Raw genomic sequence first — 72,089 nt, 5'->3', positions numbered from 1 at the left:
ATAATATACATCCTTAGTGAAAGTGTGTTCATGATGTAAGACCACCTTTAAAGAAAGTAAAGGGATCATGACTTTGTTGTAATTGTGGTGTAGTTGAAAGTCTATTTTCACTCACACACACTTAGACCAGATGATTCCATGATTATGATGATACTATTGTCTTGTTTGAAAGTTCTTTCTCATAAACACAATGAGTATAATGTGAAAGTTTTCCTCACATATTGAAGATTCTAGGTGGAAAGTTAGTCCTCACCTAATTGAATCTATCATGAAGATCTTAGGTTGAAAGTCCATTCTTACCTAATATTTCTATGAGCTATCCTAATGAGTTGTGTTGGATGGAGGGTAACATACTCCTTCATCCTTGTAAATTCAATTCAAGAGTAATCATGTATTCGTGGGAAGTTATTCCTAGCACCGAGTGGATATTGAATATGAGATGGAAATACCCCCACTATAAAGGATGGATTTCTATAATGTATCTCATCATATGGAAGCTCCCCTACTAGAAAAGGGTGAGTTTGTTGTAGCAATCTCCTTATCCCATAACTACGTTACATCGTAGGTCATTTATCCATTTTGATTCATTTCCAAGATAATACATTTTAGTTCTACCTTAGGCAAGTAGGACGCCCTTTTTTCGGTGTGGGGAATGACACCGGATTCCATGAAAGCTCACATGGTCTATGTCGGTTAAGGCTAATTCCCACTAGGTCAAGTCTAGGATGTACTATGGTTAATTAAGAGGTTCTGTGAAATGTGTGTGGTAGTATGGGATGTCATCCATGCATTGCACAAGCAAGCGTTGAGAGTAGTTATGGTAGGTTCCTATGTGTCATGATGACTCATGTAATGAATGTACTTCTGTTTAAATGGTAAATGCATTTGATGTCAAGGTTACTTGTAATATTGCATATTAACTTGGATTGTTGCCATGACTTGCTATTATTGATGTGGTTGACTAAAAGTTAATGTTACCTTTTCTATGAGGGATAGGCTAAGGATTTGTTTAAAAGAGGGTAAACATGCATGAGGATCTAAAGTTACTTGCCTAGTGTAGGTGGGATTATGGGGTATTACCTATACCTTGAACAAGCTTGCCTTGAGGTGGCTCATGAAGTGTTTCTGACATGACATGTAAACACTAGATGTCATTGACTATGTATATGTTCCGAATGATATTCCTTATTTTCACTAGTTGTTATTGATGTCTACCATGCTATAGCCTATGTTAGTTCATGATGTCTTTTATGCTTATTATTGCGTTTTCACACTATTTTCCAAATGATGGGTTTAAACTAGAAAATGCATGTATTTAACAAAAATGTCCCTTTTAGCATGACTTCAAAGGTTTTTAATGCATGGCTATCATACTTAGTACTTAATTGTGCTAACCCATATTTCCTCTAAACTTTTACAAAGTGTAGGGTTTGGAGACTTGAGCACTATTTGTGGAACATGGGTTTCTAAGGAGCATGCAGTTAAAGACTTGGTGAATCCTCACAGCTTCGAGGACAAACCCCTTTATTACCCTTATGTTATTTGTGTTACTTTTAGAGATTTTATATGAGTCGTGTCCCAATGTGTCGTTCAAATGATGTAGATGGTATGAGACATAGTGTTGGAGACTTCCACCTATTTTTATAAAAGACTTTGATTGTAATGAAATGTTTTAAATTTCTGTAGAATTTCCTATGTTCTTATGTTATCATTTGCTAAGTGGCTTATACTAGGCTCTTCGGTGTTTAGTACGCCATGTTACTTCTAGGGGGTACCCTCGGGTCGTAATAGATGATCACGGGTGTGATGTAAGTGGAATAGATAGAATTGGCCGCTTATCAGCTTAAAGGTGTTGCTTAAGTTTAGTGCAGGTCCTCTTGACCGGGAAAAGTTCAAAGTTGAATTCCTTGTTTCATTATTTCCCCTTAAGATGAAGGAGGCCAAAGTTCTTGAGTTCATTAACCTTCGTCAAGGAAAGATGAGTGTGAAAGAGTATGATTTGAAACTTACACAATTGTCTAAGTATGTTTCTTCTATGGTTTCCAACTCTATGGCAATGATGAGTAAATTTATTTCGGGTGTGTCCGAAATGGTGGTTAAGGAATGTCATATTTCCATGCTTATTCAGTAAATGGATGTTTCTTGTTTAATGATACATGATCAAAAAATAAAAGAGGATAAGCTTAAGGAAAGCTCTACAGGGGCAAAAAGGGCAAATACCAGTGATAGTGACTTTTGAAATTCAAGGTCTGATGGACATGGTCGTTTTAGGTTCCAACAAAGGTTCTCCGATCAAGGTTCCGCTAATGCTCCAATATCAAGGTTCATCAAAGATAAGGTGTCTAACCATAAACCTCAAGAAGGGAATAGTGGTGGATCTTCTTTTATCTACTTGTAATAGGTATGGAAGAAAGCATGATGTTAAATGTCTTGTCACTTCTTATTCATGTTTTGATTGTGGAAACACGTATCAGAATATAATAGATTTTCCCTTGGTTGTTAAGAATGAAGGAGACAATCATCGACGGGCTCAACCTTACCCCTTCATAAGCTTCTAATGGGTGTCAGAAAAATAATAGACGTTTTGCTCTCCAAACTCATCATGATCAAGAGAGTTCTATCGATGTGGTTATCGTATGTTGAAAGTATTTCATCTTTATGTTTATGCTTTGCTTGATGTCGGTGCTACCTTACCTTTTTTACGCCCTATGTTTATATGAGGTTTGATGTTTCTCTAGATATTTTATTAGACTTTTTTTTGTCTTTAATACAATTGGTGAATCTACTGTTGCTAAGAGAGTATATAGAAATTGTCTCATATCCTTACCATAGAATTACTCATGTTGATCTATTAGAGCTTGATATGTTAGACTTTGATGCTATTCTGGATATGGATTGGCTTGTTTCTTGTTATGATTCTGCCGATTCTAGAACCCAATTTTTTAAGTTTCAGTTTACGAATGAACCCATCCTATAGTTGAAAGGAGGAAATTTTATGTCTAAGGTTTAGTTTGTTTCTTGTCTTAAATATAGAAAAATGACTTCTAAGATTGCGTATATCATCTTGTTTAGATTGGGGATACGTATTCTGAAACCCCTATTCTTGAGTTGGTCCCCATTGTAATTGAGTTTCTGGAAGTGTTCCTAGATAATCTACCTAGTATTCCTCCCGGAAGAGAAATAGACTTTGGTATTGAATTTGTCCCAAGTATGTAGCCTACTTCTATTTTTTATACCATATGGATCTGACAGAACATAAGGAATTGATGGAACAATTGAAAGATTTGTTGGATAAGGGTTTTATCAAACAGAGGATCCCTTCATGGGGTGCACTAGTTTTGTTTGTGCATAGGAAAGATGGTTCACTTTGCATATGTATTGACTACACTATCAATTGAATAAAGTCACCATTAAGAATAATTACCATCTTCCATGAATTGATGATTTGTTTAACCAACTACAAGAAGCAAGTTTCTTCTCTACGATTGACCTTGGAAAAGGTTATCATATATTGCGGGTGAAGGAAGATGACATTTTGAAGATGCTTTTCGAACTTTTTGTGGTCATAATGAATATTTGGTAATGTCACTTGGTTAGACTAATGCTTCGTCCACATTCATCGATTTGATGAATAAAGTGTTTAGACAATATCTTGGTATGTTTATGATTTTGTTTATTTATAAAAAAATTATTTATTCATTGTGTGACGATGGGCATGCCGATCATTTGAGGATTGTGTTCGAAGTCCTAAAGGACAAACAACTATTTGAAAAGTTTAGTCAATGCGATTTTTAGATCTGTAGATTTTCTTGGTCACGTTGTTTCAAATAAGGGTATTGTGGTAGATCCTAAGAAGATGAAAGTGGTTAAGATTTGGCCTAGACCACTATTCCTTTCGGATATCAAAAGTTTTTTGGGTTAGATTGGTTACGATAGAAGGTTTGTGGATGGGTTTACTTCGATTGTCTCACAATTTGCTGCATTGAACCAAAAGAAAGTTAAGATCTATTGGTCTTAAGCGTGTGAGAAGAGTTTTCAAGTAGTGCTTGATAGACTTACCTTCGCTCCGGTGTTGACTTCACTGGAAGGCTGCGATGGGTTTGCTGTTTATTGTGATTTGTCAATGATTGGATTAGGATGTGTTCTTACATAAAATGGGAATGTTATTGTTTATTCTTCAAGGAAACTTTAGATACATGAAAAGAACTATCCTACCCATGATTTGGAACTAGAAGTTGTTGTTTTAGCCTTAAAGATTTGGAGGAATTACTTGTATGGTGTACATGTCGATGTCTTTATTGACCCAAGAGTTTGCAATATTTGTTCAATCAAAGGGATCTAAATCTTTGTCAACATAGATAGCTAGAACTCATGAAGTACTATGATATGAGCGTCTTTTATAACCCAACCAAAGCTAATGTAGTAGTGGATGAATATTTTTTTCATTTTTCAGGATGGTAAGAAACAATTGGCTCATGATGTTCATAGACTAGCTCCATTAGGTGTTCGTTTAGTTAATTCAAATGAGGCTTGTGTTGTTGCGTATATTGGTTCCGAATCAACTTATGTGTTTGATGTAAAATCCAACCAAGGTCTTCATCCAGTTTTGGTTTATTTAAATGAAGTGGTTCTTAAGAAGCCGATTCAGGCTTTATCCAAAAGAGGAGCTGGTGTGTTTCAATATCAAGGTCATTTATTTGTTCCCAATGTTGATGACTTGAGAGAGAAAATCTTATTAGAAGCCTATAATTCTTGATATTTCATTCACCTAGGAGCCACCAAGATGTATTGTAACTTGCAAGAGGTCGATTAGTGGAATGAGGTGAAGAAGTATATTGCGGAATTCGTAGCTAAGTGTCCCAATTGTCAACAAGTAAATGTTGAACATCAAAACTTGGGAGGTTTTTCCCAAATTATTAGCATTCCTACATAGGAATGGGGAGATGCTAATGGGGACTTTATCATAGGTTTACCCCGCATACAGCGACAACATGACTATATTAGGGTTATAGTAGACCGTATGACAAAGTCAGCTCATGTTATTCCCATCAAGGTTTCTTATTCGGCAAAGGATTATACTAAGTTATATCTAAGGGACATGGTTAGGATGCATCGAGTGCCCCTATCATTTTTCTCTGAGTGTGGTACCAAATGTACTTCTCATTTTTGGAATTCTATTAAATAAGGAATTGGTATTCATGTCAAGATTAGTATATCCTTTCATCCTCAAATACATTGGAATGAGGAGCACACTATTCAGACTTTGGAAGATATGTTGAGATCTTATGTGATTGATTTTAAGGGTAATTGGGATGATCATTTGTCTCTAAATGGGTTTGCATATGATAATAGCTATCATTCAAGTATTGGTATGGCTCCTTTTGAGCCTCGTTATAATAGGAAGTGCAGATCTCCTATACGCTGGTTTGAGGTTTGTGAGGTTGTTTTTATAGGTCATAAATTGGTACACAAGGCTATGCAGAAAATTTGACTAATAAGAGAAAGGTTTAAAATGTCTCAAAGTCAACAAAAGTCCTATGCCGACTTTAGAAAAAGACATCCTTAGTTTGATGTTGATGATTGGTTTTACTTAAAAATTTCATCTATGAACGGTGTAATGAAGTTTTGAAAGGAGGGGAAGCTTAGTCCCCAATATGTAGGCACATATCATATTTTGAGGCGTATTGACAAAGCTTCTTATGATTTTTATTTTCCTAATGAAATAAAATCTGTACATTTGGGTTTCTATGTGTCCTTAATTAAGAAATGTGTTGGAGATTCGACCTCTATTGTATTATTAGACATTCTTGGTACAAACGAAAGTCTTTCTTATGAAGAGGTTCCGATTAATATTTTAGACCGGAAACTTTGGAAGTTGGGGAATAAGGAGGTTGCATTCGTAAAAGTAATGTGGATGAATCAAATGGTTGAGGGTGCTACATGGGAGACCGAGGCCGATATGATGTCCCGATACCCTTATCCCATTCCCTCTATTCTTACTGTAGCTTAAGGTATTTAGCACCTCATGGTTCATCCTTTTGTTTCATGCTTCTTGGTCGATCTAAAGTTTCCTCATGCATTCATGCTCATGAAAAATCTAATTTTTGTAGATATAGTTTCACCTTTATTAATTGCTTCATGCTTATGTGCAATTTTGTATGATTTGCATGTATGTCTTATGAAATGATGATTTTAGTATGTTTTTTTTAAGTCGGTGTTATTCTGTTGTTATGGGCATTTGGATTAAGTGCATTCATACTAGGTTGTTAGTTTCTCTCCTACTATTTTCAAGTTTGCTTGATTTCCGTACATGGACGAATGTTCCCAAGGGTTAGATATTTTAATACCTAAAACTTTTAAAAAGGTTAAAGTGAGCTAACGGGCATTTCAACAAGCCTCAAACAGGCTAGGGACCCTTCACAAAACGCTAGACCAAGGCGTAAGATTAGTCACATGGGCTAGTTTTATGGACTATAGATCAGAAATCCAGGGATGATAGTTTGGTGGATGGATGTATGGTATGGCTGAGTTGTTGTGGATCGGTGTTCATCTAGTCAAGGAGGAGGAGACTACTAAATTGGTGGAGTGGTACCCTCTAACGGACATCACAATGTATAAGTGTCGTATGGGCCTAACATTTTAAAAGCCTATTGATGATGAAGATGCCACTGTTTATGAGGAGGATGAGAGGGAGGGTGATGGTAATTGTAATAATAATGACACTTATCCTTGTGATGCTGATACGACCTTTATGGTTGTGGATTTTGCCACAAATGTGGCGACTACTGATTGCAATAGCGAGGCATAGAGGCCTAAAGGGAGTTTTTTTTTTCTCTATACTCATTGTTTTTTTCTTGCACTGGAGACATTGCTTTTCTAACTGTGGCGCATGAGATAACTTCCTTGTGCATATTTTACTTCTTTATTGAGTCTTTTTGTGTCTTAGGTTGGGTTCCTCGACTTTTGTTTTCGATCCTTCTACTGAGAATAGTCTCATTTAACTGATTAGGACTAGATTTCTTGCAATTTCTTTTGTTTTTTTAGGGTGACTTGATTTAGTCATAAAAATGATTGTTTCCATCGATAGATGGATGATTACTATCTTAAGGCAAAATTAGTCATACATTGATAGATTGTGAAACTGGAATTCTGGTATTTTGAAGCATTGCTAAAAATAGTTAGCTAGACTTCATGGGTAGTTCACATTTGAATATGCAACTATAATGGAATTAGTAACCATAAGAAACACACAGGCTCGTTGTTTGGACTTTAAATTGAAAATGTTTTGCCTAATTGTGTGGAAAACATTGAATGTGAGTTATATGAGCATGCTAAATTGTTTATGTCCTTTTCTGTAAGAAATGATACCATATGTGGTGAGTGTTTCATTAGTTCTTACATAGAATGTCATCTTCGACTAGCTTCGTGCCTTATTAACATGTAACTTTAATGAATTATGAAATAGGATTGAGGCATTTCTTTAAATAACCAATTTAACTCTCTTATGTTCCTCCAAAATAATTTTCCTTAGTGAAGCCCCATTAAACTTTTTATCTTATATTTCTTTGATAACCACATAATACTCCAAATACCTTTTTGTTGATACCATTACTTTGATTCATCCAAAATTGGTCTGTACCACACTATGTCAATGAGCAAGGGTAACAAAATCGTAAAAGTGAAGTATAGTGAAATGTATTATGTGATTAAATTAGAAAAAAAAGGTGATATACCACCTCAAAATCAAGAAACATAGAATAGAGAGTTAAGTGGGAGATCACCAGCCCTCCACTGAGCCATGGTATCCTTCATGGATCCCTTCACGGACCGTGAAGGTCACCATGGCTCGTAGTATTGCTCGTTAACCCTTCTAGTGGTTATCAAAGATAGGCTCTCCTCCCATGAGCCATTAGACACCTCTTGAAGGGCACCACGGTTCGTGGTAGTGCCCGTAAGGGTTTAGGCAGTGTGCTCCCTAAGGCAGGCTCCTCTCACAATAAACCGGACGACTCGTTAAGAGCCAAACAGGTCGTGATGGTGGTTGTGTGTTGGGCTAATGCATATTAGAGCCTTCCAAAGCCAGTGGTCAAGGACCAGGGCTGCCACTACAGCCCGTGATGTCCTTGACGGCTCGTGTGGGCCTACACCTAGAGGTTCGCATCAGCTGTAAGTTAAAGGAAGTTCGGTCTTTTCCCAATTATTTTATCTTGATAATATCTCATTATGCCGTTACCTAGAACCCCTATATAAATTATTTTAACCCCAAAACTTACCTATTCAAGTCATTCTCTTAAGTATACAAAAGAAGAACAAGTCTTCTCTCCCAAAATATTTTGTCTCTCTAGAAACCTAAGGAAGAAGGGTTCAACATAGGGTTTCCAGGAAAGTCTCCAATTCCACCATTGAAGGCAAGCTTTTGGCATTAAGGTATGAAGGTTTACATCCATGGATCCCTTCCATTCATGGAGTTCTCAAATTCTCCTATTTTCAAAGATAGAAATTCCCAAGTGAGTTAGGGTTTTCTTCTATGTTGTGGGTTCTCTTTTTAATTGATTTAATTGATGCATTGATGATCGTTTATGCACGACTTGAGTTAATCTCATGTTTTTGTGATGATTCCCCATAATCCCCATTTTTTCCAAGTTAAGATCATATAATGTGGGTTTTGGATTATGAAAGAATATTATATGAAATCAAGGATGAATTGATAGAATTACATGAATTTATGATTAATTTCTATGAACCCATGCCTAACCCATGTTTTCTAGTTGTTGATTATTGAAAGTGGGTTTTTAATCTTGAAAGGTGAATTATGGGATTATGCATGTTCTTATGAAATTGATGTAAATGTTTTAAGGATCTTTTAAGAGTGAAGTGTCAATAATGTTGTTGTTGTTGTGGTGTTGAAAGGATTTCTCATATACACATGAATGTATGATTGTGAAAGGATTTCTCACATAATAATTGTTCTTAGGTTTGAAAGGTCTTGTCACCTAAAATGAACCAATAAGTAAGAAACTATGCTAATGTTGAGGAAAGTGGCAATTATCCAAGCTCTCTAAGTAAAAGACAAGAGCCGATTATCCATATCATATAGAAACACAAGAGGCGATTACCCATGCCACGTGAAGTAAGGACAAGAGGTGCTTACCCGTGTTCCTTTAAGAGATAAAATGAATATGAATGAGAACCATTCCGTGGAAGTTACGCTTAGAACCGAGAAGCGAGTGATGATTACCCAAGTTCTATAAACTATGTGCCAACATTGGAGAGTCTATAAAGATAGTCACTAGTGGATCCATAACTGCTAGAAGTTTATGGTCTTTACCGTGGAAAGTAGGACAACTCATTTTCAGTGTGGGGCAGACACTGGATTTCATGATATAAGATAGCTCTCATGGTCTTATATGTCGTTTAAGACTGCTTCCAACAATCAAGTAAAGTTATGATGAACCAAGGTTACTTCAAGAAGTCTCGTAAGTATGTTTTAAAATGATGTTCACTTGCATTGATCATGTTTTATGACTCATGTTTTCTAACTCTTCTCCCATGTTTTAGCTTGATCATTGCATGCTCATCAAAATGTCCTATTTTGGCATGATTTAAATGTTTATATACATGACTAGCTGATTCTTATCATCACCAACGACAGTAATCTATGGTACGAATGTCTACGATCGTCGATAATATAGTAACCCAACTAAAGGTTGGGGTTGTGTCCCAAGGGAGTGGTTTTGAGAATTAATAAAAAAATAAAATTTAGTTCTAATTAGTCGTAGCTAAAGACATTAACGAACAAAAACATTGTAAATTCAACGGGGTGACACAAAAGTTTCAAATATCAATAGGAGTTTTTGTCACAAGTAGCAAAAACAACAAAAGTAAACAAAAAACTCAAGTATGGGAGAAAGTTCTTGGGGTGTGACCGCAATACAAGTTGAGATAAATCGTTGGGTACATGCTTTCAATAGGAAATTTACAACATAATAGGGACTAGGCTAAGCTTTCGATGAAAATAAGTTCCCTCTCGGGCAACTTACCCCATTTCAAATGGGTTCCTCTCGGACACCCACTTGCCGCATGAAGAGAAGCCTACGCCTTACCCCACTCACTCTCTCGATCTGAGTGTTAGGATATGGGACTAGGGTTCACCCTCTCAGGCTGAACCTAATATCGACCCACCACTTAGACCATCAGTCTAGTGGTCTTGGTTTCGCGTCCTCCCTCTCGGGCAAGCCGAAAACGCATGGGTGGCTTTGTATTTGCAACTACAAACCCATTAAATTAAACCACAACCACTAGGTGAAATCACCATTAAAATACATCTAACCTATCAGCAAGAAAAACCCAACAACAATATCAAAACATATTTGCTAAATCACACCCCAAAAATGGGGTTTTTAGCCACACATCAAGAAATAACAAAATACACCTAAAATGATACTAAAATCAAATGGGTATAAGAAATTAAACCTTGATTTAAGCAAAGGAAGAGGAATGGAGCAGACCCACTTCCAACTTGGGGAAGATGAAATCCTTTTCTCTTCAAGTCTCCCACAAAACCCTCTCCAAACTTGAGAGAAAATATCCCAAAAAGTACTATTCTATTCTAGAAATTAAAATAAATGTATGACTCTTCTAAAATTAATAATAAGTTTAGTATTTATAGACTTCAAAAAATAATGCTGGCGGATATTTTGGCTAGGTTAGTCGATGTCACCAAATGACTCGACAACTCGCCCTTCTTCTGTTTCATCGTTGTTTCGTGCTTGCCTTTATCATCTTCATGTTCTGGACCATTGGGCAGTATAGTAGTGCTTCACGGAAATATTCAATATTCGACAAAGTGTCGCCTTCTCCTTTAATCTCCTTTTGATACTTTTTCTTCAAGGCTACGCTCGCTGGAACAAATAGCGGAGTGAATCCCTTGGGCGAATCGCCAAGTGTGCTTGGCGATGCACATGCTTCAGCTTCTTCGTTCTTTTCAGTCTTTTTGTTCCTTTTTGCACCTAAGGGTCCATGTTTTCAATAAAACTTCAAATACCTGAAACTTAAGAGTTTTCATCAGATATTGAGACAAAATAAACATTCGAGGACACTATTCTTGTCAAAATAAAGCCCTAAATGTGTCAAATTTATGGACTCATCAACACCCCAACTTAAACTTTTGCTTGTCCTCAAACAAACTCAAGTTCAGTCGTTCAACAAGATGTCTCAAATACTGCTACACAAGACTAAATCATGAACATACACAACAAGATTCAAAGTACTTATGCAAAATTCAACTGTGTACTTAAAGATTCAAGTTGTGACGCGCCACTACCAAAGATTCTCATTATGGCAATACTTGCTAGTTGTGCAAGTTCAAGATCAACAAAAAGTATCTAAATGCCCTCACACAAAGAATGATTCCATATTCACACCTATTGGTTAATCAATTTAAGATCATGAATCAGATGCAACGCTCACACTCAAAAAGAGGAACACAATGCATGTTTTCACCACAAGTTTACCTTTATTTTCCAATCGACTTTTGAATTGTCTTACTCAAGATAAAAAAGGTCTTTTCAAGGCTTGTAATGAGGCTGAGTGCAAAGGTATGGTCATTTAGGCTCAGTCACTTTTTCATCCTTGAGGTGTGGTGTTCTCAAGGCATTCCGTTCTTTCCCTCTTTCAATTCTTTTTCTAGTGCTTCTAAGTCATCTTTTTATTCACCTCAATGGATTACTAGGAAACCCAATTTCTTTTGTGCTTATTCCATAGTTTTATTTATTTATTTATTTTTTATGTTTCTGCAGCACCCTAGGTAAAATGGGACTCTTCTTGCACTTCTTGACTTCTCCTTTTCCTTTTTCACCACACCCCCAACTTAGGCTTTTAGCTATTTGCTAAACCACAAATCAAGAGGATTATAGGTAGTGGGTCAAATGAGGTCTAGGGTTCATCAATGTTCTTCCACAGAAAGGTAAGGCTCAAAGGGTGTTCAAAAGAGTTTCAGATGCTCATGGGTAGGCCACAAAAGAGGTATTTGTCAAATTTGTCTCACACTCTATAAAGTTGCTTAAGATCATTTCAAGAGCACACCTTTCTAAATCAATCAAACTAACAGGGAAAATTCTTGGTTTATTCATGCAAGGTTCACGGCAAGCTAATCACACAAGGCATCGACACTTAAGTCAAACAAGAGCACACACTTTCGCTAGTGTGCAACGGTTATTACAAGAGAATCAATTCGATAAATGGCTAATCACAATGGGATGCAAAGAGTTCACATATTGTTTATGCAACTTCATTTGGCCTCATCGTAGCCGTACATTCATATTGGTTCGATTGAGAGCTCTATTCAAGCCCTTGATAGTGATCGAAACTGAGACTCAAATTTTTTGCAAAACAATAGCCACATCAACTCAGGAGGGGTGGCAAAAATGTGTGAAAAATTCAAATTTTTTCGAAAGGGTCATAATAATTTTGCAAATAAAAATAAACGAAACCACAAGCTCAAACATCTACAGAAAATAGTATTAACACAATTTAAAACACCCAAATATATACACAAAGCACAACTATCAACACAAAGGGTGTGGGCCTCACCCGACCACAAAAAAAATATTTGTCCTCAAATATATAACAATAATCCAAAGGTAAAATTAAAGAAAGACAGAGATAGGGCTAGAGAATAATCCTGGTTAGGTAGCTGTTTCGAGTTGAAGTCCTTCAACAGATGTCGCGTAAAGCAAAAGGTATGTTGGGGACATTTGGTGCATTGCTGAGTGATTCATCAAGCTCTGTACAACTTTTCTTAGTATTCCAATGCACCTATCTTCAACCCACACTCTCGAGTGATTATCAGCTACCTTTTTGTGCACTGGCCTGTAGCTTATCCAGTTCGTTCCCATTTAGTGATAGTTCTTTGACTTCTGAGTTATTTGCCACTTTTCCAAACAAATTTTCACTTCGCCAAATTTTACAAAACTTCTCAACATCTGTGGATGTTCAAACAGTGATGACCATCGGGGTTGCCAATCAGGTGGGCGAATTGCCGAATCCTTCTTAAGATCGTCAAGCTTTACAGACTCCAATCTCAGAGGGTGCCTTGAGTCAAACGACAAAATAACATTGATCACTGGCGTCTTCGGCGACTCGCCAATTGGGTCTGCTACTCACCATTCTGCACCTCTTTGGCACCTACTACACTTTAAACTGTAAAACTAAGACACTATTATTTTACTAGTACACAAATATAAGATAATAAGGGGTTTTGGGTTGCCTCCCAAACAGCGCCTTTAGTTAACGTTGTGGCACGACGCAAGTTAAGACTTTAAGCTTTATAGTTGGAGCCACCCACATCATGATGAGGTAACCCCTGGTTTTCATGTGCGTGAACATGAGGTAAGGCCTACTCTATAAGCTTTTATAGCTGCTAGACAGCTTTGGAGTGAGACCAATTTACGCGCTTTATGCCTTCAGTGTGCTCTTTCAATTTGTCCAGCGCTCCATCATGCTCACTCAACTTCAGCAGAATGGTTGAGAGCATTTCCTCAATGCGTTCCACCTCCTTGTCCCTATAACTCTTTCTTTCACCAAGAGGGGCACATTTATCCTTTTTCTTGCAATGAGATTTAATCTTCATCACCCTCTTGGCCAATACATCCACATGTGACCTCATCGTGGCAAACATAACATCCTTCTCAATCACTCGCCCAAATTCAGCCATGTGGTGTAACAACTGATCCACCATCATATAGGGAATATGTGCAATCTCTCCTGGAATTAGTTGATCAGGTAACTGCTTGTTTTCGGAGTAGAGGCTTCTGTAGAAGCAGTCCAGAAGAACCATATCAGGGATGCCATGATTTGGACATTTAGTTATTAGCCCTTTGAATCGTGGCCGCTATTTATGTATTTGTTCTCCCTCCAACTGCTTGAAGGTCAGTATGCAATCTCGAAGCCTCATTACCTCTAGTGGAGGAAAATCCATTGATTTGTGGGTGCTTATTCAACCTAGTTACACAGTGCTTAAAAGCACAACTTAACAGAGCGAGATCAAGAGTAAGGTTAGTAAAACTATGGCTAAAACAGAACGAAAACTTAACTTAGCTACAATTTCTCAAGTAACACCACTCCCCGGAAGCGGTGCCATTTTGATGCCTATCGTGACCAACGACTACCGTACGAGTGTCTACATTCGTCGATAATATAGTAACCCAACTAAAGGTCGGGGTCATATCCCAAGGGAATAATTTTGAGAATTAATAGAAAAATAAAATTTAGTTCTAATTAGTCGGACCTCGAGACATTAACGAACAAAAACATTGCAAATTAAAGCGGGTGACACAAAAATGTCAAATATCAATTGGGGGTTTTGTCAAAAGTAGCAAAAACAACAAAAGTAAACAAGAAAATCAATTATGGGAGAAAGCTCTTGGTGTGTGACCATAATACAATTTGAGATAAATCGTTGGGTACATGCTTTCCATAGGAAATTTACAAGATAATAGTGACTAGGCTAAGCTTTAAATGGAAATAAGTTCCCTCTCGGGCAACTTACCCCGTTTCAAATGGGTTCCTCTCGGACACCCACTTGCCGCATGAAGACCAACCTATACCTTACCCCACTCACTCAATCAAGCTGAGTGTTAGGATATGGGACTAGGGTTTACCCTGTCGAGAAGAACCACATGTAAACCCACTTCTTAGGCCATCAATCTAGTGGTCTTGGTTTCGCGACCTACCTCTCGGGCAAGCCAAAAACAAATGGGTGGTTTTCTATTTGCAACTAAAAACCCATTAAATTAGACCACAACCACTAGTGAAATCACCATTAAAATACATCTAACCTATCAGTAAGCAAGACCCGACAACAATATCAACACGTATTTGCTAAATCACACCCCAAGAATGAGGGTTTTTAGCCACACATCAACAAATAACAAAATACACCTAAAATGATACTAAAATGAAATGGGTATAAGAAATTATACCTTGTTTTAAGCAAAGAAAGAATAATGGAGAAGACCCACTTCCAACTTGGGGAAGATGAAATCCTTCTCTCTTCAAGTTTCCCACAAAACCCTCTCCAAACGTGAGAGAAAATGTGCCAAAAAGTACTATTCTATGCTGAAAATTAAAATAAATGTTCGACTCTTCTAAAATTAATAATAAGTTTAGTATTTATAGACTTCATAAAATAGTGTTGGGCGAAACTTTCGGTAAGGTTAGTCGATGTCACCGAATGACTTGGCGACTCACCTTTCTTTTGTTTCATCGCCGTTTCGTGGTTACCTTCAGCATCTTCACGTTTTAGATCATTGGGCGGTATAGTACTACTTCATAGAAATACTCGGCGAAGCGCCGACTGCTCCTTTTATTGCCTTTTGATCCTTCTTCTTTAGAGCTTCGCGTACTTGAACAAAGGGCAGAGTGAATCCCTTCGGCGAATCACCATGTCTACTTGGCCATACTCAGGCTTCATCTTCTTCGTTCTTTTCAGCCTTTTTGTTCCTTTTTGTGCCTAAGTGTCCATGCTTTCAATAAAACTTCAAATACTTGAAATTTAAGATATTGAGACAAAATAAGCATTCGAGGACACTATTATTATCAAAATAAAGCCCTAAATGAGTCCAATTTGTGGAGTTATCACTATCATACTTGGTACATATTTTGTACTAACACATACTCTTTCCTACTCTTCCCCAAATGTAGGGTCTGACAGTCAGGGTTCTCAGTTTTGTGGCTAGAGGTTGATTTGAGTGATTTCGAGCTTCGGTGAGTTCTCATGCTTCGAGGATGTAGTTTTATTATTTTATGTTTTTGTATAGGCAAGGTCCAATTTTATTCTTGTGTACTAGGCTAATGAGACAAGTGTTTAGACTTCCGCTATACTTTTATAAAACTTTGGACTTGTAATGTTGTTCTTTATCTCTTATTCATTCTATGCCTTATGTTTGGAATGATAAGTTGCTTGTATGGGGCCTCTCGGGGTCCTATACGCCATGTTACACCTAGGGGTACATTAGGTCGTGACAATCTTTGTAATCAGAGCACAAGGTTTAGAAAGGTCCTAGGAATTCTCATAAGCCGCGTTGAGTAGAGTCTTGTTCATGAGTGTGAAGCGCGCCACACTTATGAATGAGAGGCTACAAGATATTAGGAAATGCCACTTATTGTATTACCCTAAACTTGTGCAATATAGTTTAAATCTATAAGGTCTGTCTCTTAATCCTTATCTGATGCTCTATAGGATATGGCAACTCGACGAGCTTATGCTAGAAAGAATGTGAGGGAGAATGCTGAACAAGAAGCTCCTCCTCAAGCTCCGGTCAACCCATTGGCCGAACAATTGACTAATGCGGAGTTTAGAGATGCTTTTCAAGTGTTAGACCAATCCATGACAACTCAAGCCAATAGGGAGGTTGCAGTTCCCGTGAACCCATATGTGGGTACGGTAGAATCTATAGTGAGGGACTTCACTAGAATGAATCCTCTGGAGTTTCATGGTTCAAAGGTTGATGAAGATTCTTTAGAATTCATTGATGAGGTCTACAAGGTGTTGATGATCATGGGAGTGACTACGGCGGAAAAGGCAGATTTGGTGGCTTATCAACTTAAGGGTGTTGCTCAAATATGGTGCAACCAATGGAAAGAAGGGAGACCAGAGAATGTGGGTCCTCTCGATTGGGAGAAATTTAAGGGTGATTTCCTAGATAGGTTTTTTCCCCTTAAGATGAAGGATGAAAAGGTGCTTGTGTTTATCAACCTTCGTCAAGGAAGTATTAGTGTGAAGGAATATTTTAAGTTCACACAATTGTCTAAATATGCCCCTACAATGGTTGCCAATCCTAGGGAAAAGATGAATAAGTTCATTTCAAGTTTGTTCAAAGTGGTGGTTAAAGAATGCCGTACCATTATGCTCGTTAATAACTTGGACATTTCTCATCTCTTGGTTCATGCTTAATAAATCAAACAGGAAAACTTAAGGAAATGTCTAGGGAGACAAAGAGGGCTAAAATCGGTGATGGTAATTTCTCTCATGCAAGGTCTTATGGACATGGTTGTTCTTGATTTTGACAAACGTTTTTCGGTCAAGGTTCCTCCAATGCTCCTTCTAGGTTCAACAAAGAGAGGATGTCTAACCCTAATCATGAAGGAGGAAATGGTAGTGGGTCATTATTGCCTACTTGTGCTAAGTGTGGAAGAAAGCATGAGGGTAAATGTTTAGCGGGTTCCAATGCTTGTTTTGGTTGTGGTAAAATGGACCACAAGATAAGAGATTGTCCTTCAATTGCTAAGAATGAAGGAGATAATCGTCGAAAAGCTCTACCAAATCCTTTCTCCGGTCCAAGCTATTCGGGTTCAAATACTCCCTAGAAAAACTGACTTTATGCACATTATACACATGGTGAGCAAGAGGATTCTCCCGATGTGGTTATCGGTATGTTGAAAGTCTTCCAACTTAAAGTTTATACTTTACTTGACCTTGGTTCTACCTTTTCTTTTGTAATGTCATATGTGGAAATGAGGTTTGATATTCTTCTGTATGTGTTGTTAAATCCATTTTTTGTCTCTACTCCTCTTGGTGGTTCTATTATGGCTAAGAGGGTCTATATAAAGTTTATCATATCCTTGTCCCATAGAGTTACTTTTGTTGCCTTGGTAGAGCTAGATATGCTAGATTTTGATGCTATCCTTGGTATGGATTGGCTACACTCATGTTATGCTTATGTTGATTGTAGAACTCGTGTAGTCAAGTTTCAGTTTCCGAATGAGCCTGTCCCAAAATGGAAATGGGGAAATTATATGACTATGGGTAAGTTTTTCTATTGTCTTAAAAGTAGAAAAATGATTTCCAAGGGTTGCTTATACCATCTAATTAGGGTGAGGGAGGTAGATTCCTACCCTTGAGTCGGTCCCCATTATTAACGAGTTTCCAGAAGTTTTCCTTGATAAACAACATTGTATTCCTCCCAAAAGGGAAATAGACTTTGCTATTGACCTTCTCCCAAATACGCAACGTATCTCTATGCCTCCTAACCGAATAACTCCGATAGAACTTAAGGAGTAGAAAGAAAAATTGAAAGGTTTATTGGATAAGGGTTTAATCAGACCGAGTATCTCTCCATGGGGTGCTCCAGTTTTGTTTGTTAGAAAGAAGGATGGTTCTCTTCATGTGTATAGACTATTGACAATTGAATAAGGTTACCATTAAGAATAATTATCCTCACCCAAGTATAGATGATTTGTTTGACCAACTTGAAGGAGAGAGTTACTTATCTATGATTGACCACCGGTTGGGTTATCACCAATTGAGGGTGAAGGAAGATGATATTCTGAAAATGGCTATTAAAACCTGATATGGTCATTCTATGTTTTTGGTGATATCTTTTGGTTTGACTAATGATCTAGCCGCTTTTATGGATTTGATGAATAATGTGGTTAGATAATATCTTGACATGTGTGTGATTGTGTTCATTGATGATATATATGTATCTATTCGAGAAGTGAGGATGATCACATCAATCACTAAAGAATTATGTTGGAAATTCTCAAATACCAACAACACTGTGCAAAATTTAGCAAATGTGAGTTTTTGCTACAGTTTGTGGCTTTTCTTGGTCATATTTTTTCAATTATGTGTATTGAGGTAGATCCTAAGAAGAAGGATGTGGTTAAGAGTTGGCCTAGACCTCTATTCCCTTTGGATATTAGGAGTTTCTTGGGTTTGGCTGGTTATTACAGAAGGTTTGTTAAGGGATTTTCTTCCATTACTTCTCCATTGATAGAATTGACTCAAAATTAGGCTAAGTTCATATGGTCCGAATCATGTGAAATGAGTTTTTAGGAATTGAAGGATAGACTTACTTCTTCTCCGGTGTTGACCTTGCCGGAAGGGACTGATGGTTTTGTTGTTTATTGTGATACCTCGATAATTTGGCTAGGATGTGTGAATATGGAAAATGGGAAAGTCATTCCCTATGCTTCAAGGTAACTTAAGGTGCATAAAAAGAATTATCCTACCCATGAACTTGAACTAGCGGCAGTTATTTTTGCCTTAAATATTTGGAGGCACTATGTGTATTCTCTTCATGTGGATGTTCTACCAACCATAAGAGATTAAAATATGTGTTTAATTAGAAAGATCTAAATCTTCACCAAACAAAGTGGTTTGAGTTATTGAAAGATTATGATATGAGTGTTCTCTATCACCCCAGTAAAATTATTGAGGTGGTGGATATCTTAGTTGATTTTATATGGGTATTGTTGCTTATATTGAAGAAGATAAAAATGAGTTGGTCTGAGATATTCATAGATTGGTTGGTTGGGTGTTTAGTTAGTGGACTCTACGAAGGGTCGTGTTGTCGTCAACAATGGTTCAAAATCTTCTTTTGTTGAGGATGTGAAAGTGAAGCAAGGTCTTCATCCAACTTTGATTAAATTAAGAAAGCGGTGCTTAAGAAATCCGTGGAGGCTTTCTCCCAAGGGAGAGATCGAGTGCTTAGATATCAAGGTCCTTTGTATGTTCCTAATGTTGATGAGTTGAGGGAACAAATTTTGTCAGAAGCCCATAGTTCTCGGTATTCCATTAATCCGAGAGCCACCAAGATGTACTGTGATTTGTGGGAGATCTATTGGTGGAATGGAATGAAGAAGGATATTTCGGAATTTGTGGCTAAGTGTCCTAATTGCCAACAAGTGAATGTTTAACATCAGAAACTGGAAGGTTTATCCCAAGACAATAGCATTCCTACGTGGATGTGGGAAGATTTAAATATAGACTTCATTGTTGGTTTTCCTCGGACCCGGTGACAACATGACTACATTTCGGTTATAGTAGATCGAAAGATGAAATTATCTCATTTCATTCAAGTCAAGGTTTCTTACTCGACGGAGGGTTATGCTAAGTTGTATTTGAGGGAAATGGTAAAGTTTCATGGAGTTCCTTTGTCCATTATCTTCTATCGAGGTATTCGTGTTAAGATTAGTATGAGCTTGCATCCACACACCAATGGGCAAGCGGAGCGTAGTAACCAAACCTTGGAAGGTATGTTAAGGGCTTGTGTGATTGATTTCAAAGGTAATTAGGATGATCACTTTCCACTGATCGAGTTTGCCTATAACAATAGTTATCACTCAAGTATTGGTATGGCTCCATTTGAGGCGCTATATGTTAGGAGGTATAGATCTCGTACAGGATTGTTTGAGGTGGGTGAATTTTCCCTAATAGGTCCCAAGTTGGTCCGTGCGGCAATGAAAAAAGTCCAACGTATTTGAGAAAGGTTGAAAATGGCTCAATGTCAACAAAAGTCATATGCCAATGTTAGAAGAAGAAATCTTGACTTTGAAGTTAATGATTGGGTCTAGTTGAGAATTTCAACCATGAAGGGTGTTGTTACGACCCACAAAAAAGTAGACCCTCACATGGGTTTTATGCATTAATAAAATGTCAAAATAATGAAGAATAGCTTTAAGTCAGTTTTAAAGAGTTTGGAAGTCAAACGTCAAGGGACGATCAAGAAATTCAGAAAGTAGTCTTTTGCGTGTTGATGTGTTCTAGTATGTTGTTCATGTTTTTATGTGTTGTTTGGAGTCTAAAATCAGTAGAGGGGACCCTAGTGTCTTAATAAATGTTTTTAGTGTCAAAATGTTCAGATACGACGCCCGGGGGCAACCCTAAGGGTCGCCAAGGAGGACCCCAACCTTGGCAAAGTAAACTGCCAAGGCAGCTTGAATTTTGCTTGGAGGGAGCATGTCCGCGTCGCGGACTAGGTCCACCAAGGGCCAAAAGGTTGGTCCGCGTCGCGGTCACATCGCGGACTCTACTGTCTTGTAATTTAATTTATGAAAACTTGTGGGAACACCTCTGCATCGCGAACTTGTTTCGTGAAGAAATCTGTGAAAATAAAACTCAAGTTTGATTTGTTTAAAAGGTCAAACTAAGTGAGTGGTAGTTTGGGTACTTTGGGAAATTATTATAAATGGTTATTCTTCCTACTTTAGGGTATTTTAAGTTGGTTAAAACCCTAAAACCTAGAATTAGACCCCATTTTTCAAATTGACCCTTCCCTCTCAAAATAGATTCTCTCAAAAACTCCATTGAAGTCCTTGATGAAGCTCAAGCTAGAAGATGGGTTTTCAATTGATTTCTTCTTCAATTTTACGGGTCTTCAATAATTAAGGTATGGTGACTCTTGATTCTTGAATAACCTATCATTCAAGGAGTTCTATCAAAGATTTTCAAAAGTGATTCAAAGACCAAAATTCTCAATTTTCAATCTAAACATGGGTTCCTTGTCAAATGATTTTCTAAATCATTATATTGATGAATTAATGTGGAATTAATGTTTTTAAGACAATCTTCAAAGGAATTATTGAAGAACCCATTATCCCCAAATTCTCGAAAATTGGCCTATGATGTGGGTCTTTGTGAATATGATCTCTATTAGTGAAATTATGTTTAGATTAAATTTTATTGATGTTTCTTACGATTATATATACTTATTCATGTTGAATTGTCGGCATATTGATGAGTTGAGGATTACGGCCTTATGGGCAAAGTTATGGGTTGATCCCTTTGTTTATGGAATCGTACTTAGACTAAGTTGATGATATTGAATTACATTGCCAATTCCTATTGCTAGCTATGTCAATTGATTATGAATTGTTGAGGATTGATCCATGGTGATCATGGCTTGTAGAATTGGTAAGTTGACCTAACTTCTAGTCTATAGTATGAGAATTGATGTTGTGTGGTGTGATCCACTTATGGTGGGGGTGTTCACTTCTTGTCTATCTATGCATGTGGAGATCATGGCATTGAAGACAATAGATGTGATTTGAATTGATGATCATGATGCATATTTTTATGAAGTTATGCTATGAAGGTTATGTATGAAATCCTCAATGCTAGCATGATGTTTAAAGTGTGTTGATGATGAGGAGTATAATGGGAATAATAATGTTAGGGATATGGTGCGGTCTACATGATAGATTATGTTAGGTACTATTGTGGAATGAACCCTACCTATATGACCCCTATATTAATGCTTTATCATATACATGTTAGGAGTACCTATTCAATGTTGAATGTGTCCTTATCTCCTATGTTGAAGTGTGGGCGTGTGGTCTAGAATCCCTAAGGGCTTTATATTTGAATTGCTCATGAATTGGGGACATTGTGAATGTGTTGTGATCCCTTTAAGGGAAAAACATTCAATATCAATGTTGTTGCTAATATGTCACTATGAGGACCAATATGCGCACACACACACTCTACATGTATAGCTATGAATATGATGTGTTATGGTGTCTTTTGAAAGGTGAACTCTTATATGCATCCTTACATCTTATTATGCATGCAAACTATAAGATTAACAAGGTATGAATATGTGTTGTATAAAGGTGTTTATGTGAAAGGCCACACACATAAATGAATGAATAAGGTGTATGATAATCTAGTGAAAGTGAGTCTTTCGAAAGGTTTCCTCAATTGTACTCTAAACTAGACTATGTTATGAATATGGTATGATTATGTGAAAGGTCATTCTCACATAATGTAGGTTCTACGATGAAAGGTCATTCTCATCTCAGAAACCTTTAAGTTATATGATATGAGGGATTAAGTCGTTGAAGCCTACTTTATGAACTACTGTTAAATAAAGGCTTAAAGATGTTTAAAAAGGTAGTTGGAGCTTAGCATCGAGTGAACACGAAAAATGAGAGTGGGGGCTTCACGTTTAGCAAGTCCGGCTTTCCACAAGAGAACCTTCACATTTAGCAAGTCCGGGTTCCCAACTAGAAGTTGTCGCATTAGATGGAAACCTCCACGCCTAGTAAGTCAAGGTTTCTAGTAGCAATCTCCTTGTTCCATAACTACGTGCCCCCGGAGGTCTTAGCTTAGTGGATCCACTAGATAGTTGTTATGTATGTAGGTCCTATTTTGGCAAGTAGTACCCTCTCTTATCGGTATGGGAGTAGAGCATCGGATTCCATGTAGCTCACATGATCTATGTCGGTTATTGCAATGTCTCCCGAAAGTTAACAAATGAACTAAGATAAGAATATGAACTCTAGTCATGATTTCTTGAAGAGTTACTTAGTGTAGGTAGGACTATGGACCCTACTTATGCATTGCACAAGTGGACTCTAAGGGAGGTTATGATTAGGATCTTTATGTAATGAAAACTATGGTCTATGTTTGCTAATATGAAAGCATGATAAAGTTGACTTTACTTATGTCAAGACATGAAGTATGATTATTCATGTGAATTACACTTATGACTTCTTAATGGGTTTGCTTAGAATATGTAGGGGTATGGGACTCCATGTGTAAATTGCACAAGTAGCTTGGGAAGGGGTTTTGAGGGTGATTTACCTATGATATGAACAAAATGGGTTATGACTAATGATGTAGTAAAGGAATGAGTCCTTATATGATTTTATGAACTATGTTGGTCTTATGTCTAATGTTAAATGAAGATGTTATGACTTGTTGAGTATGATGTGCCTAGTCTATGGTGGCTTCCTAGGAATACTTCGTGTGAGTAGTATTATGGGATGCTACTTGCCCATTGCACTAGTGTGACTTCGGGGTTGTCTTAGGTGATGGTTTCTATGTGAAGACTATGTCTTATGGTGTGCTTATGACTCTATGAATATATGTGTTCAGATTGATGAAGGCTATATGTAAGTTCACCCTTGGAAACCTTAAGGTGATACATTGCACCAAGTATTCCCTAAGGGTTGCTTGAGGAAAGGAGTTAAGATAAAGAGGAAGGTAATGAAATGTATGTATTGAATGTGCCTGAAATGTTATAGGTGGCTCTATGTGCAATTATGAATGGTTCCATGTGTATGATGATGTATGTGATTTATATTGTGCCTAATGTATTAAATGTTCTTGAAGTTTCTCTAAAAAGGCATGATGCGTGGTTTTCAACTAAATGTCCTTTTAAGAGTACGTTTTGAATGGTTATCATACTTAGTTCATTCTTGTTCTAACACCATTCTTCTTCATCTTTTTACACCAACTGTAGGTGATGGTGACTAAAGGGTCTTTCCTAGAAGTGATGAGCTTGGCCTACTATTCCCAAGTTCGGGTGTGTCCTTAAAGATTCGAAGACCTTTATATTAAAGAGTTTCTTTAAGTTCTATGTACTAGATAGTAGTTTCTTTTGTATTGTAAGGGTTGTGTCCCTCTTGTGTTGTAGTCATGTTTTAAGATGGCTACCTTGAGACGTAGTACTCCAATTTTTGTATTAAAGGTTTAATGAGGTGACTTTTATGTCTTGTGTTATATTACTAAAACGTTTTAAATTTTCTACTATTTTTCTATGATAAATGTTATGACGAATGCTAAGGGCTTGTATAAGACCTTCGAGAGGTTGAATACGACGATAATGACTAGGGGGTGCTCTCGGGTCGTTACAAACTTGCTATCAGAGAATAAGGTTATCAAAATGGTCTTAGGATTCAACATCTAATGAGCCACGTCTAGTAGAGTTTTGTTCATCGATGTTAGTCGTGGCACATCTATGAGCGAGAGGCTATAGGAAGATAGAAGTTTCACTTTCTTCATTAGTCTTGTGTCGTGCAGTAGAGCTTAACTCCCTATGATCTCTCTCTCTTATTTTCCCTTGTTCGGTGGTCTTCTAGATGTGATTACTTGGAAGTGGTGATGTTGCAAGGATCGAGGGAAGAAAATGTGAGTTTTATTGGTTATTATGATGTGGTGACTATATGAGTATATATATGAAGGTAGATTTGGAAATCGTATTGTGATGCCAATTATGTGTATGTGTGACTTGTGAGGTTGGGAGCATTACATTGAAAATATTTTATGGTGGTGTACTTCTCATATGATAAGAGTCGTTATGGAAAGAATGAAATCCTTTTTAGCATGATGAGTTGCTTTATGGTGATGGGTAATGATAGTAGAAAGTAATGGTGAAGATTTGAGGAGTTTTGAAGGAATGTGGTAACTAGTGTGTGTTGAAATTTACCTTTTTCTTATGAGTGATGCTTCATGGTTGTCCTTGTGTGAATAAGAGTTCTTGTGTAAGCTTGCCCTAAGAGGGGAAAAAGGGGTTTTGTTCCATCAGTTCGGATAGTGTTTTGCTCTAAGGTTAGGTTGGAGAGTTACATGTACCCCTTAGTTCATAGGAAGGACAAGAGAATAAATGTTGACCAACTCTAAATAGGATAGTTGTCTTGTAAGAGTGATCTTAAGTATGGTCATTCAAAGAGGGTGTTTAGATAATACCTAGGCATGGTTGACCGGAAAGTTTCACCATAGGTGATGATGAGGGTATGGTGTGATAAAGAGTTGATTAAGCTCACCCCAAGTGGGGGATAATGTGCCTAGATGGTAAGGTCTTGGGTGCCCTTTATATTTTTACATTGATCTTCCTTGAGTTCTCTATGTTGAGAACCACTTTAGGTGATAGATATGAAGCGGAGTGGTATAGATACTCATTTTGTTTGGATTCTTGAAATCCTCACCTAACAGAGTATAGTGAAGATTTAGTGGAGAATGGTTCCTACCTTAGAGATGAAGGAGGTAATGATTAAAGGAGTTTGACATTGTGCTTAATTGGTAAGCGATAGTTCTCTTGGTTACTTTAATGTGTTCTTAGATGGGTTTACCCTAAGTGGGGAATGATGAGTGAATAGTAAGGTTGTTGATATCCTTATCTTTTCCTTCTATTCTTATTGAAGCTTGAGACCAAAGAGTTTCTAGTAGCTTGTTCATATTTGGAGTCTTGCATATGATTATGAGGTGCGTGATCTCCGTATGTTATGCATGTCCTAGAAGACACTATGTTATGCATGTTTCGAAGGATTCTTACTACATAAAAATGGAATTTTAGTAATAAAATTCATGTTTCTCTTGTCAATATGCATCTTTATATGGTGAATGCACTCTTGACTTCATGAGGAAGAGAGTATGAGCATGCTTAGGTTAGAAGTTGGAATTTCTCCTTAAAATAATTGGCATTTGTGTAATGCTTTCTTATGAGTTTTATGATGCCATGTGTGTATGTTGTGACAAGGAGAAGGTAGTCCCTCCTTGAACATAACTAAACATTGGTAATGTCATGTATGTTCTTGATAGTATGATGATGAAATGATAAGAATAGTAGATGATCTATAATCCTCATGTTAGGGTGCAACTAATATGAATTGCTTAATTGCCTCATGAGTGAAAATGTTGATAATGTCTATGTGTGCACTTGAAAGCCATTGCATAATGGACCCTATGATGATATAAAAGGGGTAAATATCATGTCATTCTTAGGAGAAGGTAGTTCCTCCTATTAACACGAGAAAGGCCTATGTGGTTGATGCATTATGAGTTGGTGAATAATGTTTCAACTTACTGGTAGTGCATGAGTTGATTTAAAGTGCATGCTTAAATGATTTCTTATGATAAAGTTGCATAACGTGCTTTAATGAGATAGTTGCATGTTGTGTTTCGTTGGTGTTTGGAATGAGATTGATGATTATGACATGATTTTCTTGTATGTGCATATTTTTGTGGAAAATTCATGCTTAAGTTGTATTTTGAGTTTTCACGAACTTTATTTCTCATGGTTGAAATTGCACCCATAGATGTTGTGTTATGTTGACTTTATGAGAGGTGTAATGAGCATGCTTGATGTTGTCATGTTAAAGAAATGTCTTGTTGATTGTTTAATATATATGTTGATGCTCATTGAATATGCATAAGGTAGTTCCTCATATACTTATGAGAAGTAAAGAGTTTTAAGCATAGTGATGATTTGGAGAAGGAAGTTCCTATAATGAAATGGGAAATAATAAAGTCAATGCATAAGGAGTTGGTAGAGTTGTTGCGACTTTCTAGAATTGCACAAACTTGTTTTGAGCCTTTTATGTGGAGTTGATGTTCCACCTTGATGTGTGCTCTTATGTTGATGTTGTATGTTGTGTATTGTGAGCTGCTAGTTAGGTCATTGAGTCCTCAAAAGTGTTTTAAGTGTCATTCGAGGACGAATGTCCCTAAGTGGGGGATATTGTAACGACCATTAAACTAAAGTTGGATAAACTAGAGCCTCACATGGATTTATGCATTAATAACTTGTCAAAAAAATGAAGAATAGGCTTTTAAGTCAGTTTTAAAGAGTTTGGAAGTCAAATGCCAAAGGACGACCAAGACGTTCGTAAACTAGTCTTTTACGTGTTGGTGTGTTGTAGTATGTTGTTCATGTTTTTATTTGTTGTTTGGAGTCTAAAATTAGTGGAGGTGACCCTAGTGTCTTAATAAATGTTTTTAGGGTCAAAGCGTTCTGATACGACACCCCGGGGGCCACCCTAAGGGTCCCCGAGGAGGACCCCAACCTTGGCCAAGCAAATTGCCAAGGCAGCTTGAAGTTGTGCTTGGAGGAAGCATGTCCGCGTCACGAACTAGCTCCACCAAGGGCCAAAAGTTTGTTCCGGGTCGCGGACACATCACAGACTCTACTGTCTCGTAATTTAATTTATGAAAACTTGTGTGAACACCTCCGCGTCGCGAACTTGTTTTCCGACGAAATCTGTGTAAATAAAACTCTAGTTTGATTTGTTTAAAAGGTCCAACTAAGTGAGGGGTAGTTTGGGTACTTTGGGGAATTATTATAAACGGTTATATTACCTATTTTAGAGTATTTTAAGTTGGTTAAAACCACAAAACCTAGAATTAGATCCCATTCTTCAAATTGACCCTTCTCTCTCAAAATAGATTCTTTCAAAAACGTCATTGAAGACCTTGTTGAAGCTCAAGCTAGAAGATGGGATTTCAACTGATTTCTTCTTCAATTTCATGGGTCTTCAATAATTAAGGTATGGTGACTCTTGACTCTTGAATAACCTCTCATTCAAGGAGTTCTATCAAAGATTTTCAAAAGTGATTCAAACACAAAAATTTCCAATTTTCCATCTAAACATGGGTTCCTTGTCGAACTATTTTCTAAATAATTCTATTGATGAATTAGTGTGGAATTAAAGTTTTTAAGAGAATCTTCAAAGGAATTCTTGAAGAACCCATGATCCCCAAATTCTCGAAAATTGGCCTACGATGTGGGTCTTTGTGAGTATGATCTCTATTAGTGAAATTATGTTTAGATTAGATTGTATTGATGTTTCTTATGATTATCTATACTTTTTCATGTTGAATTGTTTGGATATTGATGATTTGAGGATTATGTCCTTATGGGCAAAGTTATGGGTTGATCCCTTTGTTTATGGAATTGGACTTAGACTATGTTTATGATATTGAATTACATTGTTGATTCCTATTGCTACCTATGCCAATTGATTAGGAATTGTTGAGGATTGATCCACGGTGATCATGACTTGGAGAATCGGTAAGTTGACCTAACTTCTAGTCTGTAGTATGAGAGTTGATGTTGTGTGGTTTGATCCACTTACGGTGGCGGTGTTCACTTCTTGTCTATCTATGCATGTTCAGATCATGGCATTGAAGACAATTGATGTGAAGTGAATTGATGGTTCTGATGCATATGTTTATGAAGCTATGATATGAAGGTTATGTATGAAATCCTCAATGCTTGCATGATGTTTAAAGTGTGTTGATGATGAGGAGTATAATGTGAATGATAATGTTAGGGATAAGGTCTGGTCTACATGATTGATTATGTTAGGTACTATTGTGGAATGACCCCACCTATATGATCCCTATATGAATTTTTGATCATATACATGTTAGTAGTACATATTTAATATTGAATGTGTCCTTGTCTCTTAAGATGAAGTGTAGGTGTGTGGTCTAGAATCCCTAAGGACTTTATATGTGAATTGCTCATGAATTTGGGACATTGTGAATGTATTGTGATACCTTTAAGGGAAGAACACTCAATATCAATGTTGTTGCTAATATGTCACTATGAGGACCAATATGCACACACACACTCTACATGTATAGCTATGAATATGACGTGTTATAGTGTCTATTGAAAGGTGAACTCTTATATGCACCCTTACATCTTATTATGCATGCAAAGTGTATCATTACCATGGTATGATCATGCGTTCCTCTCGAACACCCATTTCCCGCATGAAGACCAGCCTACGCCTTAACGCACTCACTCTATCGAGTTGAGTGTGTGGAAATGGGACTAGGGTTCAATCTCTGGAGCTGAACCTCATGTCGACCCACTTACACCGGCCATCAATTTAGTGGTTATAGTTTTACGACCTCTCTCTCGAGCAAGCTGAAAACACATAACTAAACTTATATTTGTAACTAAAAATTCATTAAACCTATCCACATACACTAAACGAAATCATATTTAAACTGTGAATAGACTATCAACAAGTAAGACCCAACAATTATCTTAACCCATATTTGTTAAATAACATCCCATGAATTGGGATTTTTAGCCACACATCAAGAGATAGAAATTTATACCTAAATGAGCTTACATTGAAATAGGTATGAAGATTTAAGTCTTGTTACAGGCCAAGAATGAAGAATAGAAGAGACCCAAGTCCAAATCCTTGCAGATGAAATACTCTTCTTCTTCAAGTCTTCAAAACCCTCTCAATGTTAGAGCAAAAATATCAAAAAGTACTACTATATATGAAACTTATAATAATTGTTCCATTCTAAGTGAAAATTATAATAATTGTTCCACACTTAAAAAGACAACTCTAACTAGTATTTATAGTTTTCACAGATTTGTGTTGCAGCGTATCATTCGACGTCGTTAGTCGGAATCACCGATCAACTTGGCGATTTACCCTTTTGTGTAGTTCCTCACCGTCTTACACCAGCCCTCAACATCATCGTGCTCTGGGTCATTGGGCGATATTGTACTTCTTCGCAGAACTTCTCGATGATGCACCGACTGCTTCCTTTTTCCACCGACTTGATACTTTCCTTCAGGGCTCAACACACTAGACCCTTCTGCGACTCACCAAGTGGACTCGGCGATCCTCAAGCCTTCATTTCTTCGTTCTTTTCATTCCTTTTTGCAACTTAGTGTCCATGCTTTCCTTCTAACTTCAAATACCTAAAACTTAAGGGTTTTTATCAGACATTGAGATAAAATAAGCATTTAAGGACACAATTTCTATTAAAATATAGCACTAAATGAGTCCATTTTGTGGACTCATCAACACCCCAAGCTTAAACTTTTGCTTGTCCTCAAGAAAACTCAAGTTCAGTCGTTCAAAAAGAGTGTCTTGAATAGTGCTACACAAGACTCGATCATGAATGCACACAACAATACTCAATTTACTTATGCAAAGATCAATTGTGTACTCAAAGATTCAAGTTGTGTCACATGATTAACAAAAATTCTCAAGCTCACAATACTTGCTTCAAATGCAAGTTCAAGCTCAACAAAAGCCTTCGAATGCCCTCACACAAATGATGATTCAATTTTTACACGCAAAGTTATAATCGATTTAAAGTTCAGGAATCAGATACAACTCTCACACTCACAAAGAGGAACAAAATGCATACTTTCACCCATAGGTTTACTCGTATTTTCCAATAAACATTTGTTTCGACTTTCTCAAGATCACAAAGGTGGAAACAAGGCTTGTAACCGGGATGAGTGTAAAGGTATGGTCATTTAGGCTTAGTGGCTTTCATCCTCATGAAATGTGGTGCTCACAACACTTCCTTTCCTTTTACTTCATAATTCTCTTTAGTGCTCATAAGTCATCCTATTATTCACTTTCCATGGATTGTTTGGGAACCCCATCTCTTTTGTACTTTATTCCACAACTTTCTTTTTCATTCTTTTTCTTTTTCTTTCTCTTTTCTCTCTTATTTTCTTTTTTTTATATGGAGGGGTTCCATTTTTCTTAAAACCATGGGTAAGAGGAGACTTTCCTTGCACTTCTTGACTTGCCCTTATCCTTTCACCACACCCCCAACTTAGGCTTTTGGCCAAAGTTGGCTATTCAACTAACCACAATTCAAGAGGATTATAAGTAATGGACTTAGAAAGGTCTAGTTTTCATCAAGTTTCTTCCAAAGAAGGGTAAGGGTCAAAGGGTGTTCAAGAGAGAATCACACGCTCACAAGGAATGTCATAAAAGAGGTATATGTCAAACTGGTTGAAGTTGCCTAAGATCATATCAACAGAAAGTCTTACTTAGTCAACCAGACCAATAGGGCAAGTTCTAGGTGTTGTCATGCATGGTTCCAGGTAAGCTTATCACACAAGGCATCAACAATTATGTTAAACAAGACTCTACACTTTCTCTAGTGTGTAACGGTCATCACAAGAGAATCGATTTGATAAATGGCTAAACACAACGAGATGCAAATGGTTCACATATTGTCTATGCAACTTCATTTGGCCTCGTTGTAGTTGTACATTCATGTTCGTTCGTTTGTAAGCACTATTCAAGTCATCGGTATTGATCAAAACCGAGACTTAAATTTTCCAAGGAACAACCACATTCAACATAGGATAGGTGGCACAAATTTTTCGGATAGGTCAAAATCATTTTGCAATTCAAAATAAAAGGAGCCACAAGCTCAAACATCCATAGAAAGTAGTGTAAACACAATTTAAGCCCACAACCCAATATATACACAAAACCAGAGAGTCACAAAATTACAAAAGGTGGGCCTTACCCCACCACAAATAGAACATTTCTCCTCAAATGCAAACAAAAATATCCAAAAGTGAAATAAAGTAAGACATAGAGGGAGGTAAAGAGGGGGTCCTGACTACAAAATTGCTCCATTTGTCTAGGCATCAGTGCCTGGTGCATCACTCTATTCTTGGGTCTCACTACCCGTAATTGCCTCAGAAGAAACAACAATACCAGACCCACTAGGAGCTGCCAAGAGTGTTTCTGCCAAAAAGGCCTACACAGTTTCATAGAATCCTCGAGCCCACGAAGGAACATTAAGATCTCTGATAGTGGTCTTTCTGTAAGAATGGGCCTCTTGCCCTTGCCTTTATTTCCAGATGGAGATTCTTGTCTTCCCTTCTTGGGAGGATTTGACTCCCCTTCATTTATTGTGATATCCCGTACTCTTTTTCACGGTGGCATGACAATATTGGTTTTTACCATATCTTCGGGATACTCAAACTTCTCCTTCCTAGACTCAACAACATGCAAGCACAACTCCACAAGATTTAACCAATTTTAAGGTAAAAAGTATATGAGATTTTAATAATATAAACAGTACTGGCAAGATTATCACAGGCATAAGCAAAAACAATTAGGATTAAAGAGGCCTAGCACACCTCACTAAGATAAAATCATTGCAAATGAATACAAAATTGCTAAAAATAAGTTCAGGGTTCGGAAAACCAACCTTAGATGTCGACTAAAATACTTTTGAAATGCTACGCGGCAATGTAATCCAACTCCGAGCACCAATCAACAAGTCAAAAACAGTAAGATGCAAGACATATTGAAAATAATAAATGGGTGCGAGTTTGTGAAGGTCTAAAGTGTGTGAAAGTGTAGAGTTTGAAAGTTTAAATCTTTGGCCTTGTAAGAAACCATCCAGTTCTCGCCCATTCAGCGACAGTCGTGGTCGCCGATCCATCCTCAAGTAACATTTGAGGATGGTGTTGCATGTTCTCAAGGACCAACTGTTGTATGCTAAGTTTAGCAAATGTGAAATTTGGTTGAGATCGGTTGCGTTTCTCGATCATATAGTGTTAAGTGAGGGAATTGAAGTAGATCCAAAGATAATGGAGGCGGTTAAGAAATGGCCTAGACACTTAAGCCCTACCGACATTAGAAGCTTTTTTGTGATTAGCCAGTTACTATAGAAGGTTTGTTGAGGGTTTCTCCTCGATTGCTTCTCCATTAACGACTTTGACCCAAAAAAAGGATAAATTTAATTGGTCGGAGTCTTGTGAAAGGAGTTTTCAATTGTTGAAAGATACGCTTACCTCCGCTCCGGTATTAACCTTACTAGAAGGTACCGAAGGGTTTGTAGTATATTGTGATGCTTCAAGAATAGGGTTGGGGTGTGTCCTTATGCAACATGGTAAAGTAATCACCTATGCTTCTAGACAATAAAATATTAATGAAAAAAACTATCCAACCCATGATCTCGAGCTTTCGGCGTTAGTTTTTGCTCTAAAGATATGGAGACACTATCTCTACGGGGATTATGTCGATATGTTTACCGACCACAAGAGTCTTCAATATGTTTTTAGAAAAAAAGAGTTGAATCTACGACAAAGGAGGTGGTTTGAACTTTTGAAGGACTATGATATGAGTGTCCTATACCACCCCGGGAAGGCTAATGTAGTTGCGGATGCGTTGAGTAGAGTGTCCATGGGTAGTTTTGCTCATATAGAGGATGAGAAGAATGAGTTAGTTTGGGAGGTACATAGGTTGGCCCGGTTAGGTGTCCAACTAAGGGATTCCTCAAAAGGGTGGGTTTATGGTTCATCATAGTATGACTTAATGTTGCCTTAGGTGATGGTCCTTATGTGATGATATGACTTATGTAATATTTGCCTCTTATGTGTGAGTATTGTGAAGATGGAAATGTTGAATGGTAAGTTCACTTTCGGAGACCTTAATGTGGTACCTTGGTGTGGATGGTGGTATGGGACACTATCCATACATTGCACAAGGTATAGCATGACGGTTGCTTGAGGTGAAGTCTTAAGGTGAAGGTAAAGGGTTACATGTTGATTTTGTTCAAATGTGGAAATATGACTCGAATGTTGGTTGTGACCTATGTTATGCCTCTTTTACTTATATTCAAGAAGTTTTACCAAATTGGCATAAAAGCATGAGTTTCAAATCAAATGTCCTTTTAAAGCATGTGTTTGCATGGCTTTCATACGTAGTACTTAATTGTGCTAACCCATTCTTCTTCTATGTTTTACTACAAGTGTAGGTTCCAGCAAGTGACTTTCTTACCCCTAGTTGAAGCTCGGAATAGAGTTCTTCCAAGACACCTTTTGGTATGTCCCCATAGATTGAGGACAAGGACTTTTAATGTTTCTAGTTCCTTTATTTTTTAAGACTATTGTAAAGACTTTGATTGTAAAGGGTCGTGTCCCTACTTTGTTTCAAGTAATATTTTTAGATGGCCATGTGAGATGTTAGACTTCCACTTGCTTTTTAATGAACGTTTTTAGACTGTATGGTTTTTGAATAAATTTTTTTAATTCCGTACTATTTTTATTACCTATGCGGTGAATGAATGCTATTAGGCTTGTATAAGACCCCTTTGGGGTCGAGTAGGCCATGTCGCATCTGGGTTCTAGACTCAAGTCATGACAGGAAAGGGAGACCCACTACCCTTCTCTTGGTCAAACTTAGGGTTGTTGGAAGAATCTTGACCGGAATACTTTTGTTTAGACTTAGGCCTACCTTACCCATCAGACTTAGCACTAGAAAAGTCTCTTTCATTGGTCCTAACCCTCTTCATCTCCCAACTCTTTTTGTTAAGTTTTTGCTCCTCAATTTGTTCGGCATAAACCATAAGACTTGAAATGTTCATACTTGGGATAAGCATTGCCGAACAACACTCATTCTCTACCAAGTCGGACACTCCCATCACAAATTTATTCATTCTATCCCTTGAGTCCGCCAGTAGAGTTGGAGCATACTTGGATAGTTAGCTGACCTTAAGAGCATACTCCTTCACACTCATACCCCCTTGACGAAGGTTAATGAATTCTTCCATCTTTTGTTCCCTTAACTCTAAGGGAAATAACCTATCTAGGAATGTTTCTTTGAACCATTCCCACTCTATTGGGCCCGCTTCTACCAGCCTATTGTCTTTCAAATGTTCATACCATATCTGTGCAATATCCCTCAATTGATAAGCGGCTAGCTCCGCTTTCTCTACCGAAGTCAATCCCATTATAGCTAGCAAGAACCTTATACACCTCATCTATAAAACCTTGAGGATCTTCCTCCACTTTGGAGCCATAAAACTCCGGAGGGTTCATCCTCTATAACTCTCTCACCCTCAAAGTTGCGGAATTCACATTTGGATTAACCGGAGCAACAACCTCCTTATTAGCTTGGTCTGTCATAGCTTGGGCTTGAGTCAATATTTGGAGAGCCATCCTTATTTCCACATTTTTCATAGCCCCCGCATCAATAGTAACTTGAGGAGGAGCTTGTGGTGGAACTTGGAGAGGAACCTCTTACTCCTCATCACCTTTCTCATCTATCCTAGCATTAGCCTTTGTATTAGTTATACCTTGTAAAACCATAGGGCACGGATTAGAAGAAAGGCCTACTTAAGCCAAACTCTATGTCACGACTTAGAGAATGAAGAAATGAGATTTACTAACCATCTAATACCCTCATATTCATAAATGTGGGGTGCTTCGCATTAATGGACAAGATTCTACTAGACATAGTTTGAGACAATCCTAGAACAATTCTAAACTTTGTGCTCTGATGCCATGTTTGTGTCACGCCCCGAGCCTACACCCTGGACGTGGCCGGCACTCAAAGACCATTGCTGGCCCCCAAGCGAACCCTTGGCCTGGCTTTCTTAACTCAGTGGAAAACTCAATGCAATGCAAGGTTATAAGACAACCCAATTAGTGAAACTGGCCAAAAAGGCAACTCGAGTCTCAAAATAAAATATTTACATATATACATAGATGAGAGAATCCAAACTAACAGACTGACTGTCTATGAAGCCTCTAAAATACTGAGATGGATGTTGGGACAGACCCCACGACATCCTAATAAAACAAATCTTAAGAGAACAAAATATATGAGTCCTCCGAAATGCAAAGAGGCTAACCACTGAGTCTGAAGTACTCAACTGGATCAACGGCAAACCGGATGTTGGCCCTGGGTACTTGTGTCTGCTTCATAATAAGATACATGCCAACTGGCATCAGTACATTGAATGTACGAGTATGCGAGCTGGATAGCTCAGCCATAACTTAAGCTTGGACGGAGTATAAAGGAACTCTTACCTAGGCTCTGTTCAACTCATGAATAACTGAACTCAATATATAAAGCAATAAGACACATGCAATATATAAAGCTTGTAAAATAGTGTAAACAACTTAGTTCGTTAAGGATAAAATGATAACAAACTCAACTTTACTTGTATAAAAGTAATATAACTTTAGTGGGAGATTCTTTAACCGACAACCACCACTATGAGCCCTAGTGATGATATAACGTTTTACCTCACGTTGCCCAAGGACCATCCTATACCTTGCCGTGATATTGGAAGCTAACTTAACCAAGTGGATCCACTAGCTTAATCTTACGTGATAATCTAAAAAGTATGACCTGTTAAATCCCATGTTGGCTACATGGTTCTTATGGAGAGTTAAGTTAATATGAACTCGTGTCCCCAATTCGGTGAAAAGACTACTCCCAAAAATACTTTAGATCATAAGTGTTTTAAACACATTTTTCTTTAGTTGATATAATTACTAAAAACTTAGTCCAAAGTGCTCACTTGGAAACGATATTCCTTTTTCTTGAAAACTAGCCCAAAGACTCTTTTGGAATCATAGTTCCTTTCTTACTCAAATGTAAAAACATTTAGAAACTTCTTTGGGAATACATAGTTCCCTAATAACTTTTGAGAAATGAACTCAACTCTATACTCTTTACTCAACTTGAAACTCTTGACTCTTTACTTTTTACTAAACTTGAAACTCTTGACTCTTTACTCTTTACTTGACTTGGAAACTAACTCTTCTTGAATTGGAATTATGGATTCAAGGTATTTCATCACATGTTATGGATGAGTTCTTGAAGTTTAGACGTACCTTGGAGTGTTGAAAACAACCTTAAAACATAAGTAAAATACCAAGGAACATGCATGAGAAAGTGTGAAAAGAATGGGGAAACTTGGCATCATTGGCACTCTTCAAGATGCGGAGCCCGGCCCTCGAAGCTCACAAGGGGCCTGCTGGAGCTCTGTTTGGCGCGCCGCCCCATGAGCTGGGCTTCAGAGCCCCTCTTGGGGCACGCTGGCTGGCGCGACGCCCCAACCCTTTTCCTTGAAAACTCGACTTTTCTCCTTCCTTTTTCCAATTATAAACCTTCGAAACATCAAAGGTTCCAACCCCAAACACTTAGAATCATTAAAACCCTCAACATACAATAGATTCAACACAAAACACCACCGGAAACATCTACCAAACCAACAAGAACTTCAACACAACACAACTACAACTTCAGTAAACATAACTACAAGATTTCAACAAGCACAACTAAATCTTTTCTCGAAATTAAACGAGTTTGGCGTGGGGGAAAGAACCAACTCAACACTATGAGCTCACGTACCTAAAAGGGATCACCCCCGACGATATCCACAATGATCTTTGACGAAACCTTTCTTGATCTTCTCTTTCTCCTCTTCACTCACAAACCCTCACTATTACTCTTTAAAATGAGAAAAACTGATCAAAATTAGTCTAACACACTAATATATATCCAAAAGAAAAGGCTAGGGATAAGACCAAAATACCCTTACAAATTTCCAGACAGACTTCCCTGCCAGCTGCCCAACTTCCAACGGGCATAACTCACTCATACGAACTCAGAATCGATCAAACTCAGCGCCATTGGAAAGACCATTCCACGAACTTTGCAAACATAACTAGAACTACACCTAACTCATCCTGAGACAAGAGTTATAACTATTCAAAGTTGGCCATAAACTTACCTTTTTCCATAACCAAATTTCCAGAACTTTAAAACTCTTTCCAAAATGAAAATTTCAAATTTTTAAGCTTCTTCCTAGTCATCAGCTTGCAATATGTCACAATATCTCCGCCTTAGGAACATTCGTCCTCGAATGAGGTTACTCTTACAAGGCTAAGGGTGTAACATCAACTCAAACACACAACAAACAACCATGCCACAACAACAACAAAAGCACGCTCACTACAATTTAAAGAGCACTAAGAAGGAAATTAATACCTTAATCTGCATTTCCTCCGGATTCAAAGAGGTACCCGTACTTCTTCTTCATGTCCTCTTCGGCTTCCCAAGTAGCTTCCTCAACAAATTGGTTCCTCCAAAGGACTTTGACTTATGCTACATCTATCGTTCTAAACCTACGAACTTGGCGATCTAAAATCTGAACAGGAATCTGCTCATAGGATAAGTTATCCTTGATCCTAATACTTTCTGTTGGTAGGATCAATGAAGGATCGCCTATGCACTTCTTCAACATGGAGATGTGGAATACCGGATGAACTGCTGCTAGTTCATGTGGTAGTTTCAATTCATAAGCAACATTGCCAATCCTCTTGGCTATGCGGTAAGGTCCAATATACAGGGAACTAAGTTTCCTCTTCTTACCAAATCTCATAACCCCCTTCATGGGTGAAACCTTCAAATATATCCAATCGTCTACTTCAAACTCTAATGCCCTTCTCCTAACATCAGTGTAGGATGCTTGACGACTTTGTACCGTTTTCAACCTCTCTTGAATCACCTTCACCTTCACCTTCGCCATAGCTTGGTGAACTAAATGTAGTCCTATCAACCCTACTTCACCAACTTCAAACCATCTAATAGGAGATCTACATTTTCTCCCATACAGAGCTTCATATGAAGCCATCTGGATGCTAGAGTTATAACTATTATTGTAGGCAAACTCAATGAGAGGTAGGTGATCATCTCAATTACCTTTGAAATCGATCACGCAAGCCCTCAACAAATCCTCTAAAGTATGAATAGTGCGCTCAGCTTGCCCATCAGTCTGAGGATGAAAGGCAGTACTTAAGTTCATATTTGAACCCAAGCCTTTCTGAAAAGATTTCCAGAACTGTGCAGTAAGTTGTGCACCTCTATCTGAAATAATGGAGATTGGGACTCCATGAAATCTCACCACCTCTTGAATATATAACTTGGCATAATCTTCTACTGAAATGGTAGTCTTTACCGGTAGAAAATGAGCTCATTTTGTCATTCTGTAAACAATCACCCTAATAGAATCATGATGTCTACAAGACCTTGGCAACCCTGTAATGAAATCCATATTGATCATCTCCTACTTCCATTATGGAAGTTCTATCCTCTGATCCAAACCACCGGGCCTTTAGTACTCAACTTTCACTTGTTGTCAATTTGGACGCTTAACAACAAACTCTGCAATGTCCTTCTTCATGCCATTCCACCAATAAACTTCTCTCAAGTCACGATACATCTTTGTGGAGCCCGGATGAATGGAATATCAAAAGCTATGAGCTTCCTCCATAATCTTCTCTTGGAGTCCGTCTACCATATGTACACACAACCTACCCTAACACCTCAATACACCATCTCCCCCTTGTTCAAAAGCTAATGTTGTTGCTTTTAAACATTTTCCTTTAACTAAAGCAAAATGGGATCTTGATCTTGTTTCTCTTTCATTTCGGACACTAGTGATGACTCAGCTCCATTCACCACCGCTATTCCTCCTTCTGCGGAATCTATAAATCTGACTCCCAGGCATGCCTGTTTGTGCACATCTTTTGCTAAGTCTCTCTTCCCTTCTTCAATATGGGCGGTGCTACCCATAGATAACCTGCTTAAAGAATCAGCAACAACATTAGCCTTACCTGGGTGATAATGAATACTCAGGTCATAATCCTTGAGTAATTCTAACCACCTCCTCTGTCTGAGATTAAGCTTTTTCTTAGTAAGCACATATTGAAGGCTCTTGTGATTAGTGAATATATCAACATCCACACCATCCAAGTAATGACGCCATATCTTCAAAGCGAACACTACAACAGCCAACTCTAAGTCATGGGTTGAGTAGTTCTTCTCATGAACTTTCAACTGCTTGGAGGCATAAGCTATAACTTTGCCATTCTGCATTAAGAAACAACCTAAACCAACTCTAAATGCATCACAATACACCACAAAACCTTGAGTACCTTCTGGTAACGTCAAAACTGGAGCATAAATCAACCTCTTTTTCAATTCCTGAAAGCTTTTCTCACAAGCTTCATACTATTGAAATTTCACTGTCTTCTGAGTTAATTTTGTCAAAGGAGATGCAATCGACGAGAACCCCTCAACAAACCTTCTATAATAGCCAGCTAAAACCAAGAAATCCTAATTTCAGTTGGAGATGTGGGTCTAGGCCAATTCTGCACTGCCTCAATTTTCGAGTATCAACTTCAATTCCATCCCATATACAATGTGGCCTAGGAATGCCACCGACTAAGCCAAAACTCACACTTAGAGAAATTGGCATAGAACTCCTTATCTTTCAAAATCTGAAGAACTATTCTGAGATGACTAGCATTATCTTCTTCATTCCTTAAATAATTAGTATGTCATCAATGAAGACGATAACAAACATATCTAAATAAGGTTGGAAGACTTTATTCATCAACTCCTTGAAAGCTTCTGGTGCATTGGTAAAACCAAAGGACATGACCAAAAACTCGTAATGACCTTATCCAGTCCTAAATGTTGTCTTTGGAATATCATATTCCCTTACCCTTAATTGGTGATAGCCTAATGTGAGGTTAATGTTCGAAAAATAAGTGGCACCCTGAAGCTGATCGAAAAGATCATCAATCCTCGGAAGAGGGTACTTATTCTTGATGGTAACCTTATTCAACTGGCAGTAATCTATACACATCCTAAGGGAACCATCTTTCTTTCTCACAAACAAGACCGGAGCACCCCTAGGTGAGACACTCGGTCGAATGAAACCCTTTTCTAGGAGATCTTTCAACTGCTCTTTCAACTCTTTCAACTCTACTGGTGCCATTCTATATGGCGGAATAGAGATATGACGAGTATCTGGAATGAGATCTATACCGAAATCTATTTCTCTCGTAGGACGAATTCTGGGTAGATTATCAGGAAAAATTTCTGGAAACTCTCTTACTATAGGAACTGACTGAAAATGAGGTATCTCCACACTAGAGTCATTAACTTGGACTAAGTGAAAGATACAACCCTTTGAAACTAACTTTCTTGCCTTAAGGTACGAAATAAACCGACCCTTACGCACTGCTGAACTGCTACTCCACTCTATGACTGGCTCACTCAGGAAGTGGAACTTGACTGCTTGAGTTCTACAATCTATCGATGCATAACAAGCATGAAGCCAATCCATACATAGAATGACATCGAAATCTAACATGTCTAACTCAACCAAATCAGCCATGGTGCTCTTGTGATTGATAGAAACAAGACAATCACGATAAACTCTTTCTGCTAGAATAGAATCCTCAATAGGTGTAGAAACACAAAAGGGTTCAGAAAGTCTTTCAGGAAGAACATCAAACTTATTTGCAACGTAAGGAGTTACAAAAGATAAACTTGCTCCTGGGTCTAGCAAATCATACACATCAAAAGCAAAAACTTTGATCATACCAGTGACAACATTTGGAGAGTTCTCTTGCTCATGACGACTGGTGATTGCATAGTGGCAGTTTGCTCCTCCACTGGTACTAGAAGTAGCTCATTTAGGTGTCGTCCTATTTGGGGGAGCAACTAATGAAGATTGGGCCCTATTGCCCAGATTTCCACTACCTTGCTTGTTCTTTGGGCACTCCTTCATGAAGTGACCCTCTTGTCCACACTTAAAGAAACCCATCTGGCCTTGACGACACTTCCCTAGATGAACTCTACCACACTTAGCCCATGCAAGAAACTGGTAACTTCCTTGTGCCACACTATTATGACATTGTGTATGTCCAGCTCTGAAGTTCTACGAATTCTGTCTAGTGTACTCACTTTTATTTCTAGATGCAGGTGCACTAACAGATGATGGATCAGGTCCCTTTTGCCTTTGTTGAAAGGAAGGACGGTTCGCATTACCTTTCTGCTGCCCGGACTCATTACCGGTCTTAACTCTCTTATTTCTAAACTCTTCTATGTCCCTCAGCGTTTCTTCCTCAACTTGTTGCTTATAGACCATCAACCTTGATATGTCCATGTCCCCGATAAGCATTGCTGCCCTACCTTTCTTACTCGACAACCGAGACAGTCCAGCAACAAACATACTCATTCTACTTCTCATGTCCGCACCCATCTCCGGAGCTTAGCGGGATAATTGTGTGAACTTCAGACTGTACTCTTGAAAACTCATAGACTCCTGCTTAAGTGTGAGTAATTCAGGTACCTTGGCCTCTTTCAAATCTCGGGGAAAGAAACGCCCCAAGAGAGCTTCCTCAAAACCGACCCAACTCGCAGGTGGTGCTTTCTTAACTCTGCCCCCTTTCCACTGGTCGAACCAAGTTTTAGCAACATCCTTCAATTGATACGCACCTAGTTCAACCCACTCTGTATTTGCCACATGCATCACATCAAAAATCTTCTTCAACTCCTCAATGATATTCTTTGGATCCTCAGTAGTGCTTGAACCCATGAAATTCGGAGGATTCATCCCCAAGAACTCACGAATCCTTGAAGTGTCAGCTCCTTCATGTCGAGCTCCCCTCTGCTGAAAAATCTGATTAGTTAAAACTTGACTTAGAATTCTAATTGCCTCTCTGAACTCGGCATTAGAAACGTCCATTTGTGGTTGCACTCCCGGGGCATAAGGTAACTCTTGTTCATCAACATAGAGTCTAGGAAGACGCTCTCTGCCAACTCTTCATGGAGGCATGACAATTTGAAAACACACGCAAGCACGAATTAGACAGAAACTTTTTAGAGATCAAATCTAATGCACGAGATGAGTGTGAAAGAAATGAGAAATCTTCCTAAATGTTGTATACTCCCAATTATAGATGTGGCGCGCTTCACACCGACAACTAGGACTCTACAGACTCGGCTTCATAGACTCCCTAAGACTCTTAAACTCTAGGTTCTGATACCAAATTTGTCATGCCCCGAGCCTAAACCCTGGACGTGCCCCGGCACTCGACGATCATTGATGGCCCCCAAGTGAACCCTTGGCGTGGCTTTCTTAACTCAGCGGAAAACTCAATGCAATGTAAGGTTATAAAACAACCCAATTGGTAAAACTGGCCAAAAAGGCAACTCGAGTCTCAAAATAGAATATTTACATATATACACAGATGAGAGACTCCAAACTAACTGACTGTCTATGAAGCCTCTAAAATACTGATATGGATGGTGGGACAAAGCACCACGATCTCCTAATAAAACAAAACATAAGAGAACAAAATAACCGAGTGCTCCGAAATGCAAAGAGGCTCACCATTGAGTCTGAAGTACACAATTGGATCAACGGCGAATCGGATGCTGGCCCTGGGTACCTGTGTCTGCATAATAATAAGATGCAGGCCAACTGGAATCAGTACATTCGATGTACGAGTATTCGAGCTGGAAAGCTAAACCACAACTTAAGCTGGGAAGGAGTACAAAGGAACTTTTACCTTGGCTCTATTCAACTCATGAATAACTAAACTCAATATATAAAACAATAAGACACTTGCAATATATAAAGCTTGTAAACAACTTAGTTCATTAAGGATAAAACGATAACAAATTCAACTTTACTTGTATCAAAGTAATATAACTTTAGTGGGAGATTCTTTAACAGACAACCACCTCTATGAGCCCTAGTGATGATAGAACGTTGTACCTCACGTTGCCCAATGACCATCCTATACCTTGCCGTGATATAGGAAGTTAACTTTACCAAGTGGATCCACTAGCTTAATCTTACGTGATCATCTAAAAAGTATGACCCGTTAAATCCCATGTTGGCTACATGGTTCTTTTGGAGAGTTAAGTTAATATGAACTCGTGTCCCCAATTATGTGCTCAAGACTACTCCCAAAAATACTTTAGCTTATAAGTGTTTCAAACTCATCTTTCTTTAGTGGAGATTATTACTCAAAACTTAGCCCAGAGGCTCACTTGGAAACAATGTTCTTTTTTCTTGAAAACTAGCCCAAAGACTCTTTTGGAATCATAGTTCCTTTCTTACTCAAATGTAAAAACATTTAGAAACTTCTTTGGGAATACATAGTTCCCTAATAACTTTTGAGAAATGAACTCAACTCTATACTCTTTACTCAACTTGAAACTCTTGACTCTTTACTCAACTTGAAACTCTTGACGTTTAGACGTACGTTGGACTGTTGAAAAAAACCATAAAACATAGGTACAATACCAAGGAACATGCATGAGAAAGTGTGAAAAAAATGGGGAAACTTGGCATCCCTGGCGCTCTTCAAGGCGTGGAGCGCCAGCCCTCGAAGCTCAGAAGGGGCCTGCTGGCGCTCTGGTTGGCGCGCCACCCCAAGGGCTGGGCTTCAGAGCCCCTCATGGGGCGCGCTGGCTAGCGCGACGCCCCAGCCTTTTTCCCCGAAAACTCAACTTTTCTCCTTCATTTTTCCAACTATAAACCTTCTAAACCTCAAAGGTTCCAGCCCCAAACACTTAGAATCATGAAAACCCTCAACATACAATAGATTCAACACAAAACACCACCTAAAACATCCACCAAACCAACAAGAACTTCAACACAGCACAACTATAACTTCAATAAACATCACTACAAGATTTCAACAACCACAACTAAATCTCTTCTCGAAATTAAACAAGTTTGGCGTGTGGGGGAAAGAACCAACCCAATACTATGAGCTCACATACCTAAAAGTGATCACCCCCGACGATATCCATAATGATCTTTGACGAAACCTTGCTTGATCTTTTTTTTCTCCTCTTCTTCTCCTCTTCACTCACAAACCCTCACTCTCACTCTTTAAAATGAGAAAAACTGATCAAAATCAGTCTAACACACTAATATATATCTAAAAGAACAGGCTAGGAAAAAGACCAAAATACCCTTACAAATTTCCAGACAGACTTCCCTGCCAACTGCCCAACTTCCAACGGGCACAACTGACTCATACGAACTCGGAATCGAGCAAACTCGGCGGCGTTGGAAAGACCATTCCACGAAATTTGCAAACATAACTGGAACTACACCTAACTCATCATGAGCTAGGAGTTATAACTGTTCAAATTTGGCCAAAAACTCACCTTTTTCCCATACTTGACCAAATTTCCAAAACTTTAAAACTCTTTCCAAAAATGAAAATGTCAAATTTTTAAGCTTTTTCCTAGTCATCAACTTGCAGGATGTCACAGTTTGTCACGACCCAAGGGTATACCCTAGGTGTAACATGGCGGACTTGACCCCGAATGGGTCTCATACAAGCCCTTAGCATATCATAGCATAAGATAATAGAAAAGTGGGGAAAATTTAAAAACTTTTATCCATATAATCGAAGATTAATAGAAATGCAAGAGGAAGTCTTTACTACACTTTTGTCTCAAACCATCTAATACCACTCTAGAATAGAACTCTTGGGACATAGGCCATACAATAGTATTAACAAGAAAATAAAAGACATAAAGGAAAATATTAGTTTTGTCCTCGAAGCTATGAGGACTCACCAAATCTTCACTCCTTTTCTCCATGGAAATCTAGCTTCAAGATTGGAACTCAAATCTCTGAAACCCTACATTTTATTAGAATTTAGGCAAAGTATGCATTAGTATAAAATGTAACAAATATTTTAGATAGGATAGAACATAAGAGCATATTGTCACGACCCAAGCCTAGGGCCTAGACGTGACATGGCGAATGAGGAACCCGAAGGAACCCCAAACAAGTCTCTCAAACTTGTCATCACACTTCATCGGTCGCGGAAGTACATTCAACATTAATTAACGGGAAATAGGGACTAAGGGCAAACCATTTCAAAATGACATCATAGAACAAGAGTCAAGCTCATTTACAAAATACTCGTCCAACGCACACCTCTACATACATAGATAGGACGGGGCCATGACATTCTACCGGCTCCCCTCATAGTCAAAATACAATTGCAAGCTAAAGTCTCAAAACATAGGAGTAGAAAACATAACATAGCCCTCGAATCATTGAGGACTCACCAACAACTCGGATAAGCACCGTACTAGCCACGTGAATGAAGAGAAGGATCAAGAGTAACTCCGGTCCCTACATGGTGACATCATGTAGGCAAAATATGCGTTAGTACTTGGAATGTACTAAGTATGCGGGGTGCAACACAACAATAGACAAGGACACAATCGAAATACAAGAAATAGTTTCATAGGCATTATGAATAACAATATGAGGATACATGATCAAAGTGAAGTCAAAACATGTTTAAGTAACTCTATACTAATAGTAGATATCATATGTGTATACATGATCCAACCAATTTATAACCCCAACTTAGGATGGGGGATGCCGTTCACACCCGGACACCCTGGTGGCAAGGTATAAACCCCTCACATGGTTGATGTTGGTCACACCCCAAGCATCCTAGGTGGTGAGATATAAACCTCTCACATGGTTGATGTTGGTCACACCCCAAGCATCCTAGGTGGTGAGATATAAACCTCTCACATGGTTGATGTTGGTCACACCCCAAGCATCCTAGGTGGTGAGATATAAACCTCTCACATGGTTGTCCGGTTCTTTTCCCCCGGACCGGGCATAGTCATGCAACACTTTATATAGGAAATTCTCATTAGTCTCTAATGCAATCTCACGTATGGAATGAACATATACACAAGCTTAGTTTGTCATCAACACATCTTTGGAGTTCCATACATCTCATAACTCAAGCTTTAAAGCATCAATTTATCAATTCTCCATAGTTGGACATTTTGTCAAACACCTTGAAGGCATGTAATGGAATCAAAGAGCATGGGAAATAGGGTAGTAATTATGCAGCCAAACCAATGAACAACCTACAACAACACCTTTTTAACACCCACAATACCACATGAAAATCTCCACATCCATTCCAAATTTAGGTTCAAGTTCTAGGGTCACAACATGCTCAAAACAATCACTTTTCATGTTTAAAATTCAATGTGTAGGAAATTATTACAAAGAACAAGACTAATCTATGAATCTTAACTTAAACCATGAATTAGTGAGTAGAATAGAGTCTAGGCACTATGGGTGGAAGGACCCATGAGTTCAACATCACATACCTTGAGTTCTTATGAAGGTCTTGAGAGTGTCTTCAATGGAAGCTTGCAACTTGGGACAAGAGTCTCTTCAATCTTGAGGAAGGTTTTGGATTAAGGTTCTTGAGAGAACTTGAGAGAAAATGTGTCTAAGTATGGGAGAGGTGTTTTGGAAATGTTTTAGAGATGAAATTTGAACTAATGCTATACAGGAAATAACATATGCCCTTTGGAAGAAAAATTCGTCCAACACTTAGAAAAAAAAAAAGGGGCGGGTGAACAGTAAAAAAGGCTACTGGAAATTGCATTCCCTGCCGGACAGACTTTACAAAAATGGGCATAACTTCTTCGTCCGAACTCCGAATGAGGTGAAACGAAGTGCGTTAGATAGCTAACTCAAAGGGTTTTCCATGGATATATTATTGGCCACCAAATAATTTGTGTGCTAGGAGATATGACCCTCCAAAGTAGACCCTCGAAAAGGCTTCACTTGGAAATTTCGGATTTTGATACGGTTGCTCTAAAATTTGGGTTAGACCCATTTCCCACTCAATTTGACCCCCTAAACAAGAATATGAAGTCGGATTTTCGAAAAACGAAACGGATTTTGAGATATATGGAAATTACAATTATAGGTGTTTCCGAAGCACATTTTCGGGCATTTTTGGGGTCGTTTCAATATCTCCCCCTTGGGAACATTCGTCCCTGAATGTTAAAGAAACATACATGAGACACACAAACATGGCAATTTCAGCCCACATAAGGATGCAACAATGCACTTACACCTTATTTCAAAAACCTCAACATAATTGTAAAACCACAATGAACCAATTGTCAACTTAAACATGAATGTCTGCAATGACATTATCATGTTTAGTGATGTTCAAGGAGAAACTACCTTCTCCTAGTCATAACACACCAACATCAACATTTCTCATGTTCATAGGAGGAACTACCTTCTCCTAGTCATTACATAGTCCATACATCATTAAGCACATATGCAAGTTTCCATGTTCAATAGCACTCTTTCAAGGAGGAACTTCTCAACTCCTTACTAAGACATGCTCATACCTTATTTTCATGAAGTACAATAGATCACTTATAACCAATGCACTACAACATGAGGGAAACAACTCATACAACTCATCTTTCTTCAAAAACACAGGTTTTTATGGAAATGCGCAAACCTCATTAATTCACATAAACATGGGAGGAACTACCTCCTCTACTCTTTAGGAAAGTTTCCACCACATAAGGAGCTAACATTCCATTTCATAAGAACACATTCAAGCATGTTCATTTAATTCACATCATCAAGTCAAGTATGCCATATTACACACAATGCACAACTTAGGAGAAAAAACTCTCCATTTAAAACACACATCATACAACATGAGAGAATAGGACTACTTCTACGAACTCAATATGCATGCAACTTAGACATATTCCGTTTCATTGGAGGAATTTCCTCCTCCAACTCAAATCATGCTTATCATATGATCTTCGGCCAATTATGCAATTACTTCTTAAAAGCACATTTAAACCATTCACCTCATGAATCACATAGGTTACTTACTCTAATTGCCTATCAACATGAGGGGCATGAAACATGAAAACTCATTTTTATCTCAAAACATGAATTATCAAAAACATACCTTTCATAAGGAAATCATCAGAATATAAAAATCACACATGACTTCTAAAACATAACATAGGCCCATCTAGGAACTCTTGGTCTCAAGCTAGAATAGGAATGGAAGAAAGAGATGAGGATGTCGGGATTTCAACAAATCATGCTTTTTAAGCACACCATCCCCTCCTTAGGAGGAAGCCCTCACTACAACCCTCAAGAAAACTTTTTCCAAGCACTCCTAAAGACATAACCAAACTCACATTTTGCCATTTTTGCAAAAGTCTATGGTCCTCAACATCTAGCCATACCACCCTTATATGACACAATCAAACACCAAATCCATAATAGGAAGAAATTGTACCCAAATGTCATCCTACTCAACAAGGTGATAACTAGTACACACTCAAGGGCCCTATATTCTTCTAACCATCCGAGCCCTATCATCAATAAAAACACACCAAGTATGCAACCCATCCATACTAAGAGTCACATCAAGGCTTAACATGCCAAGTTTCACTAAGTCAACAAGAGTATTCCTAGGGGAACAAGGTAAGAGATATTCTTCACAAACCCCTTTTTTTTCTAACTTTAAACCATTAACCGGGGTAAAATCCGAAAAAGGTTCTATTAACTCATCCGGAGAACTCTAAGCCTCATAGCCTCATAGCCTCATAAGGCATCATACAAGATAAGGTAGTACCGGAAATCAACATAACACTTACTCTCATATGAAATTACCACATACCGGTACCTTCATCCCAAAAATTCTTCCAAGTCAACCCTAGTAGCATCCTTTTCTAAGGCCGTCACTAGGATATCACTCAAGATCTCATATGAATCTACCAATCCGGGTCTAGATTGCTCCAATTCACTAAACCACATAAGGTGAGAATTCAAGCAAACCTATCTCATAAACATCAAGGACACTCCATAACCTTACCATCTAAGCATATTATCCCGCATTGGGGTAAGCCTAAACTATCTCATTACACAACATGATTCTCAAACCAATGAGGATCTCACTCCTACCCTCTTTTAAAGGAGCTTAATCACTCAACATCTCTAGGTACCACTTAAGAATCACTATTCGTCAAAATCCAACACATCATAAAACTCATAAGGACTAAGTTGAGTTATACTAATCACTCACATATGGCCATAACTAAACCCATGAATATTAAGGACGACACAAAAAAAAAAAATTCGCGATATTCTCTTTATCAAGTCACGAAAGACAAGTATTACTAAAATTACTCTTACAAGGTTCGTCACCTTAGATAACTCCTTTATAAACTCTAGAGGATCTTCCTCTATCTTTGGCCCATGGAATTTCCGCAATTCAATAAAACATAAAACACATACCGGAACCCTTAAGATCCACTACCACTCACTCTTTCAGACTTACGGGTAGACATCCTTTCTTGGTTAAACCTTAGAGGAACTTAGAGGAATTTTGACCAAGAAACCTTTCTCTTTTTCACTAAAGTTGGATTAAGACAACTCTAGACCATGTCAACCCTTATCACCACTTTTGGTGGGGTCTACCAACCAACTATGCCTAGGTATTGTCTAAGCACCCTACTTAAGTGACCATACTTAAGATCAATCTTAAAATACAACAACTAACCCTTTGAAGTTGGTCAACACTTATACTTCTTATTCTTCACCTTAACTAGATGGTACATGCAACCCTCAAAGTCAACTTCAAAACACAACATAATCCCGACCTAGGGCATATAATTTCTTTTCCCATCTCCACTCTCGGATAGGCTCCTTTGGGAATCAACAATTTGACCATACGGGTTCTACCATCAACTAAACATAACCTCACAATTACCTTGCTAGGTAGGCACACTATCTCCCCCTTTGGAGTAAGCCTACACAAGTTCTTCTAACCAACACAAAGACAATTATGAAGCATTAATCACACAAAATACAACTTCATAATCTATTCCATCAAAGCTCACAAGTCACATAGCCATAATTGGCATTACAACCACTCGCTCCTTCTAGCAAGAACCCTTCAAGTGGTCCAACTTTAAACACCATAAGACAAGGAATAAGAGAGAGAGCTTATAGATCTATGGCACGACTTAGAGAATGAAGAAGTGAAACATTTCCTAAAACGTCTCATAGCCTCCTACTCATAGTTGTGGTGCACAACACAACCATGAATCGAACTCTAATCAACGCGGTGTGTTGGACTCCGAGGATCTATCAACCTAGTGCTCTGATACCAAGCTTGTCACGACCCAAGCCTAGGGCCTAGACGTGACATGGCGAATGAGGAACCCGAAGGAACCCCAAACAAGTCTCTCAAACTTGTCATCACACTTCATCGGTCGCGGAAGTACATTCAACATTAATTAACGGGAAATAGGGACTAAGGGCAAACCATTTCAAAATGACATCATAGAACAAGAGTCAAGCTCATTTACAAAATACTCGTCCAACGCACACCTCTACATACATAGATAGGACGGGGCCATGACATTCTACCGGCTCCCCTCATAGTCAAAATACAATTGCAAGCTAAAGTCTCAAAACATAGGAGTAGAAAACATAACATAGCCCTCGAATCATTGAGGACTCACCAACAACTCGGATAAGCACCGTACTAGCCACGTGAATGAAGAGAAGGATCAAGAGTAACTCCGGTCCCTACATGGTGACATCATGTAGGCAAAATATGCGTTAGTACTTGGAATGTACTAAGTATGCGGGGTGCAACACAACAATAGACAAGGACACAATCGAAATACAAGAAATAGTTTCATAGGCATTATGAATAACAATATGAGGATACATGATCAAAGTGAAGTCAAAACATGTTTAAGTAACTCTATACTAATAGTAGATATCATATGTGTATACATGATCCAACCAATTTATAACCCCAACTTAGGATGGGGGATGCCGTTCACACCCGGACACCCTGGTGGCAAGGTATAAACCCCTCACATGGTTGATGTTGGTCACACCCCAAGCATCCTAGGTGGTGAGATATAAACCTCTCACATGGTTGATGTTGGTCACACCCCAAGCATCCTAGGTGGTGAGATATAAACCTCTCACATGGTTGATGTTGGTCACACCCCAAGCATCCTAGGTGGTGAGATATAAACCTCTCACATGGTTGTCCGGTTCTTTTCCCCCGGACCGGGCATAGTCATGCAACACTTTATATAGGAAATTCTCATTAGTCTCTAATGCAATCTCACGTATGGAATGAACATATACACAAGCTTAGTTTGTCATCAACACATCTTTGGAGTTCCATACATCTCATAACTCAAGCTTTAAAGCATCAATTTATCAATTCTCCATAGTTGGACATTTTGTCAAACACCTTGAAGGCATGTAATGGAATCAAAGAGCATGGGAAATAGGGTAGTAATTATGCAGCCAAACCAATGAACAACCTACAACAACACCTTTTTAACACCCACAATACCACATGAAAATCTCCACATCCATTCCAAATTTAGGTTCAAGTTCTAGGGTCACAACATGCTCAAAACAATCACTTTTCATGTTTAAAATTCAATGTGTAGGAAATTATTACAAAGAACAAGACTAATCTATGAATCTTAACTTAAACCATGAATTAGTGAGTAGAATAGAGTCTAGGCACTATGGGTGGAAGGACCCATGAGTTCAACATCACATACCTTGAGTTCTTATGAAGGTCTTGAGAGTGTCTTCAATGGAAGCTTGCAACTTGGGACAAGAGTCTCTTCAATCTTGAGGAAGGTTTTGGATTAAGGTTCTTGAGAGAACTTGAGAGAAAATGTGTCTAAGTATGGGAGAGGTGTTTTGGAAATGTTTTAGAGATGAAATTTGAACTAATGCTATACAGGAAATAACATATGCCCTTTGGAAGAAAAATTCGTCCAACACTTAGAAAAAAAAAAAGGGGCGGGTGAACAGTAAAAAAGGCTACTGGAAATTGCATTCCCTGCCGGACAGACTTTACAAAAATGGGCATAACTTCTTCGTCCGAACTCCGAATGAGGTGAAACGAAGTGCGTTAGATAGCTAACTCAAAGGGTTTTCCATGGATATATTATTGGCCACCAAATAATTTGTGTGCTAGGAGATATGACCCTCCAAAGTAGACCCTCGAAAAGGCTTCACTTGGAAATTTCGGATTTTGATACGGTTGCTCTAAAATTTGGGTTAGACCCATTTCCCACTCAATTTGACCCCCTAAACAAGAATATGAAGTCGGATTTTCGAAAAACGAAACGGATTTTGAGATATATGGAAATTACAATTATAGGTGTTTCCGAAGCACATTTTCGGGCATTTTTGGGGTCGTTTCAATATCTCCCCCTTGGGAACATTCGTCCCTGAATGTTAAAGAAACATACATGAGACACACAAACATGGCAATTTCAGCCCACATAAGGATGCAACAATGCACTTACACCTTATTTCAAAAACCTCAACATAATTGTAAAACCACAATGAACCAATTGTCAACTTAAACATGAATGTCTGCAATGACATTATCATGTTTAGTGATGTTCAAGGAGAAACTACCTTCTCCTAGTCATAACACACCAACATCAACATTTCTCATGTTCATAGGAGGAACTACCTTCTCCTAGTCATTACATAGTCCATACATCATTAAGCACATATGCAAGTTTCCATGTTCAATAGCACTCTTTCAAGGAGGAACTTCTCAACTCCTTACTAAGACATGCTCATACCTTATTTTCATGAAGTACAATAGATCACTTATAACCAATGCACTACAACATGAGGGAAACAACTCATACAACTCATCTTTCTTCAAAAACACAGGTTTTTATGGAAATGCGCAAACCTCATTAATTCACATAAACATGGGAGGAACTACCTCCTCTACTCTTTAGGAAAGTTTCCACCACATAAGGAGCTAACATTCCATTTCATAAGAACACATTCAAGCATGTTCATTTAATTCACATCATCAAGTCAAGTATGCCATATTACACACAATGCACAACTTAGGAGAAAAAACTCTCCATTTAAAACACACATCATACAACATGAGAGAATAGGACTACTTCTACGAACTCAATATGCATGCAACTTAGACATATTCCGTTTCATTGGAGGAATTTCCTCCTCCAACTCAAATCATGCTTATCATATGATCTTCGGCCAATTATGCAATTACTTCTTAAAAGCACATTTAAACCATTCACCTCATGAATCACATAGGTTACTTACTCTAATTGCCTATCAACATGAGGGGCATGAAACATGAAAACTCATTTTTATCTCAAAACATGAATTATCAAAAACATACCTTTCATAAGGAAATCATCAGAATATAAAAATCACACATGACTTCTAAAACATAACATAGGCCCATCTAGGAACTCTTGGTCTCAAGCTAGAATAGGAATGGAAGAAAGAGATGAGGATGTCGGGATTTCAACAAATCATGCTTTTTAAGCACACCATCCCCTCCTTAGGAGGAAGCCCTCACTACAACCCTCAAGAAAACTTTTTCCAAGCACTCCTAAAGACATAACCAAACTCACATTTTGCCATTTTTGCAAAAGTCTATGGTCCTCAACATCTAGCCATACCACCCTTATATGACACAATCAAACACCAAATCCATAATAGGAAGAAATTGTACCCAAATGTCATCCTACTCAACAAGGTGATAACTAGTACACACTCAAGGGCCCTATATTCTTCTAACCATCCGAGCCCTATCATCAATAAAAACACACCAAGTATGCAACCCATCCATACTAAGAGTCACATCAAGGCTTAACATGCCAAGTTTCACTAAGTCAACAAGAGTATTCCTAGGGGAACAAGGTAAGAGATATTCTTCACAAACCCCTTTTTTTTCTAACTTTAAACCATTAACCGGGGTAAAATCCGAAAAAGGTTCTATTAACTCATCCGGAGAACTCTAAGCCTCATAGCCTCATAGCCTCATAAGGCATCATACAAGATAAGGTAGTACCGGAAATCAACATAACACTTACTCTCATATGAAATTACCACATACCGGTACCTTCATCCCAAAAATTCTTCCAAGTCAACCCTAGTAGCATCCTTTTCTAAGGCCGTCACTAGGATATCACTCAAGATCTCATATGAATCTACCAATCCGGGTCTAGATTGCTCCAATTCACTAAACCACATAAGGTGAGAATTCAAGCAAACCTATCTCATAAACATCAAGGACACTCCATAACCTTACCATCTAAGCATATTATCCCGCATTGGGGTAAGCCTAAACTATCTCATTACACAACATGATTCTCAAACCAATGAGGATCTCACTCCTACCCTCTTTTAAAGGAGCTTAATCACTCAACATCTCTAGGTACCACTTAAGAATCACTATTCGTCAAAATCCAACACATCATAAAACTCATAAGGACTAAGTTGAGTTATACTAATCACTCACATATGGCCATAACTAAACCCATGAATATTAAGGACGACACAAAAAAAAAAAATTCGCGATATTCTCTTTATCAAGTCACGAAAGACAAGTATTACTAAAATTACTCTTACAAGGTTCGTCACCTTAGATAACTCCTTTATAAACTCTAGAGGATCTTCCTCTATCTTTGGCCCATGGAATTTCCGCAATTCAATAAAACATAAAACACATACCGGAACCCTTAAGATCCACTACCACTCACTCTTTCAGACTTACGGGTAGACATCCTTTCTTGGTTAAACCTTAGAGGAACTTAGAGGAATTTTGACCAAGAAACCTTTCTCTTTTTCACTAAAGTTGGATTAAGACAACTCTAGACCATGTCAACCCTTATCACCACTTTTGGTGGGGTCTACCAACCAACTATGCCTAGGTATTGTCTAAGCACCCTACTTAAGTGACCATACTTAAGATCAATCTTAAAATACAACAACTAACCCTTTGAAGTTGGTCAACACTTATACTTCTTATTCTTCACCTTAACTAGATGGTACATGCAACCCTCAAAGTCAACTTCAAAACACAACATAATCCCGACCTAGGGCATATAATTTCTTTTCCCATCTCCACTCTCGGATAGGCTCCTTTGGGAATCAACAATTTGACCATACGGGTTCTACCATCAACTAAACATAACCTCACAATTACCTTGCTAGGTAGGCACACTATCTCCCCCTTTGGAGTAAGCCTACACAAGTTCTTCTAACCAACACAAAGACAATTATGAAGCATTAATCACACAAAATACAACTTCATAATCTATTCCATCAAAGCTCACAAGTCACATAGCCATAATTGGCATTACAACCACTCGCTCCTTCTAGCAAGAACCCTTCAAGTGGTCCAACTTTAAACACCATAAGACAAGGAATAAGAGAGAGAGCTTATAGATCTATGGCACGACTTAGAGAATGAAGAAGTGAAACATTTCCTAAAACGTCTCATAGCCTCCTACTCATAGTTGTGGTGCACAACACAACCATGAATCGGACTCTAATCAACGCGGTGTGTTGGACTCCGAGGATCTATCAACCTAGTGCTCTGATACCAAGCTTGTCACGACCCAAGCCTAGGGCCTAGACGTGACATGGCGAATGAGGAACCCGAAGGAACCCCAAACAAGTCTCTCAAACTTGTCATCACACTTCATCGGTCGCGGAAGTACATTCAACATTAATTAACGGGAAATAGGGACTAAGGGCAAACCATTTCAAAATGACATCATAGAACAAGAGTCAAGCTCATTTACAAAATACTCGTCCAACGCACACCTCTACATACATAGATAGGACGGGGCCATGACATTCTACCGGCTCCCCTCATAGTCAAAATACAATTGCAAGCTAAAGTCTCAAAACATAGGAGTAGAAAACATAACATAGCCCTCGAATCATTGAGGACTCACCAACAACTCGGATAAGCACCGTACTAGCCACGTGAATGAAGAGAAGGATCAAGAGTAACTCCGGTCCCTACATGGTGACATCATGTAGGCAAAATATGCGTTAGTACTTGGAATGTACTAAGTATGCGGGGTGCAACACAACAATAGACAAGGACACAATCGAAATACAAGAAATAGTTTCATAGGCATTATGAATAACAATATGAGGATACATGATCAAAGTGAAGTCAAAACATGTTTAAGTAACTCTATACTAATAGTAGATATCATATGTGTATACATGATCCAACCAATTTATAACCCCAACTTAGGATGGGGGATGCCGTTCACACCCGGACACCCTGGTGGCAAGGTATAAACCCCTCACATGGTTGATGTTGGTCACACCCCAAGCATCCTAGGTGGTGAGATATAAACCTCTCACATGGTTGATGTTGGTCACACCCCAAGCATCCTAGGTGGTGAGATATAAACCTCTCACATGGTTGATGTTGGTCACACCCCAAGCATCCTAGGTGGTGAGATATAAACCTCTCACATGGTTGTCCGGTTCTTTTCCCCCGGACCGGGCATAGTCATGCAACACTTTATATAGGAAATTCTCATTAGGCTCTAATGCAATCTCACGTATGGAATGAACATATACACAAGCTTAGTTTGTCATCAACACATCTTTGGAGTTCCATACATCTCATAACTCAAGCTTTAAAGCATCAATTTATCAATTCTCCATAGTTGGACATTTTGTCAAACACCTTGAAGGCATGTAATGGAATCAAAGAGCATGGGAAATAGGGTAGTAATTATGCAGCCAAACCAATGAACAACCTACAACAACACCTTTTTAACACCCACAATACCACATGAAAATCTCCACATCCATTCCAAATTTAGGTTCAAGTTCTAGGGTCACAACATGCTCAAAACAATCACTTTTCATGTTGAAAATTCAATGTGTAGGAAATTATTACAAAGAACAAGACTAATCTATGAATCTTAACTTAAACCATGAATTAGTGAGTAGAATAGAGTCTAGGCACTATGGGTGGAAGGACCCATGAGTTCAACATCACATACCTTGAGTTCTTATGAAGGTCTTGAGAGTGTCTTCAATGGAAGATTGCAACTTGGGACAAGAGTCTCTTCAATCTTGAGGAAGGTTTTGGATTAAGGTTCTTGAGAGAACTTGAGAGAAAATGTGTCTAAGTATGGGAGAGGTGTTTTGGAAATGTTTTAGAGATGAAATTTGAACTAATGCTATACAGGAAATAACATATGCCCTTTGGAAGAAAAATTCGTCCAACACTTAGAAAAAAAAAAAGGGGTGGGTGAACAGTAAAAAAGGCTACTGGAAATTGCATTCCCTGCCGGACAGACTTTACGAAAATGGGCATAACTTCTTCGTCCGAACTCCGAATGAGGTGAAACGAAGTGCGTTAGATAGCTAACTCAAAGGGTTTTCCATGGATATATTATTGGCCACCAAATAATTTGTGTGCTAGGAGATATGACCCTCCAAAGTAGACCCTCGAAAAGGCTTCACTTGGAAATTTCGGATTTTGATACGGTTGCTCTAAAATTTGGGTTAGACCCATTTCCCACTCAATTTGACCCCCTAAACAAGAATATGAAGTCGGATTTTCGAAAAACGAAACGGATTTTGAGTTATATGGAAATTACAATTATAGGTGTTTCCGAAGCACATTTTCGGGCATTTTTGGGGTCGTTTCACATATCATAAGGGTTAGTCAACATAAGACATAATCCAACACTTCCTGAAACATCAACTATAAGAATAATAGACAACATCGTTACAATAAGCAAAGTCTCCAACATACGCATCATAAAAGAATTTATTCAATTCTCTAGTCACCTGTACCATAATAGAACTATTCTCAAATAACCTAGAAAGCATACTTGTGCAATGCATAAATAGCATCCCATAATACCATCCAAGATAAGTATCTATTTTTGGTCATCTTAATCATAGTCTATATGTATGGTCAAGTCTTAGGCTTTTTAGCCATAAGGGCACTATACTCCTAAGTAACCTCAAAGCGCACTTGTGCAATACATGAAAGGCATCTCATAATACCATTCACACTAAGTATAATGTTGATGTGAACATAGTCATACCTACCCTTCTTTGGCCTCATTATTTAGCTTACTTCATATAGACAAGGGAACTACCATCCTTAGTCAATCATATCATGGAAGGAAACTATAGAACAATCCTTTCTAATGTTACATCACTCAAAAGAACTCTTTCTTGAATAACACTAACTCATACTTGTGCAATGCATGAATGGCATCCCATAATACTATTCATGCTAAGTACTATTTTTAGGTTGTCATACTAATACTTCTTGAGTTTGGAACCTAGTTCCTCACTTTAACTTTAGAACACTATGAGGTACTCCCCTTAAGGACATCATAGTTCATTATTAGGTTGAACCCTATGAGACACTTCTTTAAGCATGTCTAAGATCACTAGTAACATGGACCCTATGAGACACTACCTTAATCATGTCTAAGTCCATTTATACTCTTGAACACTATAAGGTACTTCATTAAGTAAGTCTTAGTTCATTTATGCTTCTGAACACTATGAGATGCTTCTTAAAGCATGTCTTAGTTCATTGGATATGGAGATTGCTACTAGAGACCTTAACTCAACTATGTGAAGGCTTTCATGAGACCTAACTTTGGGAAAACCCACACTCTACTACGTAAGAGTTCTCCCTTTAACTTTAATAGTCCTCACATAAACGAGGTGTGGTTCTCCTTTCTACTTGGAGCTCAGACCCTATGTTGTGTGATACTCCATCTCATTGTCAATATCCACTTGGAGCCAAGCATACACCCCAAGATTTACTTGTTATTCCTTGCTTAACACTCATGTCTCATGGAAGGATGTCCTTGACAATCAATCTCTGTTCAAGTTATTCTATCATAAGGTTGGTTAGGTGAGTATAGGCCTTTCACCAAAATTCTACCTATTAGACTCCTATTCATCATATTAACTTTACACTCAAACTTCTAGTGATTAAACATTCATGTCTATAAGTCTTACTCTCAAAGCTTTACTTAATTCTATCCTTATTCATATCTAGATTCCAAGATATTCAAGTCATAAGCTTCATCTTTAAGCAATTCTAATTACATTCCTCCTAATCAAGAGATTCTAGTCATAATTCACCATGTATGATCAATCGCAAGAATTACAAATCAAGACCCATCATATTGATATTATTCTAGTTCGATTCATGTATAAAGGTTTTTAGCCATAGACGATTACTAGTCAAAGCATTAATTCTAGGAGATCAGCTTGACCTTCAATTTTACCTTCCATGGCAATAACCCATATAATTCAACTTCATAAATTAGACTAGGGTAACCATTGAAATCACATAAATTCTTCATAATACCACAATTAAATTCTAAATCAATCAAAATTAGGTATTACCCACTTGATTGGAATCATACTTAAACATTACGCACAATGTAAGAAGAACCCTAGCTAGAATTGGGTTTTTGACTTCACAATTGGGAGAAACCTAGGGGATATATGGGTGGAAGAACCGATAGATAAATAATCTAACATACCTTAACTTAAAGCCCTAGTCAATCTTTCAACAATGGAGTCTTTGTTCTTGAACTATGCTTCAACCTCCTTCTTCTTTTTCAAGTCTTGGGTTTTCTAGAGAGAGAATATTTGAGAGAAGACTAATTTGGGGATTTTATTTGGGTCTTGTGATAAAGTGACTTAAATGGGTGGTTAAAAGCATAAAATATCTTATATAGGGGTTTTAGGACTATGTAAAATGACCCCACCCAAAAACTCCCACGTTTGGAATTTCTCATTAACTCCCCCACTTGGCAGCCTACTGCCCAAGCTTTCACGAGAGGCACCACGGGGCGTGGTCCTCACCACTGACCGTGTTCCTGCTCGTGGTCTTGGGACCAGTAGCTAGGACACTTGGATTGACCCCTAAAAATCCATTGCATGACCATGAGCCTACCCACAAGCCGTGAAGTGGCTCGTGGTTTATGGTCCAATGATTTGGCCTCAAGGACTTGCCTCCACAAGCCTAAGGTACCTTCACAAGGCCTCCCACGAACCGTGGTCAAGACCACTGGTCTTGGTGATGGCCGTGCAGATTGGGGCACTACTTGGCTTAAAGGTTCTTTCCTTCCCTCTTTCTAAGGCATCTTCACGAGCCTTCCCATGAACCGTGGTCAAGAACACTGGTGGTGAAGTGGCTCGTGAAGGTAATCCACTTTGAGGCAGCCCTTAAGGAGCTACTGCATTAGCCTCACGAACCACACCACGAGTTGTGGTCCACACCACTGGCCGTCGTGGTGGTCGTGGACTTGAGGGAGTGTTTACCAAGCTTGGGAAAACCTTGGGGCAACCTTGGCCTTAGGATTTTCCCCTTTGCCTTTGCACTTGCCCTAGAAACAATCAACCACACTTGAAATGGTCTTCTAAACTACAGAGTATAACACGTCTCTTGACATTTAACCCCTAAACTCCTCATTCTAAGTACGGGAAGTATTATCTATGACTCTAACCTTTAACATCAGACTCTAGAACACTAGCATAAGTCTCTAGTTTGGTCTACTAGTTTCTGGGCATTACATTAATAGCTTTAAATAGGTGGTCTAAACTAATATAAAATGACACCACTTAATCCCTAATTAATTTTGGAATGTTCCACTAAGCCCTCACTTAGTTGACTTAAACCATGTCACTGTCTCAACCCACAAGACTACGCTAACGGGTTGTAGGTCCACCCACGGTCAGTGAGGGTTAATCTTGAGTGGGGTTTAGTGGCTTGTTTTGGGTCCCAGACACACAACCCCTCACCCATGGGGCGTCGGTCACCCTCGTGAGTTGACTGTTTGAGGCAGTTCCTTGGATAGTTTCTTGGATCCTCATAAAGGACCCTTGGTTTGTCCTTGGGGATTCGTACCTTGACGTTTGAACCCTAAACCCTTCATTCTATGTACAGGACGTTAAATTCAAAACTCTAACCCTCACGCCAAGCTCTAGTTTAGCCTATTAGTTTCCAGGGTGTTACACTACAAGTAGCTTATCCACCTACTTGGATGTTGCATACAAGTAGCTTATCCACCTGCTTGATAGATGTCTACAAGTAGCTTACACACCTGCTTGGAGTCTTCTACAAGCAGCTCACCTACCAGCTTGCACGTGCTGTCACATTCTCTAACACCCCAGAAATCTAATGACCTAAGCTAGAACCTAACATGTAGTCTAATTTTCTAAAAAGGGTTAACATGAAGATTAGAGTTGCAAAATGTCCTCCCTAAGTTTGTACTAAAAATTTAGGACCTAAATGTTAAAGCATGAGACCCAAGGACCTCCCAAGGTTCCTCGAGGAGGACCCAATTGAAGGCCCAAAAAGGTGACAAAAGACAGCATGACCTACGAATGGGCACCCACAAACCGTGGGTGGGCCCACGCCCCATAGGTGGGGGTCGTAGGTCGAGACTTAGTCTCCCTATTTCTCCCCTGGTTCTCCCCCTTCTCTGATAAAAAACAGGAGTTACCAGTACACCACCTACAGACCGTAGGTGGTGGTATCGTCGATCACCTTTGAAAAAGTTGTTTTGATTTGGCCAAGGGTCAAACTGTAACACCCTGAAGTACTAACCAATAGTCGCATGTTGATTTACCGTTGCTTAAATACTACAATATATTTTATTCTCATTTTGGGAACTTGAAATTTTGTCATATTTGCAAACTTGCTTAACATAAAATGAGACAGTCGTTTAAGGGATTGTTTTGGGATATTTACGTAACATTCTAGTTGAAATTATCTATAACTAGGAAGGAGGTGAAAGATATACATATAGGTGTATATGTATTCAATTTGGGTAGCACACAACTATTTGGGTAGCACCTTTCAAGGATAACTGTATAAGTGAAAAACATCACTTTTGTGACAATATATTTTAACACCTCCTTTAGTAAATTCGTTTTCATCAAGTCTTAGAACCTTAGAAACATATATAAAGAGATTGTTCTTAAAAATCACAAGAGGAAAACTTTGTCCTTTTGGCTGGAATTCGAGACAGACCCTTCTCTTTGATAACTGATGAAATCTATTTCTAAGTTGGGTAGTGTTTGGTAATTTATGCATATCTCGTTCTCTAGAACTTCGTTTACAGTGAATAAATATGATTTGGAAAGATAATTTCTATACCTACAACGCTTATGTTTATGTAAAACTCTAATTTAGCTGTTATGTATTCGGAATATGGGACGCAACATAGGGTAATTTCTGTCCAGATTTCGGAATTTGAAATCCTGTATGATCAACTGTTAGTATTTTGAATATATCTTTTTGTATAAAATATATTTTACGGTGATTCTTGTTCTTTTGCAACCTTTCGAAATGAACCTACATCTTTCATGAAGGTTTAAAGTCCAGTTTTACATTTTTCCTTTACAAATTTAAGTTGCGACTTGAGGTTTGAATACCTGATACGTTGGTCGGGCTACGGTTTGAATTCATCAAGTTTTGTTGGACGGTTTCTATGCTAAACCCGAGGTTTGGATATAAATTTGTACTTGTACTCTTGTTATATGCTTGCATATTTGAAGGATTATCTCAATACCTTGGTTACTTCTTGTAACATTGCATTGTTGTATTGATATTCTCTGAGATTTTCAAGACACTTGTGTAACTCGCCCACTTGTACGGATTGCTTGATCACTTGGCATTCTTGTTGGGACTTTGTCCTTCTTATGGTTGTGACTTTGTCACTATTGGCATTCCTATTGATTCAAATTATTTGTCATCTTGATTTTGTATTTTTTGTTCGTCTTAAGTATGGAAGTTGTCCATTTTAAGTATGAGCTAGGAAGCCATTTTAATATGGTTCTTGATTCTCTTGATTATTGGTCTTTGATCCTTCCTGATATAGGTTTTCAGTCCTTCTTGATACTTGGTTATGCTGGGTGTGATGGTATGATGTATATATTGGGCGAGCCTTGGTATTGGATCTCTTGGGAAATGATTCTATGAGTATTCTGGACACTTGGATCTTTAAATATAGAACTTGATACCGTTAACATATTGTTTACTTGATTTTTTTATTATGTTTCAATTGTGTTGTCCATGACTTTTGAAAGGTAACTTGGTGAATCTAGCGGCTCCACGCATATAGTTTTTACAGCACTAAGCTTTATGCTTAGCGATAGTTGTTTCTATCATAGGGAACGCTCGAGGGGATAATTGAAGCTGAGCATTGGAGGCAGAGTTTTTGAGAACTTTATGGGAAGATCACATTTGCATATAAGCATTTATAGTTGCATAAATATTGGCACTTGTACATGATCTATATGTTGTACATTTACATTAAATTTTGAATGCTAATTTGATCATGTCACCCTGGGTTGCAAAATAAGTATGACTACATGTTTTACTATTTTGGGGTGTGTAAACCCAAGTCTTGTAATCTATTAAATTTATAGTTTATTTTGAAGGTTTTTATGAAGCATGAACCAATCAAGCTTTGGTACCCCAAAGTTGGTAATGATTTATAACGTGCCTTGTAGTAATATAGATAATACATGAAAACCTCTTAGGGTATTTTTAAAAGTAATTTGAAAGATTCTTCCGCCATAAATTGAGACTCTTGTCTTGTTTATATTTGATATCAACTAAATTTCTAAATGACAAGCCTTTATACCTTTCACTTGTTATTTTGGGCTAAATTCCTCTTTTGAATTATAATTTATATATCTTAGATTAATCCCTTTTAAATGTGCAAGTATTATATTAGCTTTTTTGTTAAGTAGTAGCATCCTTCTAAGAGGGTTGTTACACAAACATTTTCATTAATTCCAAATTAATTAAGTAAGGGTGGGGACGGTTATTATTAGTTATTTTAGACCTGTATAAATACTTTTAAGTCATTATACTCCACTTAACACCTCATAACTGACAAGACTCAAACATAGCCAACTTCCCTCTCAAAATATTATCCCTGTAAGACTCCATTGATGAGCAAGGTCAAGGTCAAGATAGGGGTTGAAGAAGCAGACTTTCTTCCATAATTTCTTGTGGAAATCAAGTTAAGGTATGGATGCTTTTAATTATTGGGTAGCTATCCCCCAAGAAACCCATTCAAACTATGTATTACGATTTCCAAAAACCTAGGGTTTTCATCTAGTCATGGGTATTCTTCCAAAATGATTTCAATTGTTTAATTATGATTTCTTATAATTTATTATGACATTTTATGGTTAGATTAATGGAGTATTGTTCGATTTTGATGAAAATCTCCCTTGGACCCATAATTTCCCCTTCTTCCAAAATTGTGAACTAAGTTGTGACTTGATTGATCATGGAAGCTTGACAATTGATTATGTTTGTATTTATTAAGTTGTTGAGTCATGAAATTCCCCTATCTAGTGTTGTAATTCTACAAGTTAGGGTTGAGCTTGATTCCTAGCCTTTAAAGAAAATAACTACGGTTTGTATATGTTGATGAAGATTGTATATGAACTCATGATACTCACAGATAGTGATGATCCTATTACTATTGTGTAATTGTGGTATTGATGCAAGATCCTTATTCCTATACCCTTTTCACTTAATTATGCATGAATTATTGGTGTATATTTATGATAAGCTTGTTGTGTTGATTGAAAGGCCATTCTCATGAACACACTATGAATACGATCTGAAAGGTTTCCTCACTTGTTAAGGATTCTAAGGTTGAAAGGACATGCTCACCTTATGAATCTATGAGCTATTATGATATTATGTTGGTTTGAGTGCCTAGTTCATTCCTTCATGAATATGAACTTAAGTAAAGACTTAATATGACTTTTAAAAGGAATTATGCTTAGGACCAAGTGGATATGAATAATGAGATGGAAACTTTTACGTTTAGAAAGTTCGGCTTCCCAATCTCTTTTATCTCATCGGATTGAAATCTTTTACGTTAATAGTTTGGGTTTCTAGTAGCCATCCCCCTATTCCATAACTTTGTGGCCACATAGGTCTTTAGCTAGTGGATCCACCTAATAACTATTATGAAAGTTCTACATTAGGCAAGTAGGACACCTCTTTTCGGTGTGGGTGTAGAACACCGGATTCCATGTAGCTCACATGGTCTGTGTTGGTTAATGTTATTTTCCCTATATGATATGAATATGAACTATGATAAAAACGTGGACTTTAATTATGACGTCTGAAGAGGCACTACTTAGTATGAGTGGGGGTATGGTACTTCACTTATGCATTGCACAAGTAGACCTTAAGAGGGGTTATGGTGAGGTTCTCTTATGTATGTAAGGTATGTATGCATGTTAACGTTGACTGAACTTGTTACAAGTTATGAACATGAATGACTCATTACCAATGTATGTTGGCTATGAATAAGGTAAAGTAAGATATGAATGTTGTTGGTGACCAAAATATGATACTTAGCATTTGGTAGGGTTATGGGATCTTACCTTTGCATTGCACTAGTATGGCTTTGGGTTGCTTATATGTTGTTTTGACTTATGTTTCTTATACTTAGCATTAGGTAGGTTTATGGGATCTTACCTTTGCATTGCACTAGTATGGCTTTGGGTTACTTATATGTCGGTTTGACTTATGTTTCTTCATAAATGTGCATTATGGTTTTTAAACTTTATAAAGGCATGATTTCAACTAAATGTCCCTATTTTGCATGTTTTAAAGATTTTGTGCATGGCTTCCATACTTAGTACATTATTTGTGTTGTAGGTTTGGGTCGTTGAAACGTACTACTTCTTTCAAGTGAAGCTTGGGTTGACTAATCCCTAGGCTTGGTGAGTCCTCAAGTTCGAGGACAAAATCTTACCATTTTCTAGCTTTTATTGTACTTTTCACTTTTGAGACTTAATTGATGTAAAGAGCTTTGACCCTATTTGTACTCTCTATTGTACTAGATGGTGATTGAGACAAGTCTAGATTCATATTTTCCTTTATGAAAAAGAAGTTGACTTCGATTGTGAAAGTTTTAAATTTTCCGCTATTATTCTATGTCTTTATATTATGATTATGCTAAGGGCTTGTATGAGACCCCATCGGGGTCAAGTACGCCATGTTACTCCTAGAGAGTAACCCCGGGTCGTGACAAACTTGGTAATCAGAGCACAACGTTATCGAATTATTCTAGGATGATGTGTCATGAACCACATCTAGTAGAATCTTGTTCATGAGTGTGAAGTGCACCATATTTATGAATAAGAGGCTATAAGATGTTTAGGAACTTTCACTTCTTTGATTATTCTATAGTTGTGCCTTGGAATTTTAACTATATGAAGTCCTTTTCCTAACCCTTTTCTTGTAAATATAGGATATGACGACAAGAATGGCGGCCACAAGAAGGATGGAAGAGAAGATTGTGAATGAGGGAGTTCTTCCCCAAGGTCCTCAAGAACCTCAAGTTCCTCAAGCTCCTAATGATGAGGGTGCTATGACCAATGTGGAAATAAGGTTGGCTCTCGAAACATTGGCTCATGCTTTAACTACTCAAGTCACTAGGGAAGCTAGAGCTCATGTGAACACCAATGCAAGGGCAACCGCTTGAAGGATTAGGGATTTCACAAGAATGAATCCCCCTACAGTCTATTGCTCCAAAGTGGATGAAGACCCACAAGGGTTTATTGATGAAGTGTGTAAGGTGCTTTATGCTATGGGTGTGTTTTCACAAGAGACGACAGAACTAGCCGCCTACCAATTGAATGATGTGGCTCAACTATGGTATGAGCAATGGAAGGATGAGAGACCTATGAGAGTGGGCATAGTTGATTGGGGATTGTTCAAGTTGGTCTTCTTTGATAGATTTTTCCCGCTGGAGTTAACGGAGAGAAAGATGCAATAATTCACAACCTTCGGCAAGGAGGTCTGAGTGTGAAGGAATATAGCCTTACGTTCACCCAATTGTTTAACTATGTCCCAACCTTCGTGGTGGACTCAAGGGCTAAGATCAATAAATTTGTTATGGGGATATCCGACTTGGTAGTCAATGAATACCGTTTGGCAATGCTCATCCAAAGTATGAATATTTCACGTCTTATGGTTCATGCCAAACAAATTGAGGAACAAAAGCTCAAGAAAGTGAATAGAGAAGTGAAGAGGGCAAGGACCGATGATGGAAATTCTTCCAAGGGTAAATTTGAGGTTCAAGGTTACTAACACTAAGTACTCCTTTGAAGTCACCATAATCAAGGCACATTCAAATACATTAAGTCATAACAAGGAGGTAACTCATAATACAATCCAAGTATAGCATGCATCATTTACATTTAAGCCTATAAGAGTCAACATTCTTCATTAGCTTCATTACATTAAGAGCACCTTCATTCATTAGACATTAGATCAACATTGTTCATTAACACATCATCACAAGAGCCCATTCATTTCATTAACATTATAATGGAACACGCCATGACCCCTCTCAAAGCCTACTTGTGCAATGCGTAGATGGCGTACAATTACACCACCCACACTAAGTGGTGCATTCTTAAGAAGCCATAGTTCATTAACATTATTGTGGGGGTAAGCCTTAACTGACATAGACCATGTGAACTTGACATGGAATCACGGTGTCACCCACACCGGATAAAGGATTCGTACTTGCCTAAGGAAGGACCATCCTTTGTTTAGCTTAAGTTGATCCACTAGTTAGACCTATGTGGGCACATATATTAAGGGATTGGAAGATTGCTACTAGATACCCCGCCTCAACTCACAGATGAGCATCCATCTCAAGAGATTGCTACTAGGTACCCCGCCTCAACTCTCGAATGAGCACCTATCTCAAGCCATATCCACTCGGTGCTGAGCATTATTCACCACAGAGTACATTACATTAGATTATTATGGGATAAGGGATTGCTACTAGATACCCTGCCTCAACTCCCGGATAAGCATCCATCCCAAACCAACATTCATTCATTCATTGGAAATCTCATAGATTCAAATATGAGATTAGTATTTCACCTAAGAACCCCCTTATTGTGAGAAAGTGCTTTCACAATAAATCATTAACATCCACTAGAGTAAAATTGAGAATAGCCTTTTAATTAACCCATCATCATTAACATTATCATTGAACTTCATTCATTCTTCATTCAAGTGTTGTGTGTGTATGTGAGGATAGTCTTTAACATAATCATTATCATTCACATGTGTTAATAGAGAGATAACATTCAATCCTAACATAATTAGCTTCTAAACATGATCATCATTCATTCATTTAGATCACACACATGCTTCATATCATAGTTATACATTAACCTCCATATGTAGGGTACAAGGAATATATCCATCAATTCAATACCACAATATACATAGTAAATAAACACCTCCACCTTTCAAGTGGATCAATAGCTCAAACACAATTCTACTTTAATATGTAATTTGACCATAACTTGCCCTTTCAAGGCCATGATAAAGAGTCACCAACACACCAACAATTTACTACAATTAAGACATGTATAATGATACAATTCAACAATCTAAATCAATTTTGGCATAATCCATCAACATTCATTCATGATCATCAACCAACTTCATAAGGCACAAATTAGGAATTGAAAGAATACATGGGTTCATAGAGTATTTTCAACATAAATCATCAATTAAACACCAATAAAATCTTAATTTTTCATTAGAAATCATTTGAAAACGTTCAATGAAAGAACCAATGAGATTGAGTAAAACCGTAGATTTTTCATACTTTGAAAGCACTTTGGATTTGGCTCCTTGAATGGAAAATTAGACAAGGATCAAGACCACCATATCTTGTTATTGATTCCCACGAAAATCCTTTGTAAACCTTGAATAATTTGACCTTGGGAGCTTGAAGTCTTAACGTTCTGTGGAGGTTTCTAGAGAGAGACTTTTGGAAGAGAGAATAAGTTTTGATTTGGGGTTTTGAAATAATGAGAGGTAAAATAAAATTTAACACTTCTAATACTCTTAAAATATGTTAATAAACCCAAGATAACTATCCAAACACTTAACTAGACAAGGGAGGAATTTACCAAACCACCCTTGGCTTGGTCGAGAATTTGACAGATTGCTGATGTGACTCACGAACCACCCACCTACGGTAAATAGGTGGGACCATGCGTCGTACTGGAACTCCATGGTTTAGTTCAGAGACTCATCTTTTGGGGGCCTGACCTACGGAGCCATCCACAGAGCGTGGATGGATCTACGCAGCGTGGTCCCCTTCCGTAGGTCACCATAATTTTTGCAACTTACATGTTTCCTTTGGGTGTTGGGGGTAAAGCTTAGGGTCCTCATCAAGGACTCCTAGGATGGTCCATGGGGGGTCCTACCTTGACGTTTAACCCCTAAACCCCTCAACAATGGCTCGGGACAACATTTAACACCCTCAAACCTCATGACAAACTCAAACACACACACGTTAGGCTCTAGTTTTACCTATTCATTTTACGGGTCATTACATTATCCTCCACTTAGAAACATTCGTCCTCGAATAACACTTTAAACACATTAAGGGGTCAACAACTCAAGACTAGCAGCCCATCATCATGCAACATCATAATCAAATGCACACAACTAGGAGGAAACATCAACTCCACAGCAATAAGCTCAAAAAACAACAAGAAGGTAGGAACTACATCTACAAACACATTATGCATCAAAACTACGCATTCTTTATTTCATTGGAGGAACTTCCTTCTCCAAATCACATCGTGCTGATGACAACATCATTAAGCACATTTAAGAATTTTTTCTCATAAAAGCACACTATGCAAGTTCTTCATAAAAACACATTTAGGAATGTTCAATATTTAACCTCATGAAGAATATAGACAACTCAAACGAAATGCACATTAACTTGAGGAACAATAAATCATGAAAACTAATTTTTTCATTTAAATAAGAATTCAAATAGAACATGCATATCATAAAGAAACCATAGAAATACATATTCCCACATGACTCCAAAACATTAAACAATATACAAGGAACCCTTGCTCTCAAGCTTGAATAAGAATGGAAGGAAAGAGATAAGGGTATCAAAACTCTCAACGACCTTACTATTCAACATACCATCCCCCACTTAGGAGACAACCTAACTAAGGCTAACATGATAAACTACATAGGAACCTCAATATAACATTCTCACTATAAGGAACTATGACTTACCAATGTTTTTAAACTAGGAACGTCCTCATTAAGAAACTCTTGCTCACAACAACTTTACCGACACCACTCAAGGTCTCATATGAGTCTACCACACTGGATCTAAACTCCTCAACTCACTACCCCTCATAAGGTGAGAATCAAGCAATCCTAACTTATGAACATTAAGGACACTCAACCACCTTCCCATCTAAGCACATTATCTCCCGCTTAGGGGTAAGCCTATACAAATTCTTTACAACATCACTTCTTTTAATTCTAAGGTCGGAGAAAAACATCACTAAACCTTCACACTCACCACACAAGGATTATTCCATAACAAGGTGAATTACACTTATAACCTCTTTTAAGGAGTCTACTCACTCAACACATCAAAATATTTCTAAAACACCTCATTTCATCAACTCTTTCAACATACCTAAAAACTAATCATGACCTTTGATATGATTCTCACATAAAGAATCATAAAAATAGTGGAAATCGAAAATACAATAAATAAAGGATTAATAGATAGACACAAAATGAAGAAACAAAAATCAACCTAAGTGTATATTTAACCCAAAGACTTCAATTCGTTAATCCAACAAGAAGCACCTAACTCTTACGGCTACCTCGAGGGAATCAATATCCCAAGCAATCACGTTTCTAAGCAAGAATCAACAAAAGCTTATACCAAGCTTTCAAACACTCACACAGGGAGTTTAGGTTTATAACCACAATATTCAAACATGTCTCCTCTAAAATGAACCCCTAAAGGCCTATTTATAGTTTTAGGCATTATTACATGGATGGACCAAAAGTGACCCGAAATAGACCAATTGGCGAGCTAAGTCGGGTTCGCCCAATCCTCTTGGTGAGTTGCCGACCAGTCGGCAATGTGCCCTTCACCTTGGCTCCCTCCCTTGATGGCTACTGTAACTTTTGATGGTCTTAGGATCCATTGGTCGATGCACCCAATTCTCTCCATGGTCACCAAATGAGCAGCTTTCTGTGGTAGCTCTTTGCGCCATTAGGCCATCCTGAAATACTCGACAAAAGGTTTTGGCGATGCGCCAAAGTGGTCTTCAGCTTGCTGAATGAAGCACATTATTCACTTGTTCCTCCTCAATTCATTAGGCCTCCCACGCTCCAAGTTATCATCAAAGCATGGTGTTGCCCAATAGGGAGCTCCTTCATGGTGCATATGTTGCCATGCAAGGCATGGAACCCCATCTTTGGTATCCATACATGCCCAATAGCCTCCATCCTTCTGAACACTCCATCAAAGCATTGAAGTTCGTGAATGAATAGCCTTGACGCAATCTAGATTACATCATTATCCCCTTCTTGAAAAGGATTCGTCCTCGAATCCATACCTTGAAAAACCATAAGGGAAGCAAACAATACAAAGATCCACATGGCATGAGGGTTAGCGTTAGGAATAACAATTCCACCAAAATTACAAAGATGCACAAATTTAACATATAACCAAGCATCACAAATATCAACCAAGGCTTTGTATCCCATCAAAGCAATAGATACTCGGCTAAGTAA

At 38.1% G+C, this 72,089-nt stretch overlaps 1 protein-coding gene across 1 annotated transcript; it reads left to right on the top strand.

Annotated features, from left to right (window-relative positions):
* Positions 1 to 16,243: 16,243 nt before the first annotated feature.
* LOC125830597 (uncharacterized) lies at positions 16,244 to 17,367 on the top strand. Its single transcript, XM_049509774.1, has 3 exons — positions 16,244 to 16,610; positions 16,967 to 17,017; positions 17,087 to 17,367. The coding sequence occupies exons 1-3, from the start codon at positions 16,244 to 16,246 to the stop codon at positions 17,365 to 17,367; spliced, it is 699 nt and encodes a 232-aa protein (XP_049365731.1).
* Positions 17,368 to 72,089: the final 54,722 nt, after the last annotated feature.

The sequence above is a fragment of the Solanum verrucosum genome, unplaced genomic scaffold (assembly GCF_900185275.1).
Source record: "Solanum verrucosum unplaced genomic scaffold, falcon-dt-bn FXZP01000045.1, whole genome shotgun sequence".
NCBI lineage: Eukaryota > Viridiplantae > Streptophyta > Magnoliopsida > Solanales > Solanaceae > Solanum > Solanum verrucosum.
Note: the sequence above shows the minus strand (reverse complement) of the source record. Positions and strands in the feature narration are given on the sequence as shown.

Bases quoted from the DNA above. Each gene is read 5' to 3' on its own strand.
- LOC125830597 (XM_049509774.1), top strand. From the start codon at position 16,244: ATGGCAACTCGACGAGCTTATGCTAGAAAGAATGTGAGGGAGAATGCT. The intron at 16,611-16,966 runs GTGTTGCTCAAA...TAAATCAAACAG, and splicing joins GGTGGCTTATCAACTTAAGG to GAAAACTTAAGGAAATGTCT. The intron at 17,018-17,086 runs GTAATTTCTCTC...TTTTCGGTCAAG, and splicing joins GAGGGCTAAAATCGGTGATG to GTTCCTCCAATGCTCCTTCT.